Consider the following 72,089-nt stretch of genomic DNA (forward strand, 5'->3'; position numbering starts at 1 on the left):
TTGGTCTGGACCTGAAGAATGGGCAAGATTCAGGTGAGCCATGATAGGGGAGAGGTGGGAAGGAACACTCCAGAGGGGAAAATCAGCACGAGCAAAAAAATCTCTAACACCAGCAGCAGCAGCAGCAACAACAGCAACAGAAGATTTCAAAATAGATGACTGGCAAATCCAGGATACTCTTCCATGATATATATATATATGCTCTTATTGTTGCAATTAAATAAATCATCAAAACCTTTTGTCTTCATATAACTCAGATTTCATTTGAGTAGCTCCCTTCTTCTCTTTCATTTCTGGGTAACACAGGTTCTGCTAAAGGATGGAGATCTAGCGCTGAGGAATTAATTTGCCTCCCTAAAGGGCTCAATTTATGTCAATGGAAATTGGCTTGAGTTAAAAGGAAATTGGCTCATGCTGTCCCACAGCTGGGAATGGGAAGGCAAACCCCAACATAATCAATCATTCACTATTTTTGATACCCCCCCAAAAGAAAAATGGTACATCCAGTGAGTCTGGCTGCATTCCATACAGTATTCCTCCAGCTGTGATCTGAGCTGCCTGCATTGGTGGTGTTACTGCGGTGATGGCAGAGAGAGAGGGGGGCAGTTTGAGTCATGAAGCACAGGCTCCAGGACCAGACCCAGACCCAAATCAGACTCTTTGGGAATGGGGCCCAGGAACCTAAATTTAAAAACCTGGTGGTTGGGGCACCTGGGTTGCTCAGTCTGTTAAGCGACTGCCTTCAGCTTGGGTCATGATCCCAGGGTCCTGGGATCGAGCCCCACGTTGGGTTCCTTGCTCAACAGGAAGTCTGCTTCTCGCTCCCTCTCTCTCTCTCTCTCAAATAAATAAATAAAATCTTAAAAAAAAAACGCTGGTGGTTTTTGCATTGATTTAAGTTTAAGAACAAATGCAAGGAAATAAATACACCAAGAATGAAACATGGCTCTTGAAAACATTTTATTTATTTATTTTTTAAAATTTATTTTTAAAAGATTTTATTTATTTGTTTGTTTTTGACAGAGAGAGACACAGCGAGAGAGGGAACACAAGCAGGGGGAGTGGGAGAGGGAGAACAGGTTTCCCGTGGAACAGGGAGCCCGATGTGGGGCTTGATCCCAGGACCCTGGGATCATGACCTGAGCCAAAGGCAGACGCTTAATGACTGAGCCACCCAGGTGCCCCTTTATTTATTTTTTTTATACCACTTAAGGCCAGCCCTTCTGTTCAATATATGGTATATTGGTATTCCTTCTTTCAGGCAAAAGAGCTACTTTAAATGTCTGACATGTAAATACAGGAAAACCCCTACACATCACAATTAAAAGTCAGAGACTACCAGACTCAATAAAAGGCAACTTTTATTTATAGATGTTACCTATAAGAAACCAACTTTAAATATAAATATACAACAAATTAAAAGTATGTAAAAATATATACCATGCTAACACTAAAAAGAAAAAGTTGAGGGGTGCCTGGGTGGCTCAGTCGGTTAAGCATCTGACTCTTCATTTTTGGCTCAGGTCATGATCTCAGGGTTCATGAGATCAAGCCCCACATTGGGCTCTGCACTCAGTGCAGAGTCTGCTTGAGATTCTCTGCCTCTACCTCTCCCTCTGCCCCTCCCCCTGCTCTCTCTCTCTAAAATAAATCAATTTAAAAAAATAAAAAGTATGGTTATAGGGGTGCCTGCGTGGCTCAGTCGTTAAGCATCTGCCTTTGGCTCAGGTCATTATCCCAGGGCCCTGGGATCGAGCCCCGCATCGGGCTCCCTGCTCGGCAGGAAGCCTGCTTCTCCCCCTCCCACTCCCCCTGCTTGTGTTCCCTCTCTCGCTGTGTCTCTCTCTGTCAAACAAATAAAATCTTTAAAAAAAAAAAAGGATTTTAAACTAAATGAAAATGAAAAGGTCACATCAGAATTTGTGTGATGCAGATAAAGCTTAGAGAGAAATTTATAACATTAAATACTTATATTAGAAATGAAGAAAGTTCTTAAGATAAGGTTGCCAGGCTTAGCAAATAAAAATACAGGATAAAGACTAGACTTTGATGGATCACTTCTATCATTTGTTACTAAAAATACAGGACATCCAGCTGACTTAGAATTTCAGATAAACCCTAAAATTTTATTTAGTATAGACATGCCCCATGAAATGTTTGAGATATGCTTATACTAAAAAAAAATTATTTATCTGAAATTAAAATTTAACCCAGCATCCTGTATGCCATCAAGCAACCTATCTGAATCAAAGATCTTGGCTTCTACCTTAAGAAACTAGAAGATGGTGAAAAGCAAGAAATCAGTAAGGGTTTAAGACGCTCGGAGTAGATGTTGGAGAAGAGAGGACTGAACGAACATCAGGTGTGAGAAACAGAAGGAAAGTACAGACTCGAGAGAATAAAGCCAGGTGCTACCACATGTGACTCTTCATTTGGCTTCATCAACACTGCAGGGGGGGAGGGCAGAAGTCTGGTCAGCAGTAACGGTGGGGGGGGGGGAATCAGGACACACCCGGGGAGAGGAGCTGGGTGAAGGGTTCACCGTGTACTGAGTGAAACACATTACCATCCATTGGGTGGCAATGGAAAGAACATGGAACCAGTCGTGGACCAGCCAGGAATCAGCTGTGTGACTGATGAGGCCACACGAGCCCCAGCTGTCACATCTGTCATGAAGGTTTGAAACGCCGGATCTCAAGCCTCTTTTTCCTCTAACGACCTCTTGGTTACAGAATTTATACCTTAAAATGAGTCCTGCTGGAGTAACTGCTTACAAAGTCTTTACAGTTCATGACGCACTTTTAGCACCAGCCTCATTCACCCCTTGAGACCGTGAGAAGTGTATGTTGTTATTTCCCTTGTATACATGAGGGAACTGCACTCAGAGAGGTTAAACAGTCTTGTGTAAAGCCCCACCAAGTCCAATGCCCTTTTGGCCACCCCGCAGAGAGCAGCCATGACCTATGGCCAAGAAGGCTTTGGGTCCAGGGCGGACAGGAAAGCTCTCTCCTGGAGTGGCGCTCCGGGTGTGTAAACAGCTCTTCATCTGCATCTCAGCTATCCTTCTGGAAGCCTGACTTCCAGCTCCCTGGTTTGGAAATACTTGTGAAAGTGGGTGTGGTAGGCTGGATAATGCCCTTTCAAAGATGCCTGGTGTTCTAATCCCCGGGATTTGGGAATATGCTACTTTACATGGTAAAGGGGGCTTTGCAGGTGTGATTAAATTAAGGATCTTGAGATGGGAGATTATCCTGGATTATTTGGGCAGGCCCAAAGGAATCACAAGGGGGATGGGTAGAGGGTCAGAGTCAGAAAAAGCAGCGAGGACAGAGCAGAGGTTGGAGTGATGTGTTTGGAACGTGGAGGGAAGGGACCGCAAGCCTAGGAAAGCAGGTGACTACTAGAAGCTGGGGGAGGCAAGGAAACGGATTCTACCCCTGAAAACTCTGGAAGAAACACAGCCCTGGTGACACCTTGATTTCAGATTTCTGACTCCCTGCACTGTAAAAGAATAAATTTGTATTGCTTTAAATCACTAAGTTTGTATTAACTTAACTACAGCAGGAATAGGAAAGTAATATAGTAGGGAAGGAGAACATTGGTATTTTGGATATAGATATATTCACAAAATTTAAAGTCGAAGACTCTTTAATCATTTTCGTACATATAAAACAAAGCAAACCGTGAACACACGTACACAAACACAAATCTCTGTCCACCACTTAATCAATATAGTCCATCTATCCTATGACAAAAGGTCCTAATTTTGCTACGGTTAGCAGATACCATTTAACACAAAGAAATTGTTGCACTTTTCACTCTAGGACCCTGAATAAATTGGAAACAAAGAAACTTGAACTCTTTTGTACCCAGAACTGTGCTCAAACAAACAAGTGCTGGGGCTAACTTCTATTAATGCAAACTCATTCTAGAGCTCAAATAGAAAAAATAAGTGGTTTAAAATTCATTTGGAGGTTTTGATCATTATGTCTGTGATTCTCTGCCCCAGGTTCAAATTTGTCACCTTTACCTCCATCCTCCGTAAATACATGTCAGTTTCTCAGGTGCAGAGTTTTGATTCAGAAGAACCACTCTCAGTTCTCTGAAAAGAAGCATTGTAATATCGTAGGAGTTTACAAAAAGGCACGTGGGAATGAAGCTTTTTATTTTGAAAATTCGTCAAACATTTGTTTTAACCCAGCTCGGGCTTCGAGAGTGATCTGTTCCGTTGCCTTAAGCATGAGTTTAGTGATCATTCCAATATGTGTTAACAGACAGTGACATCATCTGGAAGTAAGAAATGGCTCTCAGGTTACCATATAAATTGACTTAAGCTTTGGAAAGGATTATAGGGCAGACCTTGGCTAAGTGTGGAGATGCCATTACAGCTAAATCAAAGGTAACTGTGAGGTCTGGCAGGCACCTGTCAACAGGTGAGGGAAGGAGGAGCCCATGAAGGAGACTTGAGTCAGGATTACATTCTCCAAGCTTTATTTTTATTTCAGGTTAAAGGGTCAGACAGAAAAGCCATTCGCAGTGATCTTTATTTATGGTTCTCAGAGGCCCCGTTGGTGAAGTGTCCAGAAGAAGAAGGATGGCTCAGGTGGGATCCCAGTTTCCCAGCCTGGCTGATGACAGACTGAGGGCCTCGTGCTTTGTGAAAGCCCAGCTTTTTATGAATGTGCGTTCGTGTTTGCAGGCACAACATGGGAGCCCATCCTATCTGTTACCTCCAGTGCAGAGAGAGGTGTGGGTTTCCCTCCCTCCTCCCTCCTCGGCCACCTGAAAAGACTAGTTTCTACCACCTGTCTTTGGCCTTTGAAGGACGAGTAAGGAGATACAAGCATTCTTGGCTGGCCAGCTTGGGTGGAGGAGATTCCCACACATTTCTCGAATGTTCACACATCTTGGGGCAAGACTAAGTCTCCACTCTTTGGAGAGGTACGGTGCTTCGGGAAGATGAGAGAGCAGCAGAGAGGCAAGGAGACCCCTGCTCACAGCCCCATCCTGTTCCTCGGGGCCACCTCTACTTCCTTCTTGTTGCTTAACATTCAACTTGGGTCTCTTTCCCTCTCCAGTCTGACTTCATGTTCCTCTGCTGTTTCACCTCCAGCTGACACGGGGGTGGGAGACAGAGAATGGCTAGGCTGGCGGGGGAGAGAGTGGAGCTGAAAGTCTATTTTGCCAGCCGAAAGGCCGCAGGACCCAGGATCGACCTCATCCTCTGGGAGCTGGCCCCCTCCCCGGTGGAGCAGGACTGATACTGCCGGCCTCCGGTGCGGTGTGGTTGAAAATACTTGGTCTCCACCTCATAGCCTGGCTGTCTCATTCTCATCCTTGAGAGAGGCCTGCCCTTGCTCACTTATCCAAAGTAGCCCCAATTCACCTCCCTCTTCCCCCAGCCGAAGTGAAGGGACCTCATCTGTCTCGTTCCATGAACGTGGCCCATAGAAGCAGCTTGATAAATACTTGCCGACTGATGCAGACTCGGCCAGCCTGCGGGGATGAGTCATCCCAGACATTCCGTGGGGCACAGCAGCACAGCCCTGTAATCCTGCCATGCCACGGATTTTACTATGAAACAAGAAGTTGCCTTCATTTTCAGTTAATGACACCAAAAGGGTAGAGTTGAGAAAGGGTGATCAGTTCTTACCGGAATAGACCAAGTTTGGCAAAAATAGGAGGAACAAAAATACAAGGAACCATGTCTCAAGCATCCCCCTGCTTTTCTCAAGAGATCAAGAGCTCCCCGGGGGCAGCTGATAGCTTTTTCATCTCGCTATTCCTGCCTCTGGCACAGTACCTGCATCCAGCTGGTGGCCCACAGAATAATGGGTGGATAAATGAATCAAATGTCTTTGTAAGTGCAGATAAAAGAAACATTGTCCTCTTTGTTGCCTCCACTGCAGGGAGAGCTGCGTGCCTTCCCTACCACCTCATTTCTCAGCCATTTGAAAAGACTCCTTCCCACCACTCATCATTGGCCTTTAAGGACAGGTGAGTAGGTACGAGCCTCCCTGACTGGTCAGCTTGGGCCAGGGAGGTTCTCACATGCTACCAGGCAGCTAAACTCTAATAAGGGATTAACTGATAACTGATGTGTTAGTTAATAATAAAGTGTAGCCATCCCAGGAGACACTTCCATTTAATCTGATGATTCTTGAAGAGATTTTAGCATGAAGAACAACAAAGTTATAATAGTCAAATGAGTAGATCAAATGAGTATAATAATCAAATGATCAAACTGGAACAGTGAATAGCCCTGAGAATCCAGTGGAAAGCATTTTCGTTTCCCCCAAAGAAACTCCATATCCATTAGCAGTCACCCCTCCCCTACAAATGGAATCCTACGATATGTGGTCTATTGTAACTGGCTCCTGGGCATCATGCTTGCAAGGCTCATCCATGTAGCATGTAACTCTTCCATTTGTTTTTACTGTCGAACAAGGTTCCCTTGTATCGATCGCCATACCACTTTGATTTATCCATTCATCAGTGAATGGGTCCTTGGCTTGTTTCTCCTTTTTTGGTTATCCCTCTGAATTTTGGAGACACTTCTACGGATCTCCCCCTCTTGACCAGTTATTACTGCAGTCTGATGCAGTCCTTGTGTGTGACTTCCAACTTTTACTCTATCATCTTTCAGAACATTCTTTCTATTCTTAATGCTAACGTTCTGTGATGGAATGCCCTGGTGGGCCATTTATTGTCCAATGTCCTGGCTGCTCAAGGGATCCTTGTCATTTCGATCCCTGAGGCTTCAAAATTGGGACATTTTCTTGTATTATTTCTTTATACCTTCCTTCCATTTTCTTGACAATTTTTGGAATTCACACTATGGACATTCGACCTTCTTACTACTCTAATTTTCTTATTCTCTCCTATTTTTCATTTTGTATTTTTGTTCTAGTTTCTGGGAAATTCTTTCCATTTCATTTTCTAACCTTTCTGTTAAACTGGTGTGTATGTGTGCGTGTGCGTGTGCGTGTGCGTGTGTATTTTCAGATTAAAATGGTCATCAATCATCAACGGTTGTCTGGAAGTGCAAATGGGGTAGCAAAATTTTCCTCTTCTGTAAAAACCCATATAAATATTTGCAGCAGCAACAAGGACAGCAGTGGATACTGTTGTTGGTATTATGATGATGCTAACCAGTGGACTCAAGCTTTCCCAAACAGAGCTTTGTGTTTTTTGTTCTTTTTTTTTTTCCTTTCAAGATTTTATTTATTTATTTGACAGAGAGAGACACAGCAAGAGAGGGAACACAAGCAGGGGCAGTGGGAGAGGGAGAAGCAGGCTTCCCGCGGAGCAGGGAGCCCGATGCGGGACTCGATCCCAGGACCCTGGGATCATGACCTGAGCCCGAAGGCAGACGCTTAACGACTGAGCCACGCAGGCGCCCCTCCCAAACGGAGCTTTCTGATAACAGAGGATGGGTTTCATCCCCAGAGTCCCCGTAAACCTCTATACAGAGATTCTGCATCTGTGCTTTTTGGAAATTAATGAAACTACTCCCACTTTGTGAAGCCGGAGCCGCCTGCACTGCTCTGATAGAATCAGGCCATGTTTTAGCTTGTACTGCATGGAGGTGGCTTTGACCACCGATATGCAGATATTACTGTCATTTCAAGGGAATCCATGACACCCTTTCACACAAACTCCCACAGGAAGAAAAAAGAAGCAAATAGACTATGTTTTAGTATTCTCCGTTGCTCGCTCTTGAGATGTGATTAGTCCAGAATCGCCAGTTACATTTTTCCGTGTTTCGGATTTGCCTTTAGGACTGTGAGCTTTATTTACTTTTTTCATTACTGTTTTTATTAACACAAAGTGTAATATAATAAAGCATTTTCATAATAAAAGACATACCCTACATCAAGCCCAAGTCTGCTCCCAGTCTACTAACACAGCCCATAAAAATACTAAACTCAAACACTGGCCACATGTCATGCTCAGAGAGAAAGTATTCCTATGTTCCCTATAAGAGATTTCTCACCCTCATTTTTCCCCCCCACTGGCACTTTTTTAAGTAGGCTCCACACCCAACACAGGGCTCAAACTCATGACCCCGAGATCAAGACCTAAGCTGAGATCAAGAGTCGGACGCTTAACGGACTGAGCCACCCTGGTGCCCCAACCCATCATCATTTTTAAGAGATGAACCTTTCTACTGAAGGATGACTGATCCCACAACTGTTTCTTCATTACTTTTGAGTTTTCTTTTGCATTTTCCTGCAGAGGTGGACTCTTGGAGAACATCATACCTTAGCTAGTCTAACACTATGAATTTACTTGTTTGCTTTTTTTTTTTTTCCCTTTTGTGATCTAGAGATGGTGCTTCACTAAGTTGGTTGTTTCTTCAGAAATCTCTGGGGAAATGCTGTTCCCCGTATAGAGCAAGCCGGCTTGCTTCCCTCTCTCTCCCTCCTCTGTGTTGTTAGAGCTGGGCAGGTCTCTTGCTTAGGCTTAGCGTAAATAATGAATTGGTGATTACCTATGATAACTCCTCCCTGAATTTTTCTGTAGTCTGGAGATACTGGGTCAGTTAAAATATACAGTTGAGGGGCGCCTGGGTGGCTCAGTCGTTAGGCGTCTGCCTTCAGCTCAGGTCATGATCCCAGGGTCCTGGGATCAAGCCCTACATCGGGCTCCCTGCTCAGCGGGGCGTTCGCTTCTCCCTCTGCCTGCCAATCCCCCTGCTTGTTCTCGCTCTCTTTCTCTCTCTGTCAAATGAATAAATAAAATCTTTTTTAAAAAAAGAGAGGTATACAGTTGACCCTTGAATAATGTGGGCTGCCAACCCCCCTGAACAGTCAAAATCCATTAATAACTTTTGACTCCCCCCAAACATAACTACTAATAGCCTACTGTTAAGTACTAATAGCCTACTGTTGATTAGCCGTACCAGTAACATACACAGTCAATCAACACATATTTTGTACGTTATATGTATTATATACTGTATTCTTACAATAAAGTAAGCTACAGAGAAGAAAATGTTATTACATAAATCATAAGAAAGAATAAATATATTTACTGGGAAAATCCTCATGTAAGTGGACCTGCACAGTTCAAACCCATGTTGTTCAAGGATCAGCTATACCCTCAATATATCTGCTTGGTAAGAGAGAAACACTGGATTGCATGTTATTTTTTCTAGCAATGACTTTTTCTCTTTCCAAGTAGTTGTTTTTTCAATTCAATTAATAATTAGATTTGAATTCTGTAACCCTACTGCATCTAGTTCTTAGCATCTCAGGGCTCCAAACATAAACCATGGCAAAGCCCTGCAGTATTTAGACTTCAATAGTTTCTTCTTATGCATTTTATTTTTTTTTAAGATTTTATTTATTTGAGAGACAGGGAGAGAAAGTGCGTGCATGCAGAGCGGGGAGGGACAGAGGGAGAGAGAGAATCTCAAGCCGACTCCACGCTGAGCGCAGATCCTAACGCAGGGCTCAGTTTCAAGACCCTGAGATCATGACCTGAGCCGAAATCAAGAGTCAGACACTTAACCAACTGAGCCTGAGCCACCCAGATGCCCCTTTCCTGTGTATTTTAAAATTTACTACCTAGGATTAATCTCATTTATGCAGTGGAATATATTACAAAGTGGTGAGTTAACTGAGTACAGCTGATTTGTTTTATTGAAAACATGTATTTAGAAATCTGTTTTAAAATGCAAACCTGGAATGATCTGGGCAGAAAAATGGTTTCAATTTTCCCCATTTCATATAAAATCTTACAGCAAAAAGACACAGGATTTATAGGGGAGGATCAAGAGGGTAGAAATGGTTGAGAATATGCAATTTCCCCACACATCTGAACATGCCTATTTCCTACAGAAAGCCCACGATCTGCCACAGCAGGGGCCATCATCCAATAAAGCCATGATGCATATTTTGTAGGTGAAAACAGCTCAGCAGAAGCAAACTGCAACCTTCAGTGCCATCATCAATTACAGACTCCTTCAAAGATAAGCTCGAGATTAGAAATAAAGACACCTTACCTTTCCCAGAAGCAGATTTTTAGGAAGCTAAATGAACAGACTTGCGGAGGTTCGGCGTCATCGGACCCTCTCCCTGATTGATCACAAGGCATGCCAGCCAGCGTTTACTCAGCAAGCGGTTAGTGTGCAAGGCTCCGTGTCGGAGCAAGGGGACACAGCAGCCTCGGCCCTGGCCCTGGTAACGTGATAATCATGGAGGGAAGGGGTCCCACCGGGTGATCGCCCGTGCCTGCTGCCTGGGGCACCACACATGTTGGAACTCCAAAGCTGCCTTTGCCGCATAACACAAGGCCAAGCACCAGGGTTTTTTGCACACCGTGGACAGAATAGAGCTGACCAGTCCGGGGGTCGTCCTGCTTCTTCTCCTTCTCTCTGGAGCAGGGCTGATTCTAATCCTTTACATGCTACTTACAGAACCAGTTCTGTTTCGAAGTTTAAAGCATTTTTAGGCAGCTTTCAATCTCGGAGCATCCCTGTTGGCAGCTGTGATTTCTTAGGGCTTAGAGAGAAGTCAGTTGTACAGGAGATTCATTTGAATGCCTAGCCCACCAACCCCAAGTGGAGAGGGGGAAATTCCCCAAATTTAAAAATTTAAAATGATGCTTGTGGAACATGGTAGTCTCTATTCTGGCTCTCGGGGCTTCTGAGGGAGTGAATCGACCTATAAAGCGTGGCCAGGTGCAGTTGGAGAAGCCAGCTTCTATTTTCCATATTTCTATTGTCCCTTTCCCTGAGGGCTCGAAGGTGATGATAAATGATCATACCAAGACCAGAGGTCTTCTAACTTCCCAGAAGTCCGAGGCCCACATTTGCATAAACATTTGCATGAACTGCAGACCTCATAGCTCTGAGAGGCTAGGCACACATCATTTTGAAAATCCGACTCTTCCTCTTGCCTGGAACCTTGGTGGTTGGGATGGAGGGCGGCAGAGCCTCCCGGTTCGCATGCATAAAGGAGACTGCATCCCACTTGTAACAGTGGTGAGCCTGGGGCTCCTTTTATTCCTAAAATTCAAAGAGCAAGGCTTTGGAGGCTGGAGGCAGAGCAGCGTGAAGGGAAGCGGGGGCAGGGAGGTGGCTCCGAGGAAGCAGAAGTCAGCTGTCTTAAAGTATGGATTACACACACTGCAGGTGTTTGGAAACAAGCTCCGCAAAGCACTCATCAGTCTGCATTCCTTCCCACAGCTCTCTAAGAAAAGTGTCTCTTCTGGCTTAGGAAGAGCCATAAAAAAATTGCCACTCCAACCCCCTCACCTTAATCCCTCGCTATTTGGGGAACAATAGAGAAAGCGCACCTGACAAAGGTGTTGGGCTCCCGCCAGGTTCTTCCGCGCTTTGTGAAGAGCGTAGTGGGGACTTCATCTCCCCTTCCTTCAAGTCTAGAGGCACAGATCCAGCCAAGCCTCTGATGTTTCTTCTGGAAATGCATAAAGCTGCCCGTGGAAAGACAGCTTTCGTGTGTCAGTCATTGGAGGCTGGTGCTTCTAGCCCTCGTCCTCCTGCTCCGCCCCATCACTTTCTTTAAACTTGAAATCACTTCTCTCTTCTTCAGATTTAACTCTCTTGCCACATGAGACTTGAAAACAGAGTGACACCGAGATGCATTTTCACAGGCTTGGGAGGAGGGACACTGCCTACTTTGAAGCAGCTGCAATTCAAATGTTGTGAGACACTCACAGCTCCACAGTGGGTACAAAAGCATCCTTGGATGAATCAGGCTGATGTTACCAGTCTTAAATTCAAGTGGCTTTCCTCCAAGTACTCCCCGCAGATAATGTCAACAGTAAAAATGAACTGATTCCAGGCAATACAACCTAGCAGATGTGTTCATATGGGAAAGTTAGAATCACATCTTCGTCTTCTAATAATTTCTGCAGGAGCCAATGAATGGTGCCTTGATTATGTGCTGGAATGGACTGAGCATTGGAGAACAGCTGACTCAGCTGTTCTGGCTTTTCTGTTCCTTCACCTCCTTGAAGCTGAAATCATCTGACAGGAGAAAGCCTAAGTAGCTCACAGGAAGACTGTGGAGTGCTTTCATGTTCCAAATGGAATCAAGTGCAAAAATTCTTCATTGGTCAGGAACAGGGAGATGCAGCTCAAGATGGGAAGATGCTGGGCGTGTCCACCAGCAGTTGCCATGGCTACTCACCCTCCTTCATGATAGTGACAGATGACAGGGAGACCAGCAAGAGAAGACCAAGAAACTCCCAGAGTATCTCCCCGGATCTTCTCCAACTCTATACCTTTCTTGGCAGCTGTCATTTCCACGTGCACGGGGACACGAAGCCAAATGCAGAATTAAAAAAAGAAACAAAAGCTGACCGAAGGTGCATTTGTGCTACCTCCCTGAGACTCCATCCTAGAAGCGACTCAATGTCAACTGCCTTTTCCGTATCCTATCCAAAGTGATTCTTTTTTTCATTATCTTTGCTTATCGTTGACTTTCCTACAAAAGAGGCAGAAAATCTGAGCAACCTAGGTGACAAAAAAAGAGAGGTAGACGAAGGCAAAGGCAATATAAGTAAGGTAGCGCACACCTGTCCAAGATGAAACAGGAGCTCTGCAGTGGAATCTGATGGTCAGTGTGCTGTATACCTTACTGATTAGGACACTTGTCAAATGTCAGTCTTAATGTCCAAAAGTGCACCTACAAGAGGAGAGGATGAAATCCCCATTACTTTTGTTTTACCCCCACTCCTGATACAGATTTTCCTTAAGTGTCAGTATTGCTTTCAGATTGAAATGCAAATTGTCTAAATCAGTGTCTGACAGAGGATTGAGCTTCACTCCAGAAAAGCGAATGAAGTTGCGGAACACGTAATTTTATTTCACAGAAAAGGCAGGAAAATTCCAACACATAACGTTTCATTAATTCAACGATCGGCTCATAAGTGTGGGTGCCTCTTCTAAAGGGTCAAAGGCCAAAACCTTGGCACCAGAGTTGAGCAGGTATTTCTAGCCCCCCACCCCTCTGCCCTGTAAAGGCTTTCATTTTCTCAGTCTTCCCTATAGACAGCTTCCGGGACATCTGTCAGACCGGTCCTGGCTCCGCCTGCCCCTTCCCCGGGTTCAGCTATTCGGTTCTGACAGGCCACCCCTGACGGGCTAAGGTATCAGCTACCACTGTCTCAGCTTCCTTCCTTCCTTCCAGAGCTCATCTGCCTTCCTCTCAACATCCGGTCATTCCTCCAGCAAACATTTATTGAGCATCTACTCTGTGCCTAGTGCTAGGCTCTGTCCCTGGAAGGTGACCCCCTGCCTCCTGCAAGGCCACAGTCCTGGGCCACCGGGGCCACGTCAACCAGTCATGCTAACGCATCCGACTTACCAACTGCGAAAGCGCTATGAATACAAAATAATAGGAGCCGATTATAAAGAAACCCTCATCTATTTGGTGGGGGGGAGAAGGGAAGGAGCTAGGGCCCCTTTTCGGAGGATGGGGCTGTGAGCAGGCATCTGAAGAGCAGGTAGCAATTAACTGACTGAAAGACTGGAAAGTGGTCCAGACCCAGGAAGGAGAATTTGTCAAGACCCTCAGGAGGCAAGGAGTATTATTTCTCTTTTCTTTTCTTAACTTGGAGTTACTTCTTATAATTATCCCCAACAAAAAGAGCTTGGAAAACAAAACAAAACAAAACAAAAACTTCATCTATAAGAACCGAAATTCTTTGCTGAGCAAAAGTTATCCAGAAGTAAGTTCTGGAAGGAAGGAATTTCCCATATGAGGCCATAGGGTTTGGGGAGGTGGGCTACGGACAGCCGCTCATACCCCGGCACTGTCTCCTGGCTTTTAGTACAAAAACCATGCCCTTGCCCACCGCACCCCTCGTTTTGGCAGGGCTCAGGCCACCCAGCTCGAGACTACATTTTCCAGCTTCCACGCCAGGTGTGTCCACCTGACTAAGTGCCAATACGATTTAAAGTGGAAATGAAGGCCGCTTGTTTTCCAGTGCCTCTCCCTCCCCCCCTTCCCAAGTTCTGTTCTAACAGCAAAAGCAGCACCCAGGTCACTGTGAAGCCTGGGAAACCCAGGCTACAGAGCCACATCCCACATCAGGACTGGTCCATGGCTGAGAAGGCAAATGCCATCTTGTATTGGGGGCTTGAAGTTAGCCTGTCCCCTTACGAACACGTGAGTGGTTCTCTTACCCAATTATTTTGTCTTTATAATGCCAACAAAAACAAAGGCATAACCAAAGTCATACTTGAACAGATAAACCTGATCACATAAAAATTTTGTTGGTGGGCGCCTGGGTGGCTCAGTTGGTTAAGCGACTGCCTTCGGCTCAGGTCATGATCCTTCAGTTCCTGGATCGAGTCCCGCATCAGGCTCCCTGCTCAGCAGGGAGTCTGCTTCTCCCTCTGACCCTCCCCCCCATGTGCTTTCTCTCTCTCTCATTCTCTCTCTCAAATAAATAAACTCTTTAAAAAAAAATTTTGTTGATTAGCAAACACCGCAAGCCAAATTCAACGCCGAATGACAAAACTGGAAAACAGTATCTGTAACACATGACAGACCAAAGGCTAACATCACATATATTTTAGTAGCTACTTAGCACTTGTCGGGTACTGTGCTGACTGCTTTCTGAGGCTGTCCTGATCAATAGTGACTACAGGGGCACCTGGGTGGCTCAGCCAGTTAAATGTCTGCCTTTGGCTCGGGTCATGGTTCTGGGGTTCTGGGATCGAGCCCCACATCGGGAGCCTGCTTCTCCCTCTCCGTCTGCCTCTCTCTCTCTCTCTCAAATGAATAAATAAAATCTTTAAAAAAAAATAGTGACTACAAACCTGGGAGGTAGGCGCTATAGCACAGGGATTAATCACGGGCTCCGAATGCCTTGCTGACTGGTTGTGCTGCTTTGGGGAAGTGACCTAAAATAAGGATTAGAGTACCTTCTTCCTAGGATTATCTATGAAAATTAGATGAAACAGCGTTGCTCTGAACAGTCGTCCAGGCTGAGCGAGCACAGGGAAGGGCTGCCTTTGTCTAATTGTCGCAAAGGGGACTTACATGGACTAGGGGCCCTGACATGAGGTAATGCTTAACAAAGTCCCTGACATAGGTGCTCAATAGTTATCATTCACATTAGCATTACTGCTCTCAATCTCCAGATGAGAAAACAGGCTTGGAGAGGCTGTGATCTGTCTATGACGGGATTAATGCAAGGATTCTAATAGATGACAAAAAGTCAAACAATCCCACAAAATTTGCAAAGTGCACTGTCCACAAAAAAAAGAACACACATGTGAAAAGAGAGACAAATTTGCTCCTAATTAAAGAAGTGAATGTGAAAACGATAAAGGAGATATTTTTCATCAATGACGTTAGTAAACTTTGGTTTTACTTAATCTTGAATAAGGGTGGGAGGAAAGAGTCTCTTACATGCTGATGAGACTGTTAACTAGCATGAGGCTTCTTCTGAACCAGAGTTTCAGAACTAATCATTGAATTCCAAAAAAATGATGCTTTACATACTCAGGGTTTCTGATGTAGGATAACTGCATCAGAATAACTAGCCAGCTGATCGTGGACTGGCACATCTAGCCAGCCACTGGCTCGTCACCCCAGACAGGCTTTCTCTGAGGTTTCCATATTTATTTTAATTTTAGTTACCAACTAATTTATCTTGGCTAGTGGGAGATAAGATGCAAACTTTTGAAATTATTGCCTTTAAGCAACAACAACACAAAAATGTTAATGTGGGTGCTTAAAATTATTCCATATAAGTCATTCACTCCCCTTGCCGCTTGACAGAGACTACAGAACATAATTTAATCTTTTGTTAAAGACTCAGGGTCATATTTTAAAAATTATTTTATTTTATTTTTAATTTTTTAAAAGATTTTATTTATTTATTTGAGGTCATGTGGGCACACAAGTGGGGGGTGGGGGCACGGGGCAGAGGGAGAGAGAAGCAGACTCCCCGCTCAGCAGGGAGTCAGGGTCATTATTATTGAATATCAACGATTCATCTCAGAACTCAACATCAAATTGTTTTATATTATCTACAAACCCATATAAATTAATTATAATTCAATAAATGATGTTGGGACATCCAGGTGGCCTTCTGGAAAAAATCAAGTCAGACCCTCATCTCTTAGTCAGATAATAACACTGGATCAAAGTTTTGAATATAAAAAAATAGAACTGTAAAAATACTAGACGAAACTAGAAAAGTACTAGAAGAAAACAATTATTTTATAATCTCAGAATGGGATTATATGACAGCTATGACACAAAATCTAGAAGCTTTTAAAAAAGATACTAATACGTATTGGTATGAAAATGATAACCACATGATAAAAAAAACATTGAAACAAAGTCAAGAGAGAATATGGGGGGGGCGGATATTGTAACTCATACTAGAGAAAAAGGGCTCAATCTCCCCATAATGGATGAAGCTCTTAGAAATTGATAAGAAAATTACTAGTATCTTGAAGGATGAGATTGTGACAACTCCCACAGAAGTTACTTCCAGCCTACCTACTTCCCTTTTTTGTTTTTCCATAGCTGGAGGCACCTTTAGGGCAGAAACCCTTTCTTTTCTCCTTTTCTCTTGTACCGCTGACCCAGGGTCTGGCCCATCACTCGCTTTGCCAAATTAAGAAGTTTCATATGTTATATACTGAAATGTCTAATGTTTCATTTACAACCACTTTGCCAAATGCTCTCACACAATAAGATTGGTTCAAACAATGCTCTACAGGGGGAAAGCTCATATTTAAAAAAAATTTTTTTAAGCAGGAAAGTGTCCTTTTATCTTTACTTTGTGTTTCTGATCCGTGAGTCATCCATGATCAAAGGCAGCGCACTTCATTCCCAGGTTTATCCATTCAGAAAATAAAAGATAGGCATTCGGAAAATAAAAACTATCATTTACGGAATGTTTAGTGCTTTACACACATTGTCACACTTAATCCTTCAAACAATTTAGGTACTGCCGTCCATATTTCATACATGAGAAAAATCAAGATTTCAGAGATTCAAGTAGTTTTTAGCTGGTGGCACTATTCCCTAAGCTTAATACACAGCAAACTGAGACAGGAGCCCAGGTCTCTCTGACCATGGAAACCAGAGAACTCTGTTCGTGGGAGGCTCTGCCTTAGAAGGGCAGATCTAACTAGCACCCCACAATGACGTGTGCTCTCTGAATTCAAGTTCACTCCATTTTCATCTCCCAACACTCCCAAGATTTCCCTTTCCCCTCAAACCACCTTTTTCCCCCAAAATATATATTAACGTGTTCATATGAAGTGCTCCTTGATTTTTCCACAACTGGTATATTCTTAGCTCTTTAGCATGGCCCTCAACTGTCTCCCACTGCCTCTCCTCTCCTGAGGGATGCTACAGGCACATTCCTGCTGGTCCAAGCTCTCCATGTCATCTCCAGATGAGACAAGGGTAGGAGTCCTATTATTGTTTCAACAAGACTTAATGATTGATTCTGATACCTCTCGCTGATCTCTCCGGCTTGTGAATCGTTGCTTTATCGTTTATGTGTACCTACAAAGCAGCATTCTTCCTCATTTTTAAAGTTCTGGATAGGTAATTATGCTCCCAAACTCAAATGTCAAGATCACTGGGAGAGGAGATTAAAAAGCATACGGCCCACAGGCACCCCACCCTAGGGATTCAGCCTCCATGTGGGCAGAGCCAAGGTATCTGCATTTTAACAAGCTGTCTGGGTGACTCTGACACAGGACTTGGAAGCCCTGGTTGGAAAATTAAGTCCATCCAGCTTCTCCAGTCTCAGCCCTGACCGGGTGGGGTCAACTCAAGAAGATCTAGAGTTAGGAAGCAGCCATAGGGTCAAGGTTATCATAACATCATCATCATCATCATCATCATCATCATCACCATCAAAAAACCATCTATAGGGGCACCTGGGTGGCTCAGTCGGTTAAGCGTCTGCCTTCAGCTCTGGCCATGATCCCAGAGTCCTGGGATCGAGTCCCTCATCAGGCTTCTTGCTCAGTGGGAAGCCTGCTTTTCCCTCTCCCACTCCCCCTGCTTGTGTTTCCTCTCTCGCTGTGTCTCTCTCTGTCAAATAAATAAAATCTTAAAAAAATCTATAGAGTGCTTATTATATGAAAGGCAAACACAGGTTGAATTAAGACCATAGTTATATATTGACCTGTCAATTCATACATGTGACAAAGAGAACTGTTTTTTGGGGTTTTTTTTAAGATTTTTTATTTATTTATTTGACAGAGAGAGAGTTAGCGAGAGCAGGAACACAAGCGGGGGAATGGGAGAGGGAGAAGCAGGCTTCCCGCCGAGCAGGGAGCCGGATGTGAGGCTCGATCCCAGGACCCCGGGATCATGACCTGAGCCAAAAGCAGACACTTAACAACTGAGCCACCCAGGCACCCCAGAGAACTGGTTTGTAAACTTACTGATTCATTCATGGCAAACCAAGACAGGTTTAGGAGCAATGCATTGGGCAAACAATGAGAGGGTGCTAGGGCCATGCTGGTTCAATAGGAGAATGGACTCCTTTCATTCAGGCTGGATAGCCAAGACTATCCATTGTTGTGTGCATTAGAGAAGTCTTGATCATAGAAGATAGGCAGGATATTCCAGGAGGCAGTTAAAATTATTAATTACGTTAAACATAGGTCACTGAATTCTCAACCATTTCAACTTTATAAAGTGTTGGGCAGGGGCACCTGGGTGGCTTAGTTGGTTAAGTGACTGCCTTTGGCTCAGGTCATGATCCTGGAGTCTCGAGATCGAGTCCCGCGTCGGGCTCCCTGCTCAGCGGGGAGTCTGCTTCTCCCTCTGACCCTTCCGCCCCCCATGCTCTATCTCATTCTCTCTCTCAGATAAATAAATAAAATCTTTTTAAAAAAAAGTGTTGGGCAGTAACTATTGCTTCATACAGATGCTCCACAGCTATCTTTTCTTTTTTTTTTTTTTACATTTTTTTAAAAGATTTTATTTATTTATTTGAGAGAGAGAGAGGGTGAGAGAGAGCATGAGCTGGGGGAGAGGCAGATGGAGAAGGAGAAGCAGGCTCACCGCTAAGCAGGGAGCCCGATGCAGGGCTCGATCCCAGGACCCTGGGATCATGACCTGAGGTGAAGGCAGACACTTAACCAACTGAGCCACCTAGGCGCCCCCACAGCTGTCTTTTCAAGATAGGAAAAGAATTAAGTCCTCCTAGGAGAAAACTTCTATCTTCGTAGACATCATATGCATGGCTGGGTGAGGGTTTACGAATTAACATATCTTATAGATAAGTTTTGCTCATTTGAAAGCCTAATTTATCCTTAAAAGTCATGTTTCTTTCAGTATCCCAAGGTAAGATAAAGTGACCTTGAGGATTGTAAGCCTGTAGCCCGGGTCTTCTGGGTCCCTTGGTCCTCTGGGTCATACAGATCGGGAACTTTCCACTGTCTGAAGCTATGTGGGTGCAGGGATTCATGGTTTATCATGTCTGGAGACAGGGCCAGGGTCTGTCACGCTCAATACATATTTCTGGAACTCATAAATGAACCTAGTTATAAACCCACCTGAAATACTTGCTGAAAGCATTTTGCAGGCCATGAAAAAACACTTGGACAGGGTTGATAAAAATATTTCATAAACATTGTCCAGTGACAGCAGTCAGTAAGCACAAAAATCCTTTCTCTGTTCCTTTTTGAATATTATCTTGGATAATATCTTTACAAATTTACAACAGATCCTAATGATTACTTCAGATGCCTTCCTGAATAAAACATTTTTAAATACAAGTTAGCCAAACCTATCAAATGGAGCAATTTAATACATTTTCCATTCCCATGTAAACACATGTAAGCTGCAATTCTTTATGTTGGTTAAAAAAATTTCAAAAATATAATTTTTTTTACTAATGTAGAACTTTGTCTTAATTTTTTAAAACATCATTAAACTGAACATAACTCTGTTTCTAAACTGATTATAAGCAATGATGTTCTTATTGAGGAATTTATTTTCAGATTTGGTTTTTGTTAATGAAATTAAGTCTACCCTTACTTGTATTACATTATTTATTTTTTTAAATATCTCTACACCCAAAGTGGGGCTCGAACTCACTACTCTGAGATCAAGAGTACCATGTTCTTCTGAGCGAGCCAGCCAGGCACCCCTACACTATTTATGTTTTTATTTAAATTTTTCTTGAAATTTATTACCATTATTTAAGGGACCAATTTTATCAGTAATATTAATGACCCAGGTAAATTGTTTACCTTCTATATACGACCAAGATTCTCTCTCTGTGTGTGTGTATAATATTAAATTTAGAGTATAATTTCTACAGTTATGCTATATGGTTGCCTTGTCAAATGATGGAATTTAATTAATTAATTAATTAATTAATTTTTTATTTGTATTCCAGTACACTTAACATACAGTGTTATATTAATTTCAGGTGTACAATTCCATATATCACCCAGTGCTCAGCCAGACAAGTGCATTCAATTCCATACATCACCCAGTGTTCAGCTGGACAAGTGCATTCCTTAATTCCCATTGCCCATTTTACCCATTCCCCACCCACCTTTCCTAATGGAATTTAATTTTAAATTTGAATCAACTAAGAGAAAATGTTAAGGAAGAGAGCATACGTGATACAGAGAATCATGAAGAAGAGATCAGACTGACTGGATTTGGGGGAACACTGAGCTTTAAAAGAGAGATCAGAGTGAGCATGGAGGGGAGACAAGAAAGACTGGCCGGCTAATAACAAGAGCTACCTCTCCTAGGATCACATATGCCGTGCTATGGAGTTTGGACTTTATCCTAAGAGCAAGAGAGTTGAAAGCAGGGGAGTGTTATGACTGGCTTTGCCATTTTAAAAATCATTAAGAGGACAGTGTGGAGGGAGGATTGGAAAGTGACAAAAAGAGCTAGGGAGGTCAGTTAGGAGCCAACTGCAATAATCTAGGAGAGGGATAAGGGTGGTTTAACCCTCGGTGTTGCCAGTAGGACAGAGAGAGTAAAGAGCGACCATGGCATGACTTGGTCAATGAGGCAGAAGAACCTCTGGTTTCTGGCTTGGGTAACAGGTCAATGAGGGGAGAGGGCTTCACAGAGATACGGAATACAGAAGAAGTAGATTTTAGGAGAATTGGGATGACCTGTTTAGACATGTTGGATTTGAGGTGATTTATAAAAAACTGAAGAGGATGGGTCCAGTAGGAGTTGATCACTGGGCCAGGAGCTCATGTAAGAAATTAGCAAGTCACCAACACTTAACTTCTGAAAGGGATAAAAACTTGCTTAGTTGCTAGGGCTGCCAAAACAAAGTACTACAGACTGAGTGGCTTAACTACCAGAAACTTATTTCTTCATAGTTCTGGAGGTTAGAAGTCTAAGATGAAGGTATCAGCAGGGCTGGTTTCCTCTAAGGGCCTCTCTTCTTGGCTTGTAAGATGGCGATTTTCTTCCAGTATCTTCACATGGTCTTTCCTCTGTGTATACATGTCTCTGTCCTAAACTCCCCTCTTCTACAAAGACACCAAACATAACAGATTAAGGCCCACTTTAATGACCTCTTTAAAGACCCTATCTCCAAACAGTCACATTCTGAGGTACCAGAGGTTAGAACATCAGCATATTAATTTTGGGAGAACACAGTTCAGCCTATAACACCATCCTAATTTACTGAATCTAAAAAGAAATTTGTTAGCTAATGAAACCAAGGGGATGAAGGAGGGTCCTGGATAAAGGGATTCAAATCTTGGATCCAGGATGTGCCTTCCCTTTCTGTCACTTAGCTTTACTTGGTGTCACCTACATTCTCAGGCAAGCTCTTCCTTATACCACCAAAGATGGCCATTTTAGGATTATAACCTCTGTCCAGGAACCAATCCATGTGAAGAAAGGAGCTTCTTCGGGGCGCCTGGGTGGCTCAGTTGGTTAAGCGACTGCCTTCGGCTCAGGTCATGATCCTGGAGTCCCGGGATCGAGTCCCGCATCAGGCTCCCTGCTCAGCAGGGAGTCTGCTTCTCCCTCTGACCCTCCCCCTCTCATGTGCTCTCTCTCTTTCTCATTCTCTCTCTCAAATAAATAAATAAAATCTTTAATAAATAAATAAATAAGAAAGGAGCTTCTTCTTGATAATCCCAGTAGAAGTTCTGAGAAAGGTCTTAAATGACTTACCTCAAATCACTGACCCACCTCAAACAAATCATCTGTGTAGGAACAAGTAACATTGGCGAGCGCCATGTCTGAATCTCCAGCCCAACAGCCCATCTCTGCCCGATGGCCCATCCCAAGCAAACCTCAAGACCTGGAAGTAATGGAGGGGGGTTTCTTTATAGAGTTGCTAAACAGGCAATAACAACTACAACAAGTCATGTCTACCCCAGTGATTAAAGCCATGGGATGAGATGTGACAACCCATGAAGAACGTACAGAGGAAAAGAAGAGGGCCAAGGTTCAGAACCTGAGGGAACAAAAAACCATATTCAAAGAACGCGATGAGAAACAGATGTGCTTTTGGTGGATACAGAAGAGAAAGAAAGAAAACCAGGACAGTGGGGTGCATGGGTGGCTCAGTCGTTAAGGAAACCAGGACAGTGTGTTATAGCAGACACCAAGAGAAGAGACGGTTTTAACAAAGAAATCATGATTTGCAACACCTAGGAGTAAAAAGGCTCCTGTCCTTAATTGCAATGGGTTCAGAAACATCCATTTTTTTTAAAAAAGATACACAAATAGAAATATGGGTGAAAGATCACAACAAGCAGTTCATAAAAAAGAAATTAAAGGGGCTTCTGGGTGGCTCTCTCAAATAAATAAAATCTTTTTTTAAAGATTTTATTTATTTATTTGACACAGGGTGGGGAGAACAAGCATAAGCTGGGGGAGCGGCAGGCAGAGGGAGAAGCAGGCTCCCCATGGAGCAGGGAGCCTGATGTGGGGCTCAATCCCAAGATCCTGCAATCATCCCGGAGCCGAAGGTAGCCACTTAACCGACCGAGCCACCCAGGTGCCCCTAAATAAATAAAATCTTAAAAAAAAAGAAGAAGAAGAAATTGAAATGACTAGATACTTAAATTCATTCATAAGGAAAAACAAACCAAAATGTTTTCAAGATATGCCTCTGTGCTTTTAAGATTGGCAAAAATAAAAAGAGCCGAACAAATCCAGCCTTAGCAAAGGTGAAGGGAAATAGGCATCCATGGGGAACCTGCTGGTAGTATAAACTGGGCCACCTTCTGGCAGAGCAATTTGTCAGGATCAAACATTTAAAGGTGCATATCCTCTGACCCAGCAAATCCCAGTGAGGAGTTTTACTATCACAAGTAAATTAAGCCATATTTTTTAAAAAAGGTAATAATCCCGAGGCACCTGGCTGGCCCAGTCAATAGAGCATATGACTCTTGATTTCGGGGTTCTGAGTTCAAGCCCCACGTTGGGTGCAGAGCTTACTTAAAAAAAAAAAGGGAAATAATCCAGAGAGCCATCAAAAATAGGTTCGATTCAAAATACTGCCTAACAGGTATGGAGGGGTACCAACAAATTAGAACAGACACTGGCTAGAAACCACCTACACAGCCATAGTGGTGGGTCCCCACTGAAGATCCTATGAAAGGGAACACCGGATGAACAAAATGAGGTAGACATATGGACATACGGGCTGTTTTTGAAGGTTCTTCAAAATATAGTAATGCAAGTATAAGGTGCAGAGCCATGTGAGTAACATGGATCCCATTCTTGTACATGTTTAATGCATACAGAGTTGTGCCTCGAAACATTTTCTGGAGGAGAGCACAAGTGGTCGCCCTTGGTGAGAGAGACCCTGTAAAGAGAGAGGGTAAGTGGTCGCACCATTTAATGTTATAGGGGTTATACCATTTATGGTGTATAGAGCTTACACTGTCTAATGCTTTTTAACTTTTCAATATATTCAAGCAGCAAACAACAACTGAGCATGTCCTAATGTCAGGCACTGGACTAGGCACTGGGGAAATAATGCAGGAGGGAGTTACAGTGGAGTACCTTTCGCAGAAGCTCCCCAGCCAGCCTGCCTGGGTTTGAATCCAGGCCGCACTCTCAGAAGTTGAGAGACCACAGTTAAATTATTTAACCTTTCTCTCTGTGGCTTCGGCCATAAAATAGGGACTAACAGTTCTCATTTCACAGGATTGCTGTGAGAAGTCAATGAAGTGATGCGTGTAAGGTGCTTAGCACAGTGTTAGGTATTTGGTCCATGTTCCTTAATTGTTAGCGCTCAAAGAAAGGGAGCAAGAAATGACACAGTCCCCATCCTCCAGAACACCCAGTAGAGTGGGTGACTGAATTGGAGAGGAGTTGGGTTATTGGAAACGAGGGGCCAGGGAGTTGGATGAGCTACCCAGGCCAATGTGTGAGAGCAGGGCTTGAGGGCCCTCTGGCCCCCAGGAGGGAAGAGTGGCAGGGAGGAGGAGGGGAGTGCGGCCTTCAGTGGAGATGGCCTCAGGACGCCTCAGGAGGATACTGGGGGAGCCAGGATGCATTCAGCGCAGGCAGGCTCTGTAAGGACAGTGGTCCTCGGAGTGCGGCAGGTACTCCCGGGAGCCTGGTCTGGAGCAGGAGGAGTCTGAGAAGGTAGCTGGGGAAGCTCAAGAATGGGACTAACCAGCGCCAGCCAGAGGCCAGCAAGCATTCCAGAGAACTGGGGAGGGGAGAGTGAGGCAGTGGGAAGAGGTGTAGGGTTCCAGCAGAGGAGACACGTAATAACTGTGCTCAAAGGAATTGTTGGAGCACCACTGCTTGGGGTGATAGGTTTGTCTCTTATTTTTCTGCATTAAATACATGGACTTCTGTGGTATCTTCAGAATCTTTAGACTTCTAGAATCCTTAGGATTCATTCTTTTTTGTTACACTTCCTATGTGTAATGTTTGGGGAAGAGGGGCTTGAGCCTTGGGGGTCAGCCAGCCAACACGTGGCTAGGTGGTCCCTGGGTCATACACCTGCTTCTGAGACTCCCAGGGCCAGATTTTTGCCCCACTCTGTATTTGTAAATCACTCCAGTCTTCCCTGACTCCGAGGTGGCCCAGCGGGGTGACTAGCAGGGGCAATCTGGCCAATGTCAACTTAAAGGGCTTGCAAAGAGAAAAATATTCTTGGAACAGAAGACAAATCTCAAAGTTGGTGGAATGCTTGTCCTCCTGGAAGAGGACAGCTGCCTCGGTTTCCCACTAACACTTAAGAGTCAGTAAGTAGGGCCCTAAATATCTGTTAAAGGAGCAAATGAATGGTCTCTCCGAGTTCTGTTTCCACCTGTAGGTCCCAGCCTTTAAGGCATGGACTGGAGAGGAGAGGGCAGGCTCTCTAGGGTGGCTTCTGACTAATGACACTAACCCAGGGGTGCCTTGAGTCAATCTTGATTTCAGCTCAGGTCATGATCTCAGGGTTGTGAGATAGAGCCCCACATGGAGTCAGGCTCTGTGCTGGGTGTGGAACCTACTTAAGATTCTTTCTCTCTCCCTCTGTTCCTGCCCCACCCCCTAAAAAATAAAATAAAATAAAATTGGAACCAATTAAGGAGTCAGAAGTTGGAAAAAAAATGGCAGCAAGTAAAAAATGAGATAGCAGGTCCAGCTCCAGTTGTCTCAACATCTTTCTTCTTTCTTTCTCTCTTTCTTTTTAAGATTTTATTTATTTATTTGACAGAGAGAGAGAGAGAAAAAAAAAAAACACAAGCAGGGGGAGTGGCAGGCAGAGGGAGAGGGAGAAGCAGGCTCCTTGCTGAGCAGAGAGCCTGACTCGGGACTCGATCCCAGGACCCTGAGATCATGACCTGAACCAGAGGCAGACGCTTCACCAACTGAGCCACCCAGGCGTCCCTCAACATCTTTTCTTAAATCACCAAAATAACAAATGCACTAATTAATCTTCTGTATTTTGGCTTATGTGGTAGCATTATCCTCCCTCCATGATTCCCAAAACTGTATTCTCTAATTATAACATGAGTTTTCTTGAATTCTTTGCTCACCTCCTCTGGTTCCTTTTTCATTTCCACCGGCACCAGAGTTTGTTTACCTTTTATCATATTTTCCCCAAACGTTTTATTTTCCAGTGACAAAAACATGTAATAGCCTCCCTATTTTACATTGGCATAGAAGCATTAATCAATTGCCTTGACTACATCTTTTTGTGAAAAGGCAATTTGACAAAATGTTATTATGGGGAGCTTGCATTTCAAGCACTTTTTTTTTTCTAAAGATTTTTATTTATTTATTTGACAGAGAGAGACACAGCAAGAGAGGGAACACAAGGGGGAGTGGGAGAGGGAGAAGCAGGCTTCCCGCCGAGCAGGGAGTCGGATGTGGGGCTCTATCCCAGCACCCTGGGATCACGACCTGAGCCAAAGGCAGACGCTTAACGACTGAGCCACCCAGGCGCCCTCAAGCACATTTTTTATCCTGTTGATTTTTTTGAAGGGCACCGAATGCTTTTAAAATTTAATTTAAAAAAATAGGTATTAGGGCACCTGGGTGGCTCAGTCAGTTAAGCCTCCCACTCCTGGTTTCGGCTCAGGTCATGATCTCATGGGTCATGGGATTGAGCCCTGAGTCGAGTGGGACTCCGGCTCAGCAGGTATCTGCTTGAGAGTCTCCCTCTCTCTCTGCCCCTCCCCCACCCTCTCTCAAATAAATAAATCTTTTTAAAAAAATAGGGATTAAAAATTATTTTAACTTTGACATTAAAAAAACCCCAGGCCATGACCAATAATAGTTTTAAGCTTATCTAATTAAGATGTGATTGAAAACAGAAAAGTAAAACTTCCAAACCCCTAGAGGGGGTGTCCACCTTACAGATCCCTGCCAGATGTCTGCTGTAACAGAGGCAAAGAGCCGCTAGGTGGCTCTGTCATTTTTAAGTAAAACTAAAGTCCGCAAAAGATAATACATAGTTAAGGAACAAAATATCACTAGTAGGCATAACCTTTAATCAAAGGAAGAAATAATCTGCAATCATGGCCTCTTACTCAGAATAATTTGGAGCTATTGGGTTAAGAATTAGACAAACAACAACAACAACCCTGCAAAACTGCAAAGTATGTATACATAAGCAATTTGTTAAAAAATAAGGGAAGGTATGATTAAGTGTAAAGGACATCAGTTACAGAAGGGGAGATGGCTTCAAAAGTTTTCTAATTTATTGCCATCTTGGTTCCTAGCTTTTCTTTTGGACTTTCTCTTTTTTGTTTAGACCTTTCAACTTAAGAACAAACATTAAATTGGGGCATTTTAACTTATAAAAAAATTACTTTCAAGTTTCCTGGGTTATAGTTGTCATCTTTATTAACATCCCAAGAGAAGCCACAAAACAACTTTGTTTGAGACTATTTGGGAAGGAAAAAAAAACACAACACTGTGCTTATCTACATTAAGAAAAATTTAGATCCTTAAATCAAAATACAATTAAACACTATTCCATTCTATAGCATTTGCCAAGAGATTGAAAGAAACAGTGCAGTAAATTTTGAGGTGAGAATAATTCTTTTCTGGTTCCAGAAAAGATGAGAAAAATGGTTACATTTGAACTGTGGTTTGCATTTTCGGTATCACGATTTACTAGTCAAATATCCCTGGATGTCATTTTTTAAGAAGCGAGATAACAGAAGATGCTAGTTTTCTGTAAAGTACATAACAAACTTTACATCATGAAATAAATGCGGAGTGGAGGGGGGTGGATTTCCGAATTATTAAATATTCTCAACTGGCCCTCTGCAATTGGCAAACAGAAAAGCGCTTTCCTCCCTCCCCTCTCTTAAGTGACAATCTCAGACTTGTCACCTGTTAAGAACATACTTAGGATAATTTTAATTGTAAAGGAAACAATTTTCTTATTGTTGTTCGGAGCGAATAATGATTGCGGGGCACGTGGGGTCGCCACAGTATTTTACCTGTTTCGCTTGTTTTTCCAGGCAGGAACCGCATTTCAAAACTCAGAGAAGTAGAAAGCAAGTCCTATGCCATAATTCGTTGAGACCATTTTTGTAAATGAGCGCTTCTGGCACAGTTTAAATTACAGTTGGCTTTAAAATGCTAATTCCGAACCCACTTATTTAAATGTCTCTGAAAACACACACCCTTCTGTTTTTGAAGAAAACAAATCACACCAAAAGATTGCACAAACCGGACTTAAAATGAACAAATACTTCCCGAATGTGAACGAACATATAGTTATGTGTTTAGAGACACGGTTAGAAAAATTAAAAACCGATTTCAGTCACTCCCATCACAGAATCCTCTACGGAGAAGGAGACACTCCAAGGATGCCCGGTAATAAAATCTACCGTATAACTCCAAAGAGTTGTTAATCGCGTCTATTATTTTCGGCTAGAAGACGATGTGTTGAGACTGGCCGTGAATCCAGTAACTCAATGACAAAAGGTGCAGAAGCTTGAGGTAGAAAACCACAGGGGGTTAGGCAGGTGGTCTGAGCGGCCACCCAAACTCATCTTGGGGACTTTTTAGAAAACAGTTGTAGTGTTTGGGTTATCTTCTCTCGGTTTCAATATTCGTTATTTTTATTTTTTTTTCCTGGGCTAAGACCGCGTCGGCTGGGAATGAGGTGCTTTTAGCCTTCAACCTGGAGGCGCCGGCCTGCGCCGGCCTCCCCCCGCCCGCCCCCCGGGCTCCCGCCCGGCCGAGGAGGGGCTTCGGGGGGCTCCCGGGGGCTCCGGGGGCGGGGCGGGGCGGGGCGGGCCGGGCGGGCGGCGCGAGGGCTGGGGCGCGCTCCGCCGGGTAGCGCGGGCAGGTGGGGCGTGGCGGGGGCGTGGAGAGCCCGGGCCCGCGGGCCGCCGCCCAGCCCCGGGCCGGCCCGGGAGGAGCCGCGCCGCAGACGGTTATAAGAAGCCGAATCGCAGGCGTTCTGCGCGCCTCCGCCGACCCCCTGCTCGAGCACCGGTCGCCCTGCGAGGGCCGAGGTGGGGCCGCGGGGTGGGCCCCCAAAGGGATGCTCTCGCCCGAGCGGCGAGACCAGCCCCGCTCGCCCCTCGCCGCGGCCGCCGCGCCGCACCCGCCGACGGCCCCCGACATGGCTCTCTACTGCGGCGACAACTTCGGCGTGTACTCGCAGCCCGGCCTGCCCCCGCCCGCCGCCGCCGCCGCCGCCCCGGGCGCCCCCCCGGCCGCCAGGGCGCCCTACGGGCTGGCAGACTACGCCGCGCCGCCCGCCGCCGCCGCCAATCCCTACCTGTGGCTCAACGGGCCGGGAGTGAGCGGCCCGCCCGCCGCCGCCGCCGCCGCCGCCGCCGCAGCTGCCTACCTGGGCGCCCCGCCGCCGCCGCCGCCACCACCCCCCGGGGGCGCCGCCGGGCCCTTCCTGCAGCCGCCCCCCGCCGCCGGCACCTTCGGCTGCGCTCAGCGGGCCTTCGCGCAGCCCGCGCCCGCAGCGCCCGCCTCGCCCGCGGGGCCCGCCGCGCCGGGCGAGCTGGGCTGGCTGTCCATGGCCAGCCGCGAGGACCTGATGAAGATGGTGCGGCCACCCTACTCGTACTCGGCGCTCATCGCCATGGCCATTCAGAGCGCGCCCGAGCGCAAGCTCACGCTCAGTCACATCTACCAGTTCGTGGCCGACAGCTTCCCCTTCTACCAACGCAGCAAGGCCGGCTGGCAGAACTCCATCCGCCACAACCTGTCGCTCAACGACTGCTTCAAGAAGGTGCCCCGCGACGAGGACGACCCAGGTGAGGCGCAGGACAGGTGCTTCCCGGCCGGGGAGGGTGGGGGAGCGGCGCCCGGGCAGGGGCCCGGTCGGTGTGGGGCTGGCTTGGAGCTCCGCGCGGAGTCTTCTCTAACTGCCGATGGGAGCCGGGGTGGGGAACAACCACCCGAACCTCGGACCTCGTCTGGCTGGGGTGAGGGCAAGCCCGAGGACAAAGAGAACTATCAGAGGATCCTCAGAGCGGGGAGCCGGTGAGGGTGGAGCTCGCCCCTTAACACACACGCACACACCTGCACCCACCCACACGCACGCGCTCGCGCAGAGCCTGGCCAGTTAGAGAAAAAGGAAAAAGACCGTATCTTCAAACGGGACGCCACCCCTGGGTGGTGGTCATCATGCGGATTGAAGGGAGGGTTCAAGGCATAGGGAGGGAGATTAGGAATAAGTACACGCGTGGGATCTCAGATAAGGGACGACTATAAAGGGATTCAGGTGAACTGTGAATCCCATCACATTTCACGGAAGAGGTGATGAGAGACCAAGGCCGTTCGAGCTGTCCCTGGATGCACTTCCTGCACCAGGTTCCTAAGACTCACGGTGTCCTTCCTGAAACAAGCGCCTACTTTGAGAGAGATGATTGAGGGTAGTGGCACGGGCATCATGAGAGAGGGCCGGCCAGAGGAATGAGAGAGCTTTAGCCGGGTCCTGCAAATCGTGATTTTGGTGCCTTAACTATTTAGGAATGTAAAAATGAAAACCCCAAATTTGCTGCGTTCTGATCTAAGCCCTCGGGGTGAGGAGAACTGGGTTACAGTGGGGTGTTGTGAGTGGTTTTCCTCTACCTGAGAAAGGGGGCGAAGAAAAGCTCAAAAAGGAGAGAAACACGATTATACTTGAGGTTTTCAGAAGGCTCCTGGAACCAGGGAGGTGGGGACAGAGATGTGATGGGCAAAAGAGAAGAAATGGTTTCAGTTGCATGCTACAGAGATCCAGGATTTTGTGTAAAATGCTCTGGAGTGTTCCCCCCTGAACGTATTCTAGAGTGGTGCTTTCCAATAGAAATACAGTATAAATCACCTGTGATAGCATATTTTCTAGTAGCCACATTAAAGAAGGTAAAAAGAAACTGATGAAATTATTTTTAATATTTTAAATAACCCAAAATATTGTTTCAACATATAGCAAACATAAAAATTATTACTGAGATACTTTTTTACTTATTTATTTTTTTGGTATTAAGTCTTCAGACTCTGTGTGTTTGATTCCACATGGCATTTTGGACGACCCACTTTTCAAGTGCCCACAGCCATGTGTGGCAAGTGGTTACTGTATTGGACAGGGCATACAGTTCTAGAAGATGAAGCTTCCCGATTTGGCCTCTAAACCACCCGAGATTATCATGTTAATTGTCATGTATATTCTTTTGGACTTCCTAAAAAGGTGGTGTCTTTAGCTAGTGTCTTGTCAAAGCATTTGGTACTAAGGGGCAAAATATAAATATACTTATAGGTGCAGGTACTATCATTTAGGTGGTAGTTGTATGAATAAGAATTTTTTTTGGCAACTATTTGCAAAAAATGTGTTAATGAAGATAATGGGTTTGGAGGGGTGTGTGCTAGTTTGTGCAAGCAACCTAACACAATAGTTAGGTAAGAATGCTGAGTCTAGAGCCAGCCTGCTTAAATCCCAGCTCTACCATTGCTAACAGGGAATACTGCAGGTTACTAACCAACCTGCTCCTCAGTTTCCCCATCTGACAAATGGAGGCACTAATAATTGCCTGTCTCCACAGAGCTGTGAGGAGCAACTGAAGTTGCCCATGTAAAGCACCCTACAAGATGAGTGCTTACCAGTGCTTTCACACGGCGAAGATTCTATTTACCAGAAGTGATAAAAGCTATTGAGAGAAAATCCTCCAAGATGATAGGTCTTTTTTTACCTCAGTTGTGCTAAGTAGTGAGGGAAATTGTTTAAGCAGAAGACTGGCACTGCATACATTACCTGAGGCTCTGGTCTGAGATCTGGGGGGGGGGGGGGGGGGGGGGGGGGGGCAGGAACAGATGGCCAGAGATGCAGGGCATCTCCTGCTCAAGGTGAGGAGGGGATGTAGACTCCAGGAGCTTCCTGTACCCTGAACAATGCTATTTAACAAGATGTTGTTAAAAGAATTGATTGCTCAGTAATAACTTTTGTAATTTTTGTTTAGTAAGACAAATGATTGGGTATTTGAGGTTGCCTTCTCCAGTGGAGTGGGGTTTTTTTGTTTTGTTTTAGGGGCAAATATTGTACCCTTTCAGCAAGTCATAATGATAACAGATAGTGATTTTTCACTGCTTACTGTGTACCAGCTACTGTGCGGAGACACCATTTAACCCTCGCAGTCAATCTGTGAAATGGGTATTATTTTTATGCCTACTTCTGTAAAGAAATGGAGGTTCACATTTAAGCAGCGCCAGGATTTTGCAAGGGCTCAGCATATGGATCTGGAGGGGAAGGTGTTGGGTAATTAAAGGTGTCTTGGGTCTAGAAGTAAGTCTTAAGATTTAGGTAGCAGACACTGCTGGGGGGGGGGGGGCGGTGCGTGGAAATGGCCAGAACATCTTTGTTCCAGATTTCTCCTTGAAGGTGAAGACTAAAATCTCCCCAAGAGGATAAACTTAAAAAAACAGTCGAGTGGACAGAGCATCCTGGTCAGCATTTTAACGAGAGAGTCTGTGCTCCTCGTTCCAGAACTGAAGCTGACTACACAGGCGTGAACTAGGTCCTTCTCTAACTTGTGTGCCTTTCTCCTCTCCATAGGGAAAGGGAATTACTGGACCCTGGATCCGAACTGTGAGAAAATGTTTGACAACGGGAACTTCCGTCGGAAGCGGAAGCGCCGCTCCGAAGCCAGCGGCCCCTCCACGGTGGCTTCAGGGACCACAAAATCGGAAGAAGGGCTCGCCTCCGGATTGGGGTCGGGCGTGGGCGGGAAGCCCGAAGGAGACAGCCCCTCCGCGTTGCTAAGGCCGTCCCAGTCCCCAGAGCCTCCCGAGGGCACCAAGAGTACTGCGTCGTCCCCGGGAGGATCCCTGCTCACCTCTGCCCCTTGCCTCAACACCTTCTTCAGCAGCCTGAGCACCCTGAGTGTCAGCAGCAGTGGGAGCGCCCCGCGGGCTGTCCCCGGCAGCCGCCACCTAGGGATCCAGGGGGCGCCCCTAGCCTCCAGCAGCACGTTCCCCGCCAGCTCCATCCCCGAAGCCCCGCCAGACAGCTTGCAGCTGAGTCACAGCGCTAGCAACGGCAGCAGCCAGAGGTCTTCCTACTACAGCCCCTTCCCCGCCAGCACCGGAGGGGGTCAGAGCAGCCCGTTCAGCAGCTCCTTCTACAACTTCAGCATGGTCAACAGCCTCATCTACCCCCGCGAGGGCTCCGAGGTCTAGGACAGCCGCCCCTCGGAGTTGAATATGCACACCTGAGATCTTGTGAAATGCTGATTTCCAGGCCGTAGGTCTGGGGCAGCAGGTGGCATTCTGCATTCCTCCGGAGTCCCAGGTGTTCCTTGGCCCGATGGGAATAGTAGAGAACTCTTCCTACAGCCCTGCAAGCTTTTACAGGTTTCCCTGGAGAGAAAGCCACCTCACTCTGTTCGGGACAGTGCCTGTGAGCCCTGTGAGGGCAGGGACCATGTCTGTTTTGTCCGTCACTGTACAGCAGGGTTCTGAGCTCAGATGTGTCGAAGGGCCAGCCAAAAAAACAAAAGAATGAAGTTGGTCAGGTAGGAAAAAAGGCAGCGGTTGACCATTGAAGCAGGTAAGGGAGTGTTTGGGACTGACCAGCTAAAGGCTGCTATGGGCCGTTTTGTTATTTCCTGCCTGGCAGCATCCTGATTTTTCTAGAAAAGTCAGATATCTGGATTTTTATAGGAAACCTTCATTTGCATTTTTTTTGGGGGGCCACTAATTAAAATTTTTTTAAATCCTGCGCTAGGACATACCACAAATCCTCTGAGCTACATCCGGCTCACACATCACCTCTGCTTAGGCTCCGGGTCTGGGCCATGGCAGATACTCATAGCGGTGAAACTGCCCAAGCAAGCCCTGGGTGCCGAGCGCTATTTCAGACAGATACTCGACGTGTATTAGGTCATTTAATCCTCACAACAACCTTGGGAGATAGGTATGGTTACTACCCCTCATCTTCTGTGTGAGGGCAGTGTAGCTCCAGGAGGTCAGGTGTCTCCCCCAAGGTCACACAGATGGTAAGGTGTGGAGCCAGAGTCGGGTTCAGGCAGTCTGGTTACAGAGCTGGTGCTGGAAGGTTTGTTGTGGTTCTGAAAAATGAAGTTGCCATTGTCCATAGGCGGACGTAGCATCTAGGGGGTAGGAATGAACTCGATCTCATTTGACCAAAGATTTCTGATTGAAATTATCACTTGAGATGTTGCCCTGAGCAGCAAGGACAGACACCACATCTGCGTTCTGCTGCCATACGCCTGAGGTCCGGGGTGACCATGGTCCTCATTAACTTGATGTCCTAGCCCTTTTAGCATGTGTCCTGGATTTTTCATTTTTTTAAAACAAAATATTAGAATTTAATTAAAAATAGTTTTTAAATGGAATTTTTATAGTTTCTTAATAAACCATTTGTTGTCAAAATTTTTATTTTTAGCACTCCCTTTTACTTCGCAAGAGGTATCTTCATTTTGATAGTGTTTATGGTCACCCTCCCAGAGCCCAGCAGAGTGTCTGGTCCATGGCAGATACTCAGCCACTGTTTGAACTTAATATAAGAGGTGCTAATTAGAATGTGGATAATTGTTGATTTATTGGAACAGCCTCCATTAAGATGAACATAATGTCCTGAATTGCCTTTGTACCATGTTGTTGGTCTTTGATAGGGACATTGTTGGTTTGGGGATTTAATTTTTTTTAGAAAAAGGAACACCCATTTTTAAAATTTTTAACTTTTCCCTGTATATTCTTTTCGAGACTCACAGCATTACTCTTAAATTTTTATTTTGAAATACACAATACAGAAAGTTATTTTTTAAACAGTTTACTGAAGTATAAAATAACAACGTCACCATTACTTTTTAAATGTTACGGAGAAAGGCAACCAAAGAGACTACCTACCCCAAATTGTGTGTACAAAAACCAGTTTCTCTGGATATTTTTCTATGTGAAAAATCGTTATGGACTTTTATAAATATTGTTTCTAACACAATTCTATATTTGTAAATTAATTTATAATGTGAACTGGGACAAAATTTTTTTTCCCCAGAAAGTACACTGCATGCTGAGAATCACATGAAATAAACTCTAAGTGGGAGATTTTTGGCCACTTTTAAGCATTTCTGTTTTTCTGTCTTCAGCTTCTTTCTCCTAAAGGAATAGAGGTGTGAGCGGCCTGACACTGAAGCCATTATATAGGGACTTTGTTGAGAGTGAAAGCAAATGGTGTTTTGTTGGATTTGTCCCACCTGCCCACGTCTGAAAGGCTGGAACCAAACGGTTACTCCTTGAGGATGGTCTGTAGGCCTGTGAACATTTTAATGATTTTTAGCAGAGTAACAGTTCTGTCTTAGATCAAAGTGCACAGACCATTTCTCTTCCAGGTTGAAATGGTGCTGGAAGGTCTCAACCAGCTGGCCACAGTCCTCAGGTGGGGCTCTGCAGCCTTGGGTGTGGGGGCCCCCTTAAGGGCCACAGGCGGCCCATTATTTCCAAGGAAATAGGGAGGAAACTATTGAACTGGGCTCCTAGAAGAAACCTGAAAGTTGAGGTTTCTAGACTAGGGTTTCTAGGCCTCAGCATGTGATATTTGGGGCTGGGTAATGGGTTGGAGAGGCTACCCTGTGCATCACAGGATAGTTAGCATCCCTGGTCTCTACCCATTAGATACTCGAAGCACCCCCTCTCCTCCTGGCCCGGGCCACATATGACAACCAAAAGTATCTCCAGACAATGACAAATGTCCTTGGATGGGGTGGGGTGGGACAAAATCAACCCTGGTGGAGAAGCACTGATCTAAACTGACACCCACAATTTGCCAACAAGGAAAGCCGCTTCCTTACTCCCCCACACAAAGTCCTAAGTGCTAGGGCATTGTTGAGCCCTGAATGAATTGGGCCACTGGGTTTCCGGTATAGGACAGTTTCTGTCCTATGAGATGCCTTTTGCCCTCAGGAAAATCAGCTGTGAGCTGGAGCAGGCTGGCAACAGAGGCATTTCTCAAAACAGATCCACCGGTTTGCCCTGTCATGTTGGAGGTCGATTTCCTTCAATATTTGAGTTGCTGATTATAGATTCTTACAGTAGCTTCCTTCTTGGCATGGTTATTTTTACTAACAGAGACCTAGGCTGGAGTAATATTGACCAACAATAAATTACCTGGGTTATTTTTTCGGCACAGGTGGCTGGGTGGGGTGGGAGGGGGATGGAGACAGGCAGAGGGATTTCTTGGAAAGAAAGACATGTAAAAAGAACTTGAGTAACCTGTGTTTGGAAGTATCTAGATCTGAGTGGTTGATACTCAATGTCAGAACAATGGCGTTTATGAGAACAAAGGCGAAGAGAAGAATCCCCTTCAATCCCCCGCTGAACCACTAGAGAGGGCAGCAGGGTGACTCGGTCTCCACTCCCAGGACCAGTCTCCATCAGGGAGCTGCCTCCTGCTGGGCATGGGACGGAGGCAGAGGGACGAAGCTGCCTGTGTGGGTGATGTTTCCAGGTCAAAGTATGCACCAGCCCTCCCAACTGGCACCAATTTCCTGCATCTGTGACACTTTCTGCCTGGGAACCAGGTCAGAAATTCTGGATCTGCGTGAGATTTCACTTTCTGTTTGGGATAGTGCAGAGGGAAAGATGTGCTCCTGAGGCATATAGATGAGTGCCCTTCATTCTCTGGGGTGGCCGGGGACTGGGGGCTGATGGCGAGTTGCAGCCCAGGCTGAGGCCGTTTGGGTACATGTATAACTGAAAGCAGCTGCTTTCCACCCCTTCTAGAATCTCATGTATCTTCCAGAATAAAAGAGAGGCAGAGAAGAATGTTAAAAACTAATAAGCCGGGTTCAGGTTTCCTTCTAAGTACTTTGAGAACCTTTATCCCATTTTTTTTTAAGTAGGCTCCACACCCAGCACAGAGCCCAAGGCGGGACTTGAACTCACGGCCCTGAGATCAAGACCTGACCTGAGAACAAGAGCCAGACGCTTCACCAACTGAGCCACCTAGGTGCCCCCCCCATTTTGTCCCATTCTTAAACTTACTAGGAAAGGGCACCCAGAGACTTCGAGAACTACGAGCCTTTGCACCCTAACTTCTCCAGCTCCCCAAGGTGCTGTCAAGTCCCAGGGCAACCTGGTCAAGCTGTGGCCATGAGGAATGTCACTGAAACTGTGACTCCCTCCCTGCGACCGCCCAGAACTTGGAAAAAGGCTAACTGTGCAGCGTCTAACTGGTTCTTGTTTTCTTTAGTTGCTGTAGTAGCTAAACCTTGAGATTGTTAAGGAAGAAGAAACTCCCTTTGGTTTACCTGAGGCAGGGATTTGCTGGTTTCTGGGGCAGAGAACCGGTCGCCAACGTGGCCTTGCCTTTTGTCATGGAAAGCAGTCAGCTGGGGCGCGTGGCCGGGTGGCGGGCACCGTTGGAGAAGGAAGGAATTTCCTGTCAGTTTCGAAAACAAAAAAAGGTCAAAAAGACCAGCTACCTACTGAATTCCTCTCTGCTTTTTTATTCAAGATGTCAGGGGATCCTCACCAAAACCCCGGGAGGCCTGGAGAGCAGCCCTTTATTATTTTAAAAAAGGCAAACATTACAATAATAATAACTCACTTGCTCGGTACTGGGCATTGTCCTCAAATATATAAAGATATATATTAAATATAAAATAGCTATCTTAACAACTCTATGAAGTAGACACTGTTTTGTTTTTGTTTTTAAGTAAACTCTTATCCCCAACGTGGGGCTCGAACTCATGACCCCGAGATCAAAAGTCGCATGCCCTCCCGACTGAGCCAGCCAGGCGCCCCAAGTAGACCCTGTGATTATTCATTTCGCCAGCGAGAATCCTGAGGCCCACAGTTTGTATAACTGGGGCATGGTCAAAAATCTAAGTAGCTGCTGCCGGTAAGTGGTAGAACCGAGATTCAAAATCAAGTCATCCGATGTCAGAAGCCGCCTGTCCTTAAACTACTCTATGGTCTCTCCATTTTGAAGATGAGAAAGGAGAGGCACAGAGAGGTTAAGTGACTTGCCTAAGGCCACAGTCATTGGTGACAGATTTGGGGGCTTAGAAGCCAGGTTCCTGCTTCCTCAGTGATGTTCCCTTGAGGCATTTCCTCTGTATGCTCCCTGAGGTTGGTTTTCCTGTCTGGGGTTCCCTTTTCCCGGACACAGGAAGGTTAGCAGTGGGAAGGAAAGCTGCCTTTCCTTGACATGTTCTCCTGCTCAGGATCAGCCAGAAGCCAGGTCAGAGGCCCAGAGGTTGGGCTCTGAAGCTGCCGAGGGAAGCCAAACGTTGGAGACACTGGTTTGGAACCTTGGACTCAGGAAATGTATAGAGCGGCTCAGCAAATCCCTCAGGCCCTGTGCTGGGCACTGAGGACATTCAGATGACTCAGACCCACCCGGACCCTTAGCAAGCACGTCGCCTCACCGGAGGCAGGGCTAGAGCAGAGGTGCACAGGGTAGGGAGGATCCAAATGGTCAGCCTGCACTCTCCCACCTGGCTGCCAGCCTCCAGGGAGAGACAGAGCGTGGCTTAACCTTCGGAAAGAGCAGCCGACAGTTCCCTGAGTCCTGCCTGAGTCTGTCGCCCCTGCCCGCCTTCCGCCTCCTGCGGCTTGTGCTAGAAGACAAGGACCAGGCTGTTACTCAAAGTGGAGGGGCTTCTGCACTGACTGACAGAAGTGGCTGAAGCAACTGTGGTCAAGTGGCACTCCCTTCGTGGGCACTGGCTGTGGTGCCTGGCTGGAAGGAGCTCCCTCCCAGAGCACGGTGCTCCTGTCTCCTGTCGGCACCCCTGGTCGCCAGCTTTCAGCATCCCCTCCAAAAGCAGAGAGGGACTTCTTCACCCTGCACTTCATTTATTTATTCGAGAGAGATCACAGGGATGGGGTGGGGTGAGGGGGTTTGCAGAGGGAGAAGCAGACTGATGTGGGGCTTGATCCCAGGACCCTGGGATCACAACCTGAGCGGAAGGCAGACGCTTAACCAACTGAGTCGCCCAGGCACCCTGCACTTCAGAGGAGGTTGGAGGCTACCAGTGTGGTGGGGTTTTCTCCTCCCCGGTTTACCCTCCTGAAATGCATTAAGCAAAGCATAGCCTCCATGCTAGGATCAGGAAGGGGGGGGCATTCACAAGCAAGAGGATCTCCTTCCCTTCTTATCTCCAAGGATGTTGCCAACTGACCCCATTCCGTAACTGGCGACCTCCAACTCTCCTCACCTGGGCCGGCCCACAGGCACTGGTCTGACTGGCCAGACACACAAACTCCCAGGGACTCAGTCTTCTCCTCGGCAAAATGGACAAAAGCAGTCCCTGCTTCACAGCGTCGCTGAGAGGACTAATGCATCTATTTTGTATTGCATCTGTGTGCTTGCCCCCAGTAGCCTCCAGAAGGGCCTTAGCATCCACTCCGAGCCTGCACTTGTCTCTCTGCAGTCTGAGGGCGGTATTATCCACTTGTTTGCCCAATGGCTTCAGAGGCTGAGTATTATTAGCCTCATATTCCAGAAGGGCGAAAACAGCATACGAAGCTTGGCAAGCAGCCGGCCGCCACCAGGGGCAGAGGAAGTCTCACCAGAAAGGGGAAGGCACATCTGCAAGGACTCCAGTTCATGGGTCACTCAGTGCATAAGTGTACTGAACACCCACCAATTCTTCTTTTGCTTCCTCGGTTTGCCTCCCAGCCCACATCCAAGCCTGGAACAAGAACTGGCTCTGGTATTCAAAATTGGTTTCCAGCCCATGACCTCATACCAGTTCACCTGTGGTTCCAGGTCTGTACCCAGAAGGTGGGGCAGCCTCCTAACTGGTCTCCGGGCCTCAACCCCTGGCTCCCTGCTGTTCACATTGCCTTCGTCCCTGCTGTTCTGAGCTCATTCTCTGCTTGGAAGCCAGAGTCATCTTTTAAACAATTGATAACGATTATATTGCTTTCCTGCTTAGCACCTTTCTGTAACTTCTTTTACTAGCAAACTCCAAAGCTCTCCTGAGGCCCGGCATGAACTAGCTCCTGCCTCTCTCCCCATATCCCCCTTTTTACTTGGCTCCAGCCATTCACTGCTCGGAGCCCCTGAGACATTCCAGACTGTTCTGTCTTAGGGTATTTGCAGTTATCCCTTCTGGGGCAAAAGCTTAATGCCCCAGATCTTGTCAGGCTTCCGCTTAAAGTCAGAGCAGTTGTCCCTGAGCATCTAACCCTCCCCACTTCCACCAACTCCCCTCAGGCTGCCTTTTGTACATTATTCTTCCCATCTTAACTAAATCTTTGACCTAAAAATAAAACAAAAGCATTATGTTAATAAGATAATTTCTGGGGGTGAGGGGTGAGCAGAGGAACAGGGACCAGGGTGGACATTCTCAGTTGACCCCATTCATGTCTGTCTCCTCCTATTTTAAAAAGAAAGCCTATGTTCGAATGAAATGATTGTCCTATTGATCTTATAAGAAAAGCACATTGTTCCTCCTTCCCGTTTGGGGAAACCAAGGCATGGAGCATCCACTTTCCCGAGACTTATTCATGATATACCTCACTTGCTGATTGTGGCATCACTCAGTACATAAAATGGAAAAAGTTGTCTTTCTCCTTCAGTTTTAAATGGGCAAAACCCCAAGAATTTTTGTTATGTTCAGCCTGGATTTAGAACCCAGCCTTCCCCATCTCCCCACACATCACTTCCCCTCCCCGCCTTCCTACCTCCCCTGCGTTCTCCTGGCAAAGGAGTCTCAGCCAAACACCTGCGGTCTTTGATCAGCAGGCATCAGCTGCCCCCAGCTCTCCTTTCAGCCAGAAGACTTTCAAGTTCTCTCCTTTACTGGGCTTGGGAAAGGAGAAAACATCCGTAGCCACTTTACCCTGCACACCTCCTCGCATACTGGCGGTAAGGGCCAAAGAATTGCAACTTCAGCAGACTTTATAAAATCTTCCTTCGATGGGATTAACAGTGACTGCCACACACAATAGCAATCTCAGCCACAGAACCCCAGCAACTTCCCCTGTCTGCTCAGGGGATGTGCCGATGTCCTACTGTATCTACGTTTCCTGGATCAGGAACTACTGAGGATGTAGGTGTCCTACCATTATAGGATTATTACCATTGATGAAGTCATAGCGGGGGCTGGCACTTGTGTGGCAAATAATGCTCTTTTCCAGCATCTTCCGTGCTAAGATTCCTCCAAGGATCAGCATTACTGTTCATTCTGATGCTTCCAAATTTAGTGTCCTTTCTTCCACTCAATAATTTTCACTAAAGATACCTACTAGGAGATATGCTAAAATCAAGGTCTCTGTAAGGACGGCTTACAGAGAGGGGAGAACAGTGGGGTGACAAGTGCCCTGATCAGAGAAGTGTGGGGTGCCCTGGGAATCTCTGGGAGAGACCCCGACTCTGACCTGAGTAGGAGTTGCTGATGTGAAGAGAACAGAGAAGGAGGACACAGGTGTTGGGTGGGGTGGAAGCAGAGTGGGGGCCTGGAAATGAGAGGCCATGACTCCTATAGGGAACAGAGAGAAGCTGCACTCGGAGGCAGGTGGAACTCAGCAGTTTCAGGTGAGAAAGGGCAGTGGAGGAGGTAACAAGGTGAATCTACAGTCTGATAAAGCCCATCCGTAGAATAGAATTGGGCAGAGCAGAACAGATAAGAATGAATCCAATTTCATTTTAAGAATGGTGTTTGTGGGGCGCCTGGGTGGCTCAGATGGTTAAGCTTCTGCCTTCAGCTCAGGTCATGATCTCTGGGTCCTGGGATCCAGCTCAGCAGGTGGTCTGTCCCCCACCCCCACCCCCATATTCTCTCTCTCTGTATCTCTCCGTCTCAAATGGAGAAATAAAATATTAAAAAAAAAAAGAGCGATGTTTTTATTTCAAATAAAGTTCTTTTGGAGAATCCTCTGGAAGGACAAGATCTCCTAAGAGAGACCCCTCTAGAAGCTACTGTGAAAAAACAAGCAGGAGGTAATGGCAATGTGAAGTAGGGCAAGAATTACAGGGAAGAAAGCAGAGGGAGGTCTCAGAGACCTTTAGGAAGTAGGAAGGGGAGGATTTGCGATTTCCTGAGAGTGGTGGCTGGGGGAGAAGGAACCCCAAGATGACTGTTGGGGTTCTGCCTGAAGTAATGGGGTGAAGGGTTCACCAGATCAGGACGTTCCAGAAGAGGAGGGACTGTCTGTGGGTGACCCAAGAGGAACTTTATAGCACAAACTGGAGCCCTTAGGTTGAGATTAGGGAGCAGGGCCAGGCTGGCTGGGTAAATCTGGGAGTTGTCAGAATGTGGGTGAAAGATTTAATTTAATCATTTAATAAATATTTCTTAGCAGCTGCTTTGCATGAGGCCCTGTGCTCTGGGCTTGGAGACACAAGGGTGAGAATAGCCGCACGGGTGAGAGGATGGGATTGCAGATGCTGCTCCAGGACCACTGGTGGTGGTGTTTGATGTATGGTATATGCACCCTATTCCTTGAGAAGGGGTTGAGGATCTGTGTGTCCTGTAGGTACAGATGGTGGTAGGTACCATGGATAGGTCCCCACAGGGCACAGCCCAGAGCACTGCAGCTACGCTCAAGGATGGGCACTGGTTGGTTTCTGTGTGAATCAGGAGCCTGGACTTGTCTACACTCGTGGTGCTGGCTGTGGAGATAGGTAAAGCAGAAGAAGGGGCTAGTGCGAGATCCTCTCCAGAGGAGAGACACTTACTCAGATAGCTGATAACAGAAGCCCAAAGATATGCAATAACATCCTTAAAGGGTTGAGAGAAACAACTGTCCACCTAGATATCTGTGTCCTGAAAACCTATCTTTCAAGTACAAGGGCAAAATGAAGCATTTCTATGTAAATAAAGGCCAAGGGAGTGCACGGCCAGAGAACTGAAAGAACATCTCTATGATTTACTTCAGCAAAAAAGAGAATATCTGTGAAGAAATCTAAGAGAAGACGGTGAGCAAAGAAAGTGGTGAACATTTAGGTAAATCTAGGCAACTGTGTCCTTAGAACATAATAAAAGTGCTGGTTAAGGACAAGGATTCTAGTTCATGCTCTCTTCACTCCCCAGCACTTATGGCCTCACTCCCCAGATCTGCCTTGGAAGCCACTAGGACTGATCCTACTATGCCCACTGTCCATGTAGTCAGTTACCAAGAGTCAGTAAGGTAGGGGTGCCTGGGTGGCTCAGTCGGTTGAGTGATGGACCCTTGGTTTCGGCTCAGGTCATGATCTCAGTGTCGTGAGATTGAGCCCGGTGTCGGGCTCCTCGCTGTGCACTTAGCAGGAGACTGTTTGAGATTCTCTCTCCCTCTGCCTCACCCTTCACCCTCCCCCCTCCCCTGCCCCATGCTGTCTCTCCCTCTCTCAAATAAATAAATCTTAAAAAAAAATTTTTTTTTTTAAAGAAAAGAACCAATAAGGTTCTCCTCTCAGAACTTTTCTTCTTCAGGCAAAACCAACCATGAGATCTATTTCTTGAAGTTTTGTCTTTTGGGGAGAATTTCCTTTCTCTACCATCTTTCAGGGCCCCTCCTGTGTGGAGGTGTAAGGATGAAATCAGACACGTTTGGTTGATGCTGGAGTATTGTGCATAGCCATCTGTTACTCAGGCCTAAGGGTTTTGTTTTGTTTTTTTTTTTAATCCTCAATCGACTTCCCTTGGGGCCATGTTGGTCACACTTAGAGGGTATGTACTTCCACCCATGTAGCTTCTTATGCCTCCACAGGAAGCCCACTTCACAAGGCCTACTCCCTGCCAAATCCCTGCTCTTTGTCTTTCATTGCAACTTGAAGGGTTGTCTGTGAGCAAGCCTAACACTTCAGTTAGAACTGATAGCACTCAATCCATGATGGGTGGCTCAGGTCCCATCATCAACTGATACTCCATGGTTGGGTATTAAGTGTCTACCAAATTTCACCCATAGGACAGGAGCTGCATCTTTCAAGAAGAGTTACATACTGAGTGGCGCACACTTTTGTTCTAAAATTTTAGTCACTTCAAGCATCCTCCTGCAACTGCTTGCCATAAGCTCCATAACGCATTCTAAAGATCTTATTTATTTTATTCATGAGAGACAGAGAGAGAGGGAGGCAGAGGGAGAAGCAGGCTCCCAAGGAGCAGGGAGCCCGATGCGGGACTCGGTCCCAGGACCCTGGGATCATGACCTGAGCCGAAGGCAGACGCTTAACCATCTGAGCCACCCAGGCACCCTCCATAACGCATTCTAATCTGCTTTGGACACATCAAGCAACATGCATATATTGAGACAGGGAAGTAGAGCTACTCACGATCCACTTTGGGGCAAACTAGAGAGCTTTCTCTTTCTCTGAGCTCCACGCAAAGATGTCAGATTGTAGGCTCACCCTTGGAGTAGGGTTGAACCATATGTTGACCCATCAAGTGTTGGGCTTCTTTTTTAGTTATAGAGGGTACAGATTACTCAAATTTGTTTGTCACTTTGGGGTAGATATTTTGTCATGCTGCAGATTATGTCTTATGGAAACTTCACTAGGTAGCAGCCCTATATGTTTTTGAAGATTTATTTTTTTGTTTTCTCCCATATGTATATCATATAAAAACAGGTATGAATAGCTACTTCTTGCTTTTCATTATTGTTATATCACTAATGGAGAGTACTAGCATGATGTCTTATGAGACGGTAAAATGGTAAAGTTAGTAGCCCATAGGACCTGAGGTATGTGCTTAGAGAATTAGCATATATCCTAGGTAGAATTGTAAAGGTCCATAGCTATCCCTGCCAGTTGAAAGCAAATCATTTCTAATTTTCTGTTTAGTGAATGAAGAAAAATATTGTGCAATAAATACTTCCACATCGGATATCAAAGGCTATATTGATTTTCTCTAGTAGAGACATCTAGAATACTGTTATTAATTATCAGATTAAGTTTATAATAATATACTGCCTTATCCAGCCCTTCACTTTTTATACTCACCTAACTGGAAAACTAAACATGAATATGAAAAGTATAATCAAATCTTGCATCTTTCTTGTGCCACAGGTTTCTGGTATCTCAGTATTATTTAGTGTGGGTTAAAATTAATCCAGATTTACGAGAGTCTACCTAGTAAATTATTACAGCCTCTGTCGTCTGTCCAAGCGAACACACTGAATGAAAATTCTCTGCTAACTGTATCCTTATCAGTAAATTAAGCCAGATTTAAAATTATGTTCTGCCCAGAAAATAAAGCTCTACAATGTTCCCCATTTAAAAAGTAACATAGGGGTGCCTGGGTGGCTCAGTCAGTTGGGCATCTGCCTTCAGCTCAAGTCATAATCTCAGGGTCCTAGAATTGAGCCCCACATCAGGCTCTCTGCTCAGTGGGGAGTCTGTTTCTCCCTCTCCCTCTGTCTACCACTCTGCCTACTGTGCTCTCTCTCTCTCTCTCTCTGTCAAATAAATAAATAAAATCTTTTAAAAAATTAAAAAATAAAAAATAAAAAGTAACATAAAAGAGTAAATTCCTGCATCGCGAATGCTGTATTACAGTAAACACTTAAATCAAGATGAAATGGAAAAATTTCCAGGAATATATCAATTAATAAAACTGATACGAAAGAGGTAGAAGCCCTGAATAGACCAATACCCATAGAAGAAATTTGAATAGTAGTCAAAAATCTGCGTCAATGAAAGGCCCTAGGCCAAGACAGATTTATGAGTAAGCTCTACCAAAGTCTCAAAGACCATATTATCCCCATGTCACTTTTTAAACATGTACAAATGTGAAAACTTATTAATTTGTTCCATGAAGCCAGCAAGATCCTGATACCTCTTAAACTGGATAACTCCAAAAGAAAACCATACATAGACTTCACTTACAAATAGATGCCAATGCAGACAAAAGCCCACTAGAAGACAGACTCTGTGGAGCTCTTGTGTTTCCATATGTCTTGCAAACAGAGGTGCTAACTACCCTTCTGCTCCAGACTGTATTTTCAAAGATGTTTGTATAGTGAACAGCCTTGGGAGATAGCAATAGAACCTCCATCTGAAATAGAGTAGTTTTGCTTCAAGTATGATGAACACAATGTAGTTTTGCTTACTTCCCTTTATAAAAGATTCCAATTCCTGAAGCCCAAGAGTTTCTTGGCTGTGAAGCAAGTTGGCTGTGTGTATAGGATCCACCTGTGTTGTCCCTGTGGGATTTGTGGGGCAAAGGAAACCAATGGGAACATGATACTTAAGTCCTTTGTCTTTGGCCCAGGAGTCTCGTGTATTCTGTCAACTTGTATGATGCTATGGCAAGCTAACTCGTTAGCTTGCAAGCGAGGAAAAAGAAATCTCAGACCTTTTACAGTTCTCAACAAGGTCTTAAATAGGTTATTAACAGGCTGAATTCAGTGTTAAAAGATCATATATCATGGCACAGTAGGATTTATTCTAGCTAATCAAGTTTATTGTCATCAAAAAATCTATTAACATAGTTGACTATTAAAAGGGCAATAAAATGAAGCATATGCTGAAAAATCATGTATTAAAATTTATCATTAGTTTTTATTAAAGCTAAATAAAACAGTGAACATCAACAAAACCATTTCTTACTGAGCTAAGAATAAAAGAAATACTCCTTAGTTTAAGAAAATGTTTTTACCAGGAACTAACAACAATACTTTTAAAGCATTCCAATTAAAGACAGGAATGAGGAAAAATTTTACACTGCTACTTATACTATTCAACATTGAACTGGAGTTCACTAGTGGATAATAATAAAAAACAGGAGGCATACATATTGAAAAAGGAGAGAAAGAGATTTGCCATTATATGGGTGGGCAATAGTACTCTCTAAACAATACAAGAGAACCATCTAAAAAACTATTAAAACTAATGAGATGAGGCACCTGGGTGGCTCAGTCGGTTAAGCATCTGCCTTCTGCTCAGGTCATGATCTCAGGGTGCTGGAATTGAGCCCTATATCGGGCTCTCTCAGCAGGAAGTCTGCTTCTCCCTCTCCCTCTGTGATCTCTCTCTTGCTTTCACTCTCTCTCAAATAAATAAATAAAATCTTAAAAAAAAAACCAAACTGGGGTGCCTGAATGGCTCAGTCAATTAAGTGTCTGCCTTTGGCTCAGGTCATGATCCCAGGGTCCTGGGATTGAGTCCTGAGTTGGGCTCCCTGCTCAGTGAGGAGTCAGCTTCCCCCTCTGCCCCTCCCCCTGCTCATGTTCGCTCTCTCTCTCAAATAAATAAATAAATCTTAAAAAAAAACAAGTAATGAGGGCGCCTGGGTGGCTCAGTTGGTTAAGCGACTGCCTTCGGCTCAGGTCATGATCCTGGAGTCCCAGGATCGAGTCCCACATTGGGCTTCCTGCTCAGCAGGGAGTCTGCTTCTCCCTCTGACCCCCTTCTCCCTCCTGGTCCCCTCTCTCCCTCTTTCCTCTCAAAAAAAAAAAAAAAAAAATAAAAAAAAAAAAATTAAAAAAAAAAACAAGTAATGAGATAGTTCAGTAATATGATCACAATCAGATATAAGATTTACACACAAAAAAGTCATGGCTTTCCTAAATAGAATAATAATCAATTAGAAAATAAAAATGCAGGGGCGCCTGGGTGGCTCAGTTGGTTAAGCGACTGCCTTCGGCTCAGGTCATGATCCTGGAGTCCCAGGATCGAGTCCCACATTGGGCTTCCTGCTCAGCAGGGAGTCTGCTTCTCCCTCTGACCCTCTTCCCTCTCGTGATTTCTATCTCTCATTCTCTCTCTCTCTCAAATAAATAAATAAAATCTTAAAAAAAAAGAAAATAAAAATGCAGAGTCCCATTCTCAATAAGAATAAAATCTATAAAATTCCTAGGAATAATTTGACAAGGAAAAGGCAGGCTCCACATTATACGTAAATATTTTTATTAAAATCCAGAAAATCCTACTGAATGTCATAAAAAAATACCATGTTCTTAAATAAGAAAACTCACTATATAAAGATGTCACTGTCTCCCCCCCAAAAAATCAATAAATTTAATGTAATGGCTGTTGAAGTCCCAAAAGAATTTTGTAATGCAAGCAATGAATTCTAATGCTTATCTGGAGTAGGAAATGTATGGGACAATTTTGGAAAAAGAAAATACATGTATTTCTTCCTGCCCCTGACCAGCTATTAAGACATAACATTTACAAACTCCAAAACAGTAAGTATTGGTGCAGGAAAATACAAATGGATCAAGGAGACAATTTGGAGATTCTACAGAGGGACCCATCCACACACTGTAATTTAAAATATCATCAAAGTGGCATTTCAAACCAGTGGGAAAAGGAAAAACACTCAAAACAAAGAGAGCAATTGGGTACCGTAAAGGAAACATAAATTTAAACACTTATGTATACCATATATAAAAATAAAGTCCAGATGAGTTAAAAAGAAAAATCATAAAAACAAATACAAAAGTATAAAATTATTACAAGAAGATATAGGAGGATATCTTCATAATCTTGGAAATATCTGCCTATGAAAGATAAATACTTTCCATATATTTTAGCGACAAATGCATAAAAAACAAATACAGAGCAGGCAATTCACAGAAGAAATACAAGATGCCACCATCTACATAAAGATATGCAGCCTCATTAGCCGTCAGGGACAAGCAGATGAAAACAAATAGTGGTGTGTTTTTTATTCATATTAACAAATTGAAAAAGATCGATAATTTTCAACACTGGTGATGTGTATTCTCGTTCATTATCAGTACCAACATAAATTAGTTCTACTACTTAGCAATTCCAATGGCAGTATCCATATCAGAATTCAAACTACACTTATTTTTTTTTTTAAGATTTTATTTATTTATTTGACAGAGAGAGACAGTGAGAGCAGGAACACAAGCAGGGGGAGTGGGAGAGGGAGAAGCAGGCTTCCCGCCGAGCAGGGAGCCCGATGTGGGACTCGATCCCAGGACCCTGGGATCATGACCTGAGCCAAAGGCAGACGCTCAACGACTGAGCCACCCAGGCGCCCCAAACTACACTTATTTTTGACCCAGAAATTCCACTTCTAGGACATTATTTCAAGAGCCACTCTAAAATGATACTCACATAGAACCTTGCTCTTTTCCCGGTAGCATTTCATGGTGTCTGTGGCCCTGCCTTCTACACCATAACCTTTGGAAGCTAGTTTTTCTTTAAGTTATGATTCTTTCACACAGCATACTGTGGAATTTCATATCCAAGACATTCTGAAAACCTTGCTCTTTCGTGAGTGAGCTTTTCACACCCGCCTTCATGTTCACACAGGTTTGATCTAACTTCTATCATCTTATTTAATTCTTTTTCTTCTTTGCTGTTTTGTTCTGTTTCATTTTTACATTGGGCCATAAGGACTGTAACGTCTTCTTTTCTTTCTCTCTCTCTCTGTTTATTGATCCTACTTCAGTCCTGCTGCCTCAGCTCGGGGTCTCAGTTTCATCTTTTGCAAAATGAAAATCACAATATTTACTGTCTCACGGGGCTTCATCTTTGCTTCCTGACAACTCTTTGGGAACCCTCTCAGGGCTAAAAGCTTCTGCTCCTGAATTCGGTTTCTTCAGTCTTCAAGGGAGAGAGGACCCCTTTCCCTCTGGGCTTCTGCCTGCCCTCTGCTAACTGTTGGTAATTGGTTCCTGTCAGAACAATGAACTCCTACTCCTGATTGCCTGCCAGACCTTTGCATGGAGGAAGGACTGCACGGTTTGGCTTGCTTTTGAGGCTTTAAACATTTTCTACTAGTGGAACGACTACACAGCAGCCAATCAACCAACCAAACAAAATCCCCTCACTTCTGGCAAAATCACTCAGAGAAAGGCTCGGGGGTTGGTCAGGCCAATATCAGAGCCTGCATAGAACTGCCTTGTTGGAAGACTCCCCTACTCCTGCACCCTCCCACCCCCACCCCCCATCTGCTGTTCACCCTACCTTGACCTTCCTTCTCCCTGCTCCACCCTCTTTCTGTCTAGACCAGAGGCACAAGTGTCCTAGCCAGCTGATGGGGAGGGAATGTGGCCATGAGCTCCACCCTAACACACAGGAATTTGGACTTGTTGCTCTGGAAGAATATACTCCTGGTATATTTGTGGCTTCATTGGGCACTGGAGGCTCTATCATCAGTGTTTTCGGGGCCCTGCCTTTGCATTTGCCCCTCTTTGGACCGGCAGTCTCTTGGAAGTTTTTTTTTTTCATTGCCTCCCTATCCAGGACCTCCCTCTCGCTGGTGGCCCCCCACCCAGACAAGGAAAAACTCTCTCTTCCTGCCCTAGGTTTGACCTTGGGGGTACAGGGAAGTCTGCTGCTACCAGCCCAGACTCCCCAGGGTTGGGACTATCCCAGGTGTAAGCTCAGGGCTGAATCTCCAGGGCTTGGTTGGAATTTCGAAAGATTTGCAAAACTCTCCCTGCAGGAAACTCCATTCTCTGACATTCAAGGTGTGTTTTCCGGCCTCTCATGGGGGGAAACTGCGCAAGCAGATAAACATCTAATTCCCAAAGTACCCTAAGGCAGTCTTTCATTCCACCCAACAGAAATCCCTGATAAAGAGGGCAGGGGGCTTTCTTTTCCTCAATTCTCTTGGTCAGAGAAAGGACCTTTTTCAGCCTGACCTAGACTCTCTGAGCCTGCCTTCCGGGCAGTGGGTGATGCCCAGTGTTGAGCAACTATGACCTCTAGAGAGATGTGTTGGGAAGCCATTTCGGGGTCCGGTGATTAAAGCTGCCTTAAAAGGCACCATTAAAGGGCGCCTGGGTGGCTCAGTCATTAAGCGTCTGCCTTCGGCTCAGGTCATGATCCCAGGGTCCTGGGATCGAGCCCCACATCGGGCTCCCTGCTCGGCGGGAAGCTTGCTTCTCCCTCTCCCCCTCCCCCTGCTTGTGTTCCCTCTCTCGCTGTGTCTCTCTCTGCCAAATAAATAAATAAAATCTTTAAAAAAAATAAATTAATAAAAGACACCGTTAAGTGTGTGTTCAGTTATGTTTTACCCACGCTTGGAACGGTGATCATCGAGGGGAAGGGGAATCCTATCAGAAGAGTTCAAGTCCAATGGATGGCACAGGAGGTCAGAAGGTCTGGAAGAAAGGATCAGGGCCCCAGCAAACTGGGAATCAGACCCGTACACAGACCTGGGTTCCTTCTACCTTCCTCAACCTCACATGGATCTCTTCATTAGAGATTTGAGAGGCAGTGTAGGTCTAGGTCAAGCGTTAGCAGATGACAGCCCTCCTGCCAAATCCCACGAGGCTGGTTTTTGTACAGCCTGAGGACAAGAATGGTTTTTGCACTTTTAAATGTTGGAAAACATCAGAATATTCGGGGCACTTGGGTGGCTCAGTCAGTTGGGCATCTGCCTTCAGCTCAGGTCGTGATCCCGGGATCGAGCCCCTCATCAGGCTCCTTGCTCCGCGGGAAGCCTGCTTCTCCCTCTCCCACTCCCCCTGCTTGTGTTCCCTCTCTCACTGTGTCTCTCTCTGTCAAATCAATAAATAAAATCTTAAAAAATATCAGAATATTCGTTCATGACACATGACAGTTATATGAAATCCAAAGTTCAGCATTTAAGTAAAGTTTTATTGGGATATAGCCTCTCCCATTCATTTGCACGTCATCCAAAGTGGCTGTGGGGCTCCTGCTGTGGAGCTGACCATGGGATCCTTCAAGCCTGAAATGTTTACTCTCGGGCACTTTACAGGAGAGGTGTGCGGACTATTGGTTGAGATCATAGAAAAACCTGAGCCCTTGATTTGGCGTCCTTGAAACAGAATAGCTTTTACTGGTAGGGAGGCCTTTGCTCAGTTAAAAACATATTATTATTATTATTATTATTATTATTATTTTGGAGAATATGCCAATCAGGTAGCCAAAGCAGCTATATGACCAGAGTAATATTTGGTTTTGAGCATTTTCGTTTCTTTCCTCTTAGCTGTTTTTCCATTCCGTGGGACTGCTCTTATTAGTTAGTTTCAAAAGAAGCATACAAAACTTGCAAAACAGAGATACCAGGCAACATTCAGGGACTCACTCAGTTCCCCTCATAGGCACCAGTGCCACCTAATTGTTTGCCCCACACAAAAGGTGGATCAGAGAAAAATCACTTCTTTATTCTTCCCCTTTACATCATCTTCCCTGCACCTGGGGAGTCTGGATGCTCAGAGACCGAGTACAACATGCATCTGATGATGGGTTACACCAAAGCACACCAAGACTTAAATCCCTCCCAGATTTATGGAGATTTTCGATAGCTTAACGAGATTTCTAATTGTCCTGTCACCTGTACTGAAATGTACAGTATGTGTTCATCTCGAATTCTTTTCTGTTTCCATAATCTTGGTAAAGTTTCCTGCACTCAAAGAGTAAATCCAATTTGGTCCATGGGTTTTTAAGAGGGAGCTAAATTCACTTTTATGCTTTCCAGCATAAAGGCTTCTTCTCTGAAGGGGTTTGGGCAGCTGAAAGGCCAGCGCAGTTTCTCCTTCCTGCGGTTCCCGTATTATGCCTTCCAGGCAGAAAGCACAAGTTCACATGTCTGTGTCTCATTACAAGGCTGCTTGCTATCATTTGAGAGTTTAGGAGGAAACAGGGAAGGGTGTCCGCATATCCAGCACACCTGTGGTTCTGCTCTCTTCCCCAGCAAAGTGTTCATTAAGAGACGACAACTCCTGGCTTGTTTATTTCCCAGTGGTGGCATGGAGGGTACAGAATGAAACCCTAGACTCAGTACCTGTTTAGGTAACCATTTTTCTGTACACTTTTTAAGGCAACTGTATCTGAGTCTGCCATGTGACTTTAGACAAATTGTTTAAATGTCACTTTCTTCCTATGTGAAGTTGGAATAATACATTATCTGCCCTGCTGCCTCATAAGGCTGTTTTCAGGAATCAAATGGGATGAAATATGTAGCCATGTCCAAAAAGGTGAAATATTTTGTCAGTGACAGTGCTCAGTCCTCTTCAAAAGGAGAATTCCCTATCTTCTGATTGTCTGTTCTCTGGCCCCTACTCCCTCCAGCTCCCCAAAATTAAAGGCAGTATTATTCTTTTGTTGGAGACCTTGAGTTTGTCTGTGCTTAGGCAAGTTGTTTGACCTAGCTTCAGTTTCTTCATCTGGAAAGTTTCATCTTGACAAAAAACTGTGTTATGTCTATGTATGTATGATGTTACTGGGGGAAGCTGCTGGAAGCATACAAGAGCCTCTCTGTACTGTTTTTGCCACTTACTGTGGATTTCAATTACTTCAAAACAAAATTTTTAAAATTATATATAAAGCACTTGACACGATCAGACATAATTTAGAAGTTCGTATATGGTAGGGTAAATAAATAGGTGAAAGTCCTTTTGTACTCTAAGCGTTATATAAACTGGAGCTTTAGTAGTATTATTACCATTTGATATTATTATCTAAGACCATAAAAACAAATAATATTTGTTGAATACTTACTATGTACTGAACACATATTATTTCCTTCTGACAACATCTTTAGGTGGAAGTTATGAATATTACCCCCATTTCATTGATGGGAAAGCGGGGGTGCAGAGAGGGTAGGTACCTGTCCAAGCTCACAAAGTTTAGAAGGTGAGGAGCTGGGATGCAAATTCAAGTAGCATGACTTTGCAATTCTTAGTCAAAGAAAAGATCATTATTAAGTCATTTGTGGAACTTGAGCCAAGATCAAGCTTCAGGGTGGGAAACCTGGACTCTGTGCTCTCATTTCCCCTGTTTACTTCTAGGGTGCTCCCTGGAGGATTGTATCTGATGGGATTTTTGAGCTTCTTAAGGACCCCACCCCCAATAATTTACCTTGCCCAACTCTCAAGCTGGTAGAAATCCCTCTGACTATGATGATTGTTCACACATAGGGATGCCTGATTACAAATGCTGCTTCCCTGGACTCTGTGCTAAAGACTCAAATTCAGTGGTCTGGGCTGGGATTTCAGAGGTTGTATTTTTAATAGGATCTACAGATAAATTCTTATCATCAACCAACTTTGATGAAACAATGACTTAAGAAATTGTATTTTCCTTAAAACGACATGAGGTAAAAACTTAAAAAATCTGAATAAAGTATGGACTTTAGTTAACAGAACAAAACAGAAAAGATTGTATTTTCCAGAGATATCTGATATGAGGCATATGATGATGGTGGTGCTGGGGGAGTTTGAGCAAGGGATAAGCATCTTACTGGGGACACTGAGATGAGTGGACTGGGGAGCAGGCAGTCCTTGGTTCTAACCCTGTCTTTTCTGCTTTTGAATTTTGTGGGCCCTTTGGTTTCAGTTTTAAAATGGAGACAATTCCACCCACATCATGGGGTGCTAATGTCATAGGAAGCTTTGTGCTTTGTATATTACTATTGTCGCTATTGATTTACCACCTACAACCAATAGATACGGTTGAATTATCAGCCAAGTGGCCAGTCACCTTGGACGGTGGAGTCAGGCGCTAGGGAATTTCAAGGGTATGGTGCTTTTGATTAAATGGAGGAAGATTTCCAGAGATGGGAAGACACAGTGGAGGGTCTTGGGCAGGTGAAGATTGAACGCTTCCAGAAAGCAGCCCTAACAAGACTTGCATCTTTAAAAGGCCAACAGTAGTCAGCAGGGGAGTTGACGATGAATATTACAAATTTATTACCACTATTTGAAGAAGGACGTGAATAAGACAGCCCATGGACTTTGGGAATAATGGTATCTTTGAACAAACGGATGGGGACCCTTTCACCAGCCTAGATGCCAGGAATGATTCCACCTCTCAGGAGAGAAACCCAGCCTCTTGCCTCTAGGGATGAGGAGGTCTCATCCTTATGGGCCTTGATAGGATACAATGCCATGGCATCAGGATTCTTAGAGCTAGCAATTGAGTACAAAGAATAGATCTCCTCATACATCCTTCTTAATCACATCTCAATCTGCACATCCACAGCAGAGATCTCTTATTGTCTCACAGAATCTCCAGGTCAGAAGACAGCTTAATGTCTATTTAAAGCTTGAATATCATAAGCAAGATAAAAGTGTACCTTTACCAATGGGCACTATTTCTATTTAATTTTTTTAATTTTCTATTTTACTAGTGAAACAAGATACATGAGGACTGACTTGAGGGAGATTCTGAGTTTCAAAACTTTGGAGAGTCATACATCTTAACATCTATGGAGCTATGCTCCAGGGGGCGTCACTCATTTGGAATATAAAATGAATAATTATATTGGGCAGCTGGGGAACAAAGTGGCCATGCATGAATGTTCCCTACGTACCCACTTCCCAATACAATGGTGTTGGCTGCAGTTGTGTGTCAGAATTGTCTGAGAACTAAATATGAGATGTCCTGACAGCACCTGGAAGGTTCTGAGCAGGAAACTTAGCAGAGGCCTCTGGACCCAGCATTTTTAAAAGGCTTCCCCCAGTGATTCAGATGTACACCAGAACTGGAGAACCACTGTGCTAGTGGATTTTAGTGTTCTGTTTGTCCAGAAAAAACTTGGCAGCCTTGGGGCCAGCAGCTAGTTCAGCTTCTCTTAATCCTCGGCCAGGTTGTGTGGCAGTTTATCTACGGCTCATTCCATATTCCTTCTCCCCTCGTAGAGATCTTGGCTGGTCCGGGCTCATTGCCTGGTGGGGTGGCCTGATCCTTTCTTCCTGAAGGGCCTGGGCCAATAGCAGAGTCCTGCCTGCACTGGGCTGCTGTAGTTTTCCACTGAATTTTATCACAGCCCCAGGGAAGCCCCCACATTCCAGACATATTCCTCCTGACCTCCATTGTGTAGATGCAGCCTGATTTTCTCTTGAGAGTCAGGATCAATCACCCCAAACAGTACAGCGACCCCTCTGCTTGTTGATCACTGGAGTGAGGAGCGACCACGGCCAGGGGGCAGGTCAGGTTTCCACTTTTGTGCACCCCCTCCTGTGTCTCCTGTGGAACTCCTCCTTGAGGACTAAGAGCTCTAGACCAGTGGGGCCCAAAGTCATTTGGGAGGTGGGGAGAAGAATGCTGCATATGGGTCACAAGGGACAATAGCGAGAGGAGCCCTTGCCATTTCCACTCCTTGATCCCCTGGCCTGTGAATCCTGACCATGGAAGAAACAGCAGCATGGGGCTCACTCACTGATTTAGAGCACACATGGCCCCCCTAGCTCTGCCAGGAAGGTCACCCAGCGGATGACACAACCAAGTCCTAAAAAGGCCATCCATTGTTCTATGAAGCCTCTGCTTTTGAATGATAGGGAGCATGATAAGACAAGTGCATTCTATGTTCATAAGCCCATTGCTGGCCTCATTTGCTGTAAAACAACCAACCCTTGGTCAGGAGCAATGCTGTGTGAATACAGGTGAACAAGGCACTCCATAACTCCACAGGCGATGGTTTTAGCAGAAGCATTGTGGGCAGGAAGGCAATCCATATGCAGAATAAGTGTCTTTTTCAGAAAGAACATATGATGTCAGTGGTGTGATGAAACCTAATTCTCTTGGGGAAAAAAATTTAATACAAATTATAAAGAGTAAAAGGGGAAAATCTCAATTTACTCTCCTCCCTTATTTCCCCCTGTCCATGCATCATCCCATTTCTGTCACCAGAGTCTTTGGTAATCTTTGATTCTGTATTCTTTGCTTTTTCCTGTGCATTTAAATATATACATGTGAATATATAAACAGAGCTTTTTTTCTTCTTTAAATCTGAATGGATCCCTATTATATAAACTTTGAGAACTTTCTATTTAAATTCTTTTTCTTTTTTTTTTAAGATTTTATTTGTTTATTTGAGAGAGAGAATGAGATAGAAAGAGCACGAGAGGGGGGAGGGTCAGAGGGAGAAGCAGACTCCCCGCTGAGCAGGGAACCCGATGTGGGACTCGATCCCGGGACTCCAGGATCATGACCTGAGCCCAAGGCAGTCGCTTAACCAACTGAGCCACCCAGGCCCCCTTAAATTCTTTTTCTTCATCAACTCGTAAAATATTGTCTTGATGGGCAGAGAAGTTTATGTGTCAGATCTCTGTCTCTCCCTGTTTCCACATCTACGTTGACATCTATCAATATCTCTATCAGTATCAATCAATACCTACACCCACACCTACATCTGTAGAAAGCATTGCAAGACAATGAAGAGCCACCAATATAGCAGTGAACCCAGAACTACAACATAACTAGTCACTTATATTTATTTTTATATTTCTTATTTATTCTATTTTCTTGCATCTGTCCTTAGGTAACCATTTTCTAAAGTTTTGCAATGACCATTTCATTGCTTTTCTTTTAATAACTTTATATTAAATTTTAAAATTGTTTCAGACTCTGAAGAAGGTGTGAAAAAAATAGAGCTCCAGTGTACCATTAACTTAGCTTCCCCCAATGATAATATTTTACATAAGCAGTGTACGTCATCAAAGCCTGGAAGTTAAGGTTAGTATAATAGAATAAACTCAGGTACAGACCTTATTTGGATCTCACCAGTTTTTTTTGGTTTTTATTTTTTAAAGATTTTATTTATTTGACAGAGAGAGACACAGCAAGAGCGGGAACACAAGCAAGGGGAGTGGGAGAGGGAGAAGCAGGCTCCTGCGGAGCAGGGAGCCCGACGTGGGTCTCGAGTCCAGGACTCTGGGACCATGACCTGAGCTGAAGGCAGACGCTTAATGACTGAGTCACCCAGGTGCCCCTGGGTCTCACCAGTTTTATATGCACTCTTTTATGTGTGTGTAAACAGCTATATGAAATTTTATTCTGTGTAGATTTGGATTACAGTAGCCATCAGCACGACCAGGATATTACTACAACTCTAACAACCATTGATCTCTTTGCCATTTTGTCACTTCAAGAATTATTGTATAAACAAAATCATAGAGTCATGTCTCAAAACTCTTCACCTAACCCCAGGGAATGAAAATGCTCTCCTGTTTTCTTCCAAAAGTTGTATAGTTTTAAGTTTGGCATTTAAGTCTAAGATCTATTTTGAGCTAATTTTTGTATAAGTTGTGAGATTTAGGTCAAGGTTCTATGAATATCCAATATTTTCAGCACCATTTGCTATAAAGATCATCCTCCGTCCATTGACTTGCGTTTGCACCTTTCTCAAAAATCAGCTGGCAAAACTGTGTGTGTATCTATTTCTAGACTCCACTCTGTTCTATGACCTAAGTGTCTGTCCCTCTGCCAACACAGCGCAGTCTCAATTACTCTGGCTATGTGAATAAGTCTCAAAAGCGGGTAGTGTGATTGGTCCGCTTTATTCTTTTTCAAAATTGTTTTGGCTATTCTAGTTTCCTTGTCTTTCCATGTAAATTTCAGGATTAGTTTGTCTATATCTACAAAGAATCTCGCTGGGACTTTGATAGATTAATTTAGGGATAATTGTCATTTTTACTATGTTGGGTCTTTCAATTAATGAGCATAGTTTGTCTCTCCATTTATTCAGGCTTTTTGTTTTGTTTTGTTTTTTACTTTTTTCTTCAGCATTTTGTAGTTTTTAGCATATAAATCAGCTTTTATTGTGCTTTAATTTCTGTTTCCAATTGCTCACTGACAGCACTGTTGTTAACATGATTGCTTTTTGTGTGTTGACTTTGAATCCTGAGAATCTGCTAAACTCATTAATTCTAGACAATTTTGGTGGTTTTTGTTTTTCATGGGTTTTTGGGTTTTTTGTTTTGTGTTTTTGGTAGATTCCTTAGAGTTTTCTAGACGATCATGTTCTCTGCAAATAGGGACAGTTTATTTCTTCCTTTCCAATCTGTGTATCTTTACTTGCCCTGGAATATACTCCAACTTATTTATTCTCCTGTTAATAGGAAACCAGTCGTACTTTCTCTCAAGGACCTCTTCTGATACAAGGACAAATTCACAGTCTTTGTCCAGATTCCTATGATCCCAGCCATGTTTTGGAATTCTGAATTTTTTTGAATTTTAAAAAGGTAGTTCATTGTACTTACTGAATATTTCATAACACCCCTAGTAGGATCTGGCGCAGCACCCTATAATCAGATACCTTAATTTTTTTGCAAAGAAATAAATGACTATTCACACAAAGTGAGATAGATATTTTCTAAAAATAGCTTCATATCATTTCTGGTCAGGTTTTAGTGCAAACGAGTTTGTGCCAAACTTAGGGAAAAAAACACTTTCTGTTTTGAGAGCTTTTGGATTTAGGAATTGCAAAAATGAGATTGGGAATCTTCATTATTTGACTTGGAGTTTGGTGTGTCTGTGAATTTGTTTTTCCTCGCTTGCAGCTTTGCCGGAGCGTGTTTGGAGTTTCTCCTCTCATTTATTTGTTCTTATTCATCTGTTTCCTTTCTTCATTCTGTCTTCTGGGAATTCTTCATGATCTCTGATCTGCTAGTGACATCTGTTCTCATTTGCTACGATAAGCTGATTCTCTATGTAAGTCACTTTTCTGTCATTTTAAGGGATTTGTGTTGGAGACTTTGAGATGTGTGTTCTCACTGCCACCTTGATCCAATACCCCAGCTCATTCTGTTTTCTGCTTTATATATTCATGATACACAGACATGAGCGTGCGTGTACACGTGTGCACACACACACACGTTATTTTTTTTATAATGACCACAAGCTGTTTTTGTAATCAGTAAGTAAATGTGGCCTTGAGGAAGTATAATCAGGATTCCCCCTCACCGAACCCCCAGCAAGGTGGGTATTACTTTGCAGTGAACCAAGGACCAACGGAGGGAAGGGGCTTGCTCAACAGAGCTCTTTCCAGAGCTTCACCACTTCACAAGACTCATAACTCAAGGAGTAAGAAAAAAAGACCAAAAGGAAATGTGCCAAAATGTGAGCAGTAGTCATCTGCAGTTGGCCAGATCGCTAAAGCTATTTACTTACTGTCTGTCTTTTCTACTTCTCCATATTTTTCCAGATTTTCTACAGTGACCGTGTAGAGTTTTTTTTTTTTCTATGTTTGATAATCTTTTCTATGGCTTGATCAAAAATAGCTCGATTCTCACATCTGCTTCTGTATTCAGTCTGTTGCACTATACTGTCTTGTTGAATATATAAAGAAAAATCCACCCTGGACATTTTCCTGGAGGAAATGTTCATTGTTGCCAGGGAAGATCTTTGGAGAATAACACTATATGATGTACCTCAGATATCCTTTGATTCTGTCCTAGGAGAATATGGTTCTTCAAGTTCTTTAATAAAAGATGCTCGAAGAATATGACCAAAAAAAACCCCCACCTTTGCTGTAAAATGTAAGAAAATATGGAAGGGAAAAAACAGTGAATAACTTCAATGTCAATAGAAAAAGAAACGAGGGTCATAGGGTGGAAGAAACTATATGGTATTAACATGCGTGATCCATCCAGAAAACTCTTTCACGAACTGGCCATTCAAACATGAGAGAAAATAAGAGTGCCTAAAACCATTATTATTGGTTATTTTAGGACTTGAAGCCTGTTTGTTTAACACTGCCTTGAAGAAAATTTATGTACACAAAAAAGAAGGTTCTTCTTCATTGTCAGAAATCATTGCATGGAAAATAAAACACAAAATATAGCTGAGGAGATTTCTTCAAAGTAAACAAAATTCTATAAACACCCAGGTTACTTTAGATGTTAAAATGTAATGTTCATGAATAACATCCACAAATATTTCTTTTGGTTAATATGTTTTTTTAAATTTATTTATAATTTATATGTCACTGAAGATTGTTATACCCTATTAATGTCTAATATGCATTGCTATATATATGATATTTCTTTATGCTATTAAAATGTATAATGCCATTAAAAAAAAAAGAAGAAGAAAAGAAAAATCCAGCCTCACATGGATATATAGTTAGAAAGGTATGGATTCATAGACATCCTGAAAAGATCTTGAGAATTACCGGGTTTCTTGGCCCACAATTTGACAATTATTTTTCTGTAATAAGATTAGTAAATTACACACTTTAAAAAAAATTATACAATTCAATGCTTTTTAGTATACTTATAGAGTTATGCAACCAACATCACAATTTTAGAACATATTCTCATCACCTCAGAAAGAAATTAGTTATCCAATCCCCAGCCCTGCATTCTCTCCAGCCCTAAGCAATCACTAATTTACTTTCTATCTCTCTATATTTGGCCATTCTGGGTATTTCATATAAATGGAGTCATGTAGTAAATGTCGTTTATGTGTGACTGGCTTCTTAGCCCAATGTTTTCAAGATTCATTCATATTACATCATATATTTCATTCCTTTTTCACACCAAGGAATTTCTATTGTATGGCTATACCACTTTTGTTTATCCATTCGTCAGTTGAGAGACATTTGGGTTGTTTCTGTTTTCCCACTACTATGAATAATGCTGCTATGAACTTTCATGTACAAGAATTTTTGTGGGCCTATATTCTCAATTCTTTTGGGAGAATTCCTAGGAGTGGAAGTGTTGGGTCAGTAGGTAACTCTATATTCAACCATTTGAGGACCTGCCGGGTTGTGTACCAAAGTGGCTGCACCATTTTGCCACTTGAATGGCTGTACCATTAACAACGGCGTAAATGACCATGTAGACTTCTGTACTAAAATACATTTGTATTGTCCTTTTCAAAAGAAAGGAAAGAAACATACCAAAAGATAGTTGCTGGTTCTAATTTTGGACCTTCTGCAAAGAGCAAGTCACTTTTTCTTTATCAATAAAATGGGAACAACCAACGGTACCATCTGGAATTCTCTGACATGTCCGACAGGTCTGTGCTTGCTAAATACCATGAGCAGAATTCTTTCACAGAAACTCTTTGAACCTGAAACTGAGTAGTACTCAGTGACCATGGATCTTCAATCTTAGGAAAGCCTTAATCAGCCTTGGCCAGGGAGGCAGAACCGATACAGGAGTATGTGGGGTCTGCCCCCAACCCTCAATTAAAGGGCAGTTTATGCAACATGCCTTCTTTTTGAATCAGAGCCAGGGTCATTGTTGGGCTGAGGTAACATTAATTATTTTTCCGCTTGTCGGATTCCATGAAAAAGATGTGAAAATGGCCTGTTTGTGAAAGAGTGCAGGCAGAGGCTGTGAGCTGATTATGTCAAACCTAGTCAAAGCTTCCTTGGTGTGGGAGACTGTAATCAACAAAGCATGGCAGCATCTGCGCCCATTTCAGGAGGAGCCCCATCCCGCTTGGCTCCCCAGCAGAGACAAGAAGCCAGCTTTAACCCCTGCCGGACTGAATTGCGTTGACTGTGGAGCAAAGAAATTTTACTCTCTTCAACCATCTAGTACACATTTAGGGGCTAGAGCAGTGAAGGAGGTAATTGTCCTTGTTTTGCAGGGAATTAGGCATTGAACTGCTCCCCTGATGGAGCACCACCAGTTCTTTCTGTGGCTTGGGCAGCCATTCGGATGGGTCAAGGGACAGAGTTGCAAAACTCAAAAGATACAGAAATAAGTTTTTTAAAAGTCTGAAAAAGATTGCAGAGATCCTTAGCAGGTGCTCCAGACTTTCTCCATAGGTGGGGCTTGTGTTCTGGTTGAAAGGGGTGTCCCAAAGTGGCAAGCTGACCAACATTCTATGCAAGACTGAGAAGCCTTCAACTGTGTTCTCAGAAACCCGAGTAAGGCAGCTGATGGTGCTACAGGCAAACCAAAGCCCGTCGACCAACGCTGCCCTTGGCAATCATTTCATCCAATGATCATCAGATATGTTGGACCCAATTTTCTTTTTTTATAACCAATATTTGTAATGTCCCCTTTCTTTTCCTGAAATAAAATACATAGATAAAAAAGTTTATTTATATATGATTATGGAAAGATCCTATGCCATACCTGAAATAAACTGTTACTGGTCTTCAGTGACATCCAGCCGGTACCAGAAATGAAAATCGACTGTATCACTAAGCACACTATTTACTTTAGCTGACATTTTTCTTCATGGCAAGACTTTCTTGATGAAGGAAGTGAGATATTGATATACGCCTTGGCGCATGTTCCTTATCAAAGTAGCACACTGGCATGTCAAGTAGCCTTGCTCTAGATGACATAAGGAAGCCATCGGATGCTGGCACCATAGAGTCAACATGAATGTGACAGCTGCAAGGCATGTAATATTAGCAATTTAATTAAAGCCTATGAGTACTGTCACTATCGGTGGTGTGATTTTCCAAAATGGCGGTAAAGTTCTTGGTAAAGTTCTGACTGTATATGGTATAATCTCTTGGTTCGTATTGTAGTTGCATTCCTGGAAACTTCAGGGCATGTTAAACCATTTCTGCGCACTTCTTGGCTCAGATCATTGGTAGTAGGTTTTTCTCCTTTTATATGAATGTCCGGAGGAACATCATAATATCATGCAATAGGCAGGATAATTCAAGGTGAGAAAATACCCCGCACAACACAGACTTCTGGAATTCACAGCCCCTGCATACTCCGTGTCAGTAGTGAGCCCTGATCACTGACCAAAAAAAAAAAATGTCCTCATATATTTCCACAATGCCTATGGTCTAATCCCAAACCCGGAACTTCACAGATGGTCCCAGGAGGAAAGTGGCTCCCCCCAGATCACACTGAATCCAAGGGATCACCAGGACCGGAACTTGGGTGCTTGACTCCTAATTCTGTCTTATTGTTCCCAGCCCAAAGTCTCCTTGGGACACTGCTTACACTCAGTCCTGCTCAGTTCTATGACTGGCTATCAGTCCTGCAGGCCATTAACTCCCTATTGCCTATAAAGCATTAATGACCTAAAATGTTACCTGAAACTCCTGAAAGCCTCTCTGAAGGATTTTGATAGTGTACCCTCAGGTGACTCCGATGTATAATGTCTATGACTTGTTCACACTCTGAGAATTATTCCCTAAATTTAGTGTTAAAAAATCTATGGAAAAAAAACATTGGTTGTGGGGCGCCTGGGTGGCTCAGTCAGTGGGGTGACTGCCTTCGGCTCAGGTCATGATCCCGGGGTCCTGGGATCGAGCCCCACATCGGGCTCCCTGCTTGGCGGGGAGTCTGCTTCTCCCTTTCCCTCTGTCCCTCTCCCTGCTCGTACTCTCTCTCTCTCTCTCAAATAGATAAAGTCTTTTTTAAAAAATGGTTCTATGGTCAGATAAGTTTTGGAAATCCTGGATTAGCCAAAAGTGAAAAGTTCTTTTACAGACCCTTTGATTAGTGAACATGAAGGTAAATCTCTAAGATGGAATATGACTTGATTCATTTTCCAAGCTTATTTGATCATGAACTGTCTCCATCCCATGCTTTTTTATTTTTTGGTTAAGTAGCCTGTTGCTAATGAAATAGAGATTATTCACATCTCTACCCTCATTTTGTAGATAGAAAAGAGTGAATAGATACTGCCTAAAGTGAGAAGTCTAAAAAGGCTATGGGAGGTTTGTGTATTATTTCATTTTTTTAAGATTTTATTTATTTATTTGAGAGAGAGAGAGAATGAGAGAGAGAGAGCACAAGAGAGAAGAGGGATCAGAGGGAGAAGCAGACTCCCCGCTGAGCAGGGAGCCCCATGTGGGACTCGATCCCGGGACTCCAGGATCATGACCTGAGCCAAAGGCAGTCACTTAACCAACTGAGCCACCCAGGCGCCCTTGTGTATTATTTCAAATAGAAAATAAAGGAAAGAGATTATTTGACCCTTTTCACTTTCATTTTCTAGGCCCCATGAGGACAAGCTCATGTCTTACTTTTTTGTTGTTGTTGGTTTGATTCTTTCTATTGCCCTGGCACAGAGCCTGGCCCATAGTTGTTACGCAAATAATGCTTGTTAAATAAGTTATCTAATGAATTAAATAATCAATAGCAGTCTACTTAAAAGATGATGGGATAGCTTCAGGTCATTCTGAGAAGTGGGATGTTTCCTTGTATCTCTCAGGAACAGATTGACCAGAGAACTCAAAGACTCTACAGCAAGAGCATCGCAGAGCAAGGAAAATCTTTTAATCTCCACATTTTTTTTTAAAGATTTTATTTTTTTATTTGAGAGAGAGAGAATGAGAGATAGAGAGCACGAGAGGGAAGAGGGTCAGAGAGAGAAGCAGACTCCCTGCTGAGCAGGGAGCCCGATGCGGAACTCGATCCCGGCACTCCAGGATCATGACCTGAGCTGAAGGCAGTTGCTCAACCAACTGAGCCACCCAGGCACCCTTAATCTCCACATTTAATACTAACCATAATCAGGATGGGCAGGAACAGTTGTGTAGGTTATGCATTGCACAAACTATTGGGGCACCAGTCACTCTTTCCAAGTAATGTGTTTACAGTTGGGTCGGGCTGACAAGACATACTCATAGAAACAATTAAAGAACAATCAAAGAGAGTTTGCAGTTATTTTTACATGCCAGGGGGTGCTATGGTTCAAGCTTTAGTGTATTTGTTTATATTATTTCTATCCTTGGTTGGCTTTGTGGGGTGCAAGTTGTCATGGACTACAGGGAGTAGATTGTGGGTGTTCAGCAAATTTTTCTGTGATAAAATCTTGTAGTTCCAAACCTGCTCACTTTCTGCCTGTTACCGCTTCCCAAACACTAGATTCCCATGCCTTTGCCCATGCTGTTCCCTCTCTCTAAGTCACCCTCTCCTCTGGTCTTCCTGACACATTGCAGCTTATCCTTCAGGGCCCACTTCAAATGTCACCTCTTCTCTGAAGTTTTCTGAGACCTCTCTGGGCATTCTTCCGCCAGTGGCTGAATTCACTGTTCCCTCATATCTGTGCCACTAGCTCCTTTGATAAAGACTGTTTGCAAATCGGGGCATCTGGGTGGCTCAGTCGGTTAAGCGGCTGCCTTCGGCTCAGATCATGGTCCCAACGGCCTGGGATCGAGCCCCACATCGGGCTCCCTGCTCCGCGGGAAGCCCGCTTCTCCCTCTCCCACTCCCCCTGCTTGTGTTCCCTCTCTCGCTGTGTCTCTCTCTGTCAAATAAATAAATAAAATCTTTTTTTTTTAAAAAAGACTGTTTGCAAATTTATGAAAAGCAAGAGAGGGAAATGGTTAAACTACTTTATACCCTAAGAAGTTCAATCCACAAGTGAAACCCATGCCTAGTTTGTATAAGTAACAGTGACTGTTAGCTTCTGGATGTTTCAGTCCTAGCTGTGTTCCCTGAAACTCTTCTGCACAGCTGCTTGCTTATGGGCTGCTCTTCCCCACACATATTCTGTCTTCTGTCCCCTCATCTATACGATGAAAACACTATCAACATGTTACATCTTCTTCATCTACCTCCCTAATCCGATTCGACCTTTCCCTTTGAAATTGTTCATTTGTACTATAGATAAACTTCAAACCAAACGCTTGGCACCTCTGCATATTCTCTTCTGACCTTTTTCAATGATTACACTTAGTTTTTTATTCATATGAAATCAGTGTGAGCCTATTCTCGGTTTCATTTTTTTTTGCCACTTACCCTTCTCTCTCAGAGGCTCATTATATATTGACCATAGTCAACATCATTGCCATTTGAAGAATTTATAGTTTGCTATCTTGTTAATGAGCTAGAGTTTTCTGTTTATTGTTTGTTTTTGTTGTGGGGGGGTTGTTTACATTTGTCTCTATCTTGTAAATGGTACTAGTGGGAATAGTTTTGTACCTTTCATTTTTTTGGTTATTTCCTTGGAAGTTTATTTCCCAAATAGAATTGTCTGACCACAGCTCTTGTAACATTTGTAAGTTACTTATCCAACCAATTTGCAGCTACTGGAGTAATATATAAGTGTACCTGTTTCCTTATAAATCACAGAATATTATCCTTTCAAATGTTTGTCATCAACTTAATAGAGATATAATAATGTCCTAAGCCTATTTTGGGTTGCATTTCTTTCTTTGCCAGAAAGCTTGTGAATTTTTCAAAGTAATCATGTACTCCCTGCATTTTTTTTGAGTATAAACTATATCTGGTCACAGAATGAGTTACCCGCTTCTGGAGTGCCTGGGCGGCTCAGTCAGGTAAGCCTAGGCTCCGGTCATGATCTCAGACTCATGAGATCAAGCCCTGGGTTGGGCTCCATGCTGAATGTGGAGCCTGCTTAAGATTCTCTCTCTCCCTCTGCCCCTCTCCTGCTCTCTCTCTCTCTTTCTAAAATAAGTAAATAAATCTTAAAAAAAGAAAGGGGGGGCATGATTTACCCACTTCTGTTGAACATTTAATAACAATTAGGTATAGTCAGAGATGGAGATTATGTTAATAACACAAAATTAATCGTTTAATAAAAAAATTAGGAAAGAGAAAGAGCTGTTTTAAACTCCCCAGATAGGAAGACTTTCACAAAAGCCACTATGTGGAAAGTGTGGTCACTTTCACAACAGGCAGGATCGAAGGACAGACAGGGTTGCAAGACTCTTGAAGATTAGCAGTGCCAATCTTCACGCCAGCATAGATACTGAATAAAACCACTGTCCCTCCTGTCTTAGATTTTAAAATTCAGATACCCGCAGGGGCAAAGTGAGGAACAAAAAAACATTTATGGGGCCAGATAATAATGTCATAGGAGGTGAAGACTGGAGAGAATTGGCAAGTGATGCTCATCTACACCATTGAAATTTTAGTGAGGAACATTCTTTGGGCCAAACAAAAACACATGTGTGGGCCAAGTTTGGCCATTGGCCACCAGGCTGTGCCCTAGGCTTAAGGCTTCTTTTAGAGACAGTACTCAGATGCCAGCAGGGGCCTTGCACAGATGAGGAAGATGAGGCAGACAAGTGAAGTGTGAGAAAGAGTTTGGTTGCCTTTTAATACTACTAAGAAAAAGTGTAGCTTAAGCCCAGTGAATGTTAACTAACATTCTGCCCAGTGACAGACAATAGAGTAGGATGGGGACTAGGGCCAGTTGGAGAATGCATACTCCCCCAATTTTTGTTTAACTTTTGATTATGGACATTTAAACATACAAAATAGAGGGAGTATAGTAAAGCCTTTGAGCCCATCAGCCAACTCAGTCATTCCAGCCAGTTAGGGAGATCCTTGCCCATTTTGCACCTGTGAGTGGGAGCAGGCACTAGGCCACCCCACCTGAAAATTAGATGCCAGAGTATGCCAGCCCCACTGGGCTTTTAAAAGAAGCTAGACGTTTTGATTTTTCTTTGAAACCTCCTGACTTTTGTATGTTGGTAATTAGTTTGAAGTTTGTAATACATTGCCGAGGTCAAGATTGTGCTGCCAGTTGCTGATTTTTGGTAATAACATTACTTGGAAAAAATGCTGATAGAACAGGAATGCAGTCCAATGCGGAGCTGATTCTGAGTCCCTTAAATATATTTTATGTGTCTCTTAAATTTTGTGTGCAAAAACATTGCTCCATGGGATGGGCCACGGCTGGGCCTACACATAGCTTTGTGATGACTCTCCTAGGTGCAGTCTAACAGGGATGTGTGCCCAGACTTTCCTTTTACCTTACACAGTGAGCTCCTTGGGGAAACTCCTTGAGGGAACTCACAGTCTCTCCCTAAGGCCCAGAAGATCATAACAATCAATAAAGTTTTGAGGAATGAATGACCAAATAAAAACATGAGAGCCTTTTTTTTTTTAAGTAGGGTCCACACCCAACGTAGAGCCTGAACTCACGACCCTGAGATCAAGAATCAGACACTTAACCAACTGAGCCACCCAGGCACCCCCTTTGAGAGCCTTTTTTGTTACACTTGAGTCTGAGTCACTTCCAACACCATCAAATGAAGACGTCTTCAGGCCCACTGACATGTCTAATTATTTTCCTTGTTGCTTAGAAAAAAATTTATTGTAAAATACTTCATTCTTTTTTTTTTTAAAGATTTTATTTATTTATTTGAGAGAGAATGAGAGAGAGAGAGCATGAGAGGGGGGAGGGTCAGAGGGAGCAGCAGACTCCCTGCTGAGCAGGGAGCCCGATGTGGGACTCCATCCTGGAATTCCAGGATCATGACCTGAGCCGAAGGCAGTCGCTTAACCAACTGAGCCACCCAGGTGCCCTAAAATACTTCATTCTTAATAATTAAAAATTGAATAACTACTGCAATGTATTTTTTGACTGATTTATATTTTAATTTTTTAGGTCATGAGTTGATTAATGCATCAAGAATAATGTGATTTGTGGCCACCTCCAAAGATAAAAGCATACAATAATTAGATGGTGTTGAACAGGAATATTTGAGCACTGAAGATTGTCAGCTATTTGAGAGTGAGGACAATGCCTCAGACTTAAAACATTTGATATATAAAATTGATATAGGGCGCCTGGGTGGCTCAGATGGTTAAGCGTCTGCCTTCAGCTCAGGTCATGATCCCAGGGTCCTGGGATCGAGTCCCGCATCGGGCTCCCTGCTCCTGGGGAGCCTGCTTCTCCCTCTGCCTCTCTCTCTCTCTCTCTGTCTCTCATTAATAAATAAATAAAATCTTTAAAAAAATTGATATATAATCCAGATACCATAAAATTCACCCCTTTAAAGTGTCCAATTCAGTGGCTTTTAGTATATTCGCAAAGCTGGGGCGCCTGGGTGGCTCAGTCGTTAAGTGTCTGCCTTTGGCTCAGGTCATGATCCCAGAGTCTTGGGATCGAGTCCCGCATCGGGCTCCGTGCTCAACGGGAAGCCCGAGTCTCCCTCTCCCTCTCCCACTCCCCCTGCTTGTGTTCCCTCTCTTGCTGTCTTTCTCTCTCTGTTGAAAAATAAATAAAATCTTAAAAAAAAAATATTCGCAAAGCTGAGCATCCATCACCACTATCGAGTTCCAGAACATTTTCATCACCCCAGAAAGAAGACCTTACCCCTTATTAGCCATTCATCATTCCCCGCTCATCCCAGCCCCAGCAACCACTAACCTACTTTCGGTTACTATGGATTGGCCTATTCCGGGCACTTCATATAAATGGTATCATACAATATGTGGCTTTTTGTGTCTGGCTTCTTTTACTTGGCATGCCTTTATTTATTTTTTTAAATGATTTTTATTTATTTATTTGAGAGAGAGAGAGAGAACACGGCCAGGAGGTGGGGGCAGGGCAGAAGGAGAGGGAGAAGCCGACTGAGCAGGGAGCCCGACAGGGGGCTCAGTCCTGGGACTCCAGGATCACAACCTGAGCCGAAGGCAAATGCTTAACCGACTGAGCCACCCAGGCGCCCATACTTAGCATGTTTTTAAAGTTCATCCATGTTATAGCATGCCTCAGTACCAAATTCGTTTTTATGGCTACATACTATTCTATTGTTTGGATATACCACTTTGTATTTATCCATTCATCAGTTAATAGACATCTGGGTTGGCTATGAATATTCATGTCCAACTTTTTGTGCAGATATACACTTTCAGTTCTTTCAGATATGTATCAAAGAGTAGAATTCTTGGGTTATGTAGTAGTAATTCTGTGTTTAACTTTTTGAGAAACAGCCAGACATTGATTTTACATTCCAAGCAGCGGTGTATGAAGGTTCTAGCTTCTCCACATCCTGTCCACACTTGTTATTGTCCATCTGTTTGATTTTAGCCATTCTAGTAGATGTGAAGTGGTATCTCACTGTGGTTTCACTTTGCATTTCCCTAATGACTAATGATATTGCGCATCTTTTCATGTGCTTAGAGGCCATTTGTATATTTCCTTTGGAGAAATGTTTATTCAAATTTTTAAAAAATCAGGTTATTTGTCTTTTTATTGTTGAGCTGTCATTGTTCTTTATATATTCCAGATTCGAGACTATTATCAGATCCATAATGTGCAAATATTTTCTCCTGTTCTGTTGTCTTGATGGTGTCCTTTGAAGAACAAAACATTTTTAATTTGATAAAGTCTAATTTATCTATTCTTTTTTGTTGTTGTTGCTCATGCTTTTGGTGTCATAGCAAAGAAATCATTGCCTAATTCAAGGTCATAATTGTTTATGTCTATGCTTTCTCTTAAGAGTTTTATGGTTTTAACTCTTATATTTCAGTCTTTGATCTATTTTGAGTAAATTTTTGTATCTGTTGTGGATAGAGGTCCAAATTCATTTATTTGCATGTGGATATCCAGTTGTTCCAGCTCATTAGTTGAAAAAAACTATTCTTTCCCCATCGAAGGTCTTGGCACAATGCTTTAGACTTTTAAAATGTTATTCTCTGTAGGACCTAGCATAGTTCCTCCTTTTACCTGGTAAGCAGGCAAATATGTTTGTTGAATTAAAGTGGGATTCTGAGTAATTGAAGCTCCTTTTTTTTTTTTAAATGTAAGAAGCAAAACTTTTACAGACAACTTACTGAAAGAAGAGAAACTTTTTTCAGGAGCTTGGGTACATGGCTGTGCAAGAGAGTCCCCATTTACTCCTGGATTGGACTAAATCAACTTGGGAATACCATCAAACTGCTTAACCAATGAGGGTTTACAGTTCGTTGTTTTGGTTTCCACTTTCTGGGGTGCAGGATTGGGCTACCAAAGTGATTCTTTCCCAAGAAGACATTGGGAAAGTGTTCTATACTTTCCAATGCAGGTGAGTTTACCAGGGCGACACAGGGTGTGGGCACCATTACCTGCCACCCTGGTGCCCCAGCAGAGCTCACTGATCCATCCTGGCCCTCTTTCCTGCCACGCCCACAGAGGATCGCCCCATCTTCCCCAACACTGGACTCGAGGTATAGCTGGCACTCAATGTAGATGGGAACAAAAATGAAACTTGCTTGCCTAACCCTGCAGAATCAAAATGAATCCCAAAGGTAATATGGCAAGTTATGTGATTATGTGGCTCTCGCAGAGAGCCCAGCAAGTGAACAAAGGCTTTTTTTTTTTTAATCTTAAGCTTTTTCTTTTAATGGGGTTAAATTATGAATTACACCGTATTTGATTTTCCAAGTTCACACTAGTTTGCATCGGGCAAATTTGTTCGTGATATAATGTGCTTATTATGTAATACCTGGTTTGGATTATAATATTTTGGGTAGGATTTTTGCTTATGTGCTAACGTATTTCTTATTCTCCTCTTTAAGAAAAGGTATCCATTTAGCCTCGCACACAGTAAGAAGTCCAGATGTAGATGAGCTTGAGGTTCTCTTTCTCTGAGGTTCTCGGGCTCTTCTACTCTCTGAGAATATGGACTGATTTTTTTCAGTCTGTTGTCAGAGACCATTGCCTACCCTATCTCTTCGGCCTTCCCACAAAACACCTGGATGCTTAGCACGGCAAGTGAGTGAATCCCAGGGCTGCACTGGTACAGCCGTCACCAGGCACGGGGGATCAGGGGACACCGCCCAGGAGAGAGTCGGTGACGGTGGCATCCCCTTCAGCCTGGCCAAGGTCACCGTGGGCAACACCCGGCCTCTGAGAAGGGGCACCATGCAGGCATGCTGCTCCTCTGCCGGCTGCCCTGCGTTGGCCCGAGGTGGCAGGGGTGGGAAGTGCCAGCCAACACAGAATGAGGG

At 44.1% G+C, this 72,089-nt stretch overlaps 1 protein-coding gene across 1 annotated transcript; it reads left to right on the plus strand.

Moving 5' to 3' along the window:
• The first annotated feature begins 29,019 nt into the window (after window positions 1-29,019).
• FOXI3 (forkhead box I3) lies at window positions 29,020-34,931 on the plus strand. Its single transcript, XM_025867669.2, has 2 exons — window positions 29,020-29,671; window positions 32,449-34,931. Exons 1-2 carry the CDS (start codon window positions 29,020-29,022, stop codon window positions 33,069-33,071), a joined length of 1,275 nt encoding a protein of 424 aa, XP_025723454.1. The 3' UTR covers window positions 33,072-34,931.
• Window positions 34,932-72,089: the final 37,158 nt, after the last annotated feature.

The sequence above is a fragment of the Callorhinus ursinus genome, unplaced genomic scaffold (genome assembly GCF_003265705.2).
Source record: "Callorhinus ursinus isolate GAN/ISIS: 27379988/994484 unplaced genomic scaffold, GSC_fseal_2.0 scaffold10, whole genome shotgun sequence".
Classification (NCBI taxonomy): Eukaryota; Metazoa; Chordata; class Mammalia; order Carnivora; family Otariidae; genus Callorhinus; species Callorhinus ursinus.

What these genes read in the sequence shown, in the direction of transcription:
- FOXI3 (XM_025867669.2), top strand. Translation starts at nt 29,020, where the DNA reads ATGGCTCTCTACTGCGGCGACAACTTCGGCGTGTACTCGCAGCCCGGC. An exon ending in CCGCGACGAGGACGACCCAG is followed by an intron (nt 29,672 to 32,448) that starts GTGAGGCGCAGG and finishes TCCTCTCCATAG; the next exon opens with GGAAAGGGAATTACTGGACC.